Source organism: Leucopleurus acutus, assembly GCF_964270905.1.
Source record: "Leucopleurus acutus genome assembly, chromosome: 18".
Lineage (NCBI taxonomy): Eukaryota > Metazoa > Chordata > Mammalia > Artiodactyla > Delphinidae > Leucopleurus > Leucopleurus acutus.
Genome location: NC_139160.1, coordinates 19,159,542 through 19,231,630, shown reverse-complemented (window position 1 = coordinate 19,231,630; position 72,089 = coordinate 19,159,542). Strand labels below are relative to the sequence as shown.

Below are 72,089 nucleotides of genomic sequence, written 5' to 3'. Positions count from 1 at the left end.
AGTTGCTCACATCCCACACTTTCTTGCATATCCAAACCATCAGCAAATTCTGTTGCCTCCACCTTCGAAATATATCTAGAACCCAACCACTTCTCAATCCTTCCATTAATAACACTGCTGTCCAAGCCACTATTAACTCTCACTTGCATTATTGCAACAGCTTCCTAACTGGCATCCCAGCTACACCCTTGCTCCCAGCAGCCAAAATGGTCCTTTAAAACATAAGTTAGATCGTGCCACTTCTCTGAATCTTAGGGTAAAAGCCAAAGTTCTTCAAAATGTCCTGCAAAGCCATGGGTCTAGACCTGATAACCAATAAGACTGTATCTCCTGTTACTCTCTCTTGTTTTTTCCACCCCAAGCACACTGGCCTCTGTGCTCTTCTTGGAATACATCAGGCATGTTTCTGCCTTGAGCTTTTGACAATTGTCGTTCCTTCTGCCTAGAAGGAACTGTATAAGTGTACAGCATGATGGTTTGATTTATATATATTGTGAAATGATACCACAATAGGTCTAGCTAACATCATCATCTCATATAGATACAATAAAAAAAAATTCTCCTTGTGATGAGAACTCTTAAGATCTACTCTCTTAACGTCTTTCCTATACATCATACAGCAGTGTTAACTATAGTCATCATATTGTATATTACATCCTTAGTATTTATTTATCTTTAACTGGAAGTTTGTTCAACTACCTTCCTCCAATTCCCCCTACCCCTATTCCACCCCAGTCCTCACCTCTGATAATCACAGATCTGATTTCTTTTTCTATGAATTTGGTGGAGGGTTTTTGGTTATTGCTTTTTTTTTTTTTTTGCGGTACGCGGGCCTCTCACTGCTGTGGCCTCTGCACAGGCTCCGGACGCACAGGCCCAGCAGCCATGGCTCACGGGCCTAGCCGCTCCGCGGCATGTGGGATCTTCCCGGACCGGGGCACGAACCCGTGTCCCCTGCATCGGCAGGCGGACTCCCAACCACTGCGCCACCAGGGAAGCCCCAGAGCTGTTTCTTATAGTCCTCAATTCAAAGGTCAATTCAACTTAAAAAACAAAAACAAAACAGAACAAAAGTAGGGACTTCCCTGGTGGCACAGCAGATAGGACTCCACACTCCCAGTGCAGGGGGCCCAGGTTCGATCCCTGGTCAGGGAACTAGATCCCACATGCATGCCGCAACTAAGGAGCCCTCCTGCTGCAACTAAGATCCAGTGCAACCAAATAATAAATAAATATTAAAACAAACAAACAAAAAATAAAAAAACAGAACAAAAATAAACAGAGGTTGGGGAGGTGGGGAGAATAATACAACGATAATCCAAATACCCAGGCCAGTGCAGGGATGTATTTTGGAGTCTGGATTAGGAGGTGAACTGAATGTAGGTCTTTTAATCTCTTGACCTAGGACATCATTTATCTCTCATTTGAGGTTTTAATAAATGTTGAAAGATGGCAAGCTGAAGATTTAACTGTCTGGCCTGGAGAGAAGCTATTCTAATGTTACCAGTTAAAGATCAACTAGACTTGGGAATTCCCTGGCGGTCCAGTGGTTAGGACTCCACGCCACTTTCACTGCCGAGGGTGCGGGTTCAGTCCCTGGTCGGGGAACTAAGATCCCTCAAGCCCCGTGGCCAAAAATCCAAAAAGCAAAAACACAAAACAATAACAACAAAAAACCAAGCCCTTCAAGGGCAAGATCAATTTAAAATAAACAAAAAAAGGGCTTCCCTTGTGGCACAGTGGTTGAGAGTCCGCCTGCCGATGCACGGGACACGGGTTCGTGCCCCGGTCCGGGAGGGTCCCACATGCCGCGGAGCGGCTGAGCCTGTGAGCCACGGCCGCTGAGCCTGCGCGTACGGAGCCTGTGCTCCGCAACGGGAGAGGCCACAACAGTGAGAAGCCCATGTATCGCAAAAAAAAAAAGTATATTGCAATTAAAGGTCGTGGCACTGGGCCAGTGTACATGCTGCTCCTCGTCTTACTCATCTCTCAGTGGGCAACTGCCTCCTAGTTGGCTTTTAGGACTCTACAAAGGGCAACGCTTCTTGGAACACTTTCCCCACTGCCTCTACCTGCCCTTTCTCACTCCCCACTCCCACCCAGGCTGAGACTGAAGCCCCTGTACTGTATATGTCTTTTCATAGCACATACAGCATTATATCGAAATCACTGAAGTGTTTGATCTTTTTTTCTCACTGGACTTGAGCTCTCTGAGGCAAGGTCTATACTTTTATCTTTGGTGCTTAATTCAGTGCCTGGCAGCTGGTCAAAAATTACATGTTGAATGGATGAAGGAGTTCAACACAAAATATCTATTGATTGAATGTCTGTTCTAGAAGCTGTGGATCTGGGCACCTGGGGAAACAATGGCAAGCAAAAAATCAGCACAGCGTTACCTCTCATGTGGAGGAGGAGGCATGAGCTAAATACCCATAGTAACGAATAAATAACTGAAACTAAAATGTATGTTTTAGGACTTCCCTGGCGGTCCAATGGTTAAGACTCCATGCTTCCAGTGCAGGGGTCACGGGTTTGATCCCTGGTCAGGGAAGTAAGATCCCGCATGCTGCACCGCGCAGCCAAAAAATAAAAAATAAAGAAATTTAAAATGTGTGCTTTGAAATAAGGAGCACAGTTTAATGAGAGCAGTTAAAAAGGACCATGATTGGGACTTCCCTGGTGGCGCAGTGGTTAAGAATCTGCCCGCCAATGCTGGGGACACGGGTTCGAGCCCTGGCCCGGGAAGATCCCACATGCTGCGAGCAACTAAGCCCATGCGTCACAACTACTGAAGCCCGGACGCCTCGAGTTCATGCTTCACAACAAGAGAAGCCACCGCAATGAGAAGCCCGCGCACCGCAACGAAGAGTAGACACCGCTCGCCACAACTAGAAAAAGCCCACACATGGCAACGAAGACCCAACGCAGCCAAAAATAAATAATTTTTTAAAAAAATGACCATGATCTAGACTATTTATCTCTTTTATTTTGTTTGTATTTGTTTGTTTGGTTTTAGATGGAATAGATCTGAGTATATTTAGACTGGATGGGAACAATTCAGGTGAGTGAAAGAGGTTAAATAATATACAGGAGAGAAAAGGATTAAATAACAGAGCAAGCTTCTGGAGAGCATAAGGAGGATCTTACACCCCTCGGGGAGGGACTGGCGTCTTCTAAAGCCACAAGAGGGAACATTGAGAGAGTGGATACAGAAGTAGGGGGGTGGCAGGTTTTGTACCAGAAAATTGAATGAGGTCCTGTCCAAAAGCTTGGATTTTCTCTGAGGGAGAGGAGTCAAAGTTGTCTACTGGAAATAAGGCAGAAGAGGAGAAAGTCAGACATCTGAAAGAGTCTGGAGAGGGTTTGAAGCTTTCATCATGGACTGCAGGAAAGAAGTCAACTGAGAAATGCAGCAGAATGGTTGGGGTGTGTTAAGAAGAACCCATCTGAGATAGGTGATGGTGACTATATACTAACAACAGTCTGCCTATCGTGTAATTTTCCCCAGAAACCACAGAGAAAGCATACAGTTGGTTTCATTCAGGGTTGGGGATTTGCCAAATTGAGATGAGGAAGTGCCAGTGGGTCAAGGGAGCTTAGGATAATTGGTAAGAATAAAGGACCACAGAATCCAAGAGGAGAAGCCTGATTAATTGGAAAAAGGGGAGGGGTGTCAGTGGACTGGAGTTGCCAAGGAGATGGAAGAACAACTATAGTGAGGGTGATTGAACAGTAGGCTGGAAGGACGGACAAGAGCACAGCTGGAAGACGGCAGGATGGGGGGGGCTATCCCTGAACACGTCCTCCAAACATAGAACCTCTTCAACAATATCAGATATTAAGACATGACAAAAATATATTAGAGGAAGCAGCATGAAAGCAAGGCAGTGAGAGCCACGACCCATCAATAAAGTGATAAAAGAGTGGTGCTTTTTTAGCATCACTTTTGCTCCGCCGTCAACCATTAGCATAAGCCCCAGACCTCAGCCCACACCCTGCCCACTCCCAGGTTTCGTCTCCCCAGTGTTGGAGCCTGACTAGGCTGGTGAGGAGGGAAGGACACAATTACAGGTCATTACACATTTATCAATGCTGAAATTCGTTATTCTGGACAGTTTCAAATGGTTACAAAATTCGGGGTATGGCTGTGGGAGTGGGTGGCAGAAGTGGAGAAAGGCCATTGGAAATGAGGAATTCAGCATCTTGGAGGGTCATCCGTGCAGGGTGATGGTACACTTGGTAGAGAAGGCTGAGTTAAGCATAAACGTCTTCATTGAATGATAGAGTGTAACCCCAAGGTGGGCATATGACAGGGACCTGAAGACAGATGGGACAACACATGACCCATAGGAAAGGAGATTTTTTTGCAGGAGAGTGAGGGAGTAATGGTCTGGAAGAAGCAGTGGAAAGAAGGCAGACACAAAACCTAATGCTGGCTCCTGAGGACAGTGGGTATAAGGGCATCAACAGTCAACATTCAATCTAGTGAAAGGGACACATTAGAAGAATCATTCCCTAAGCTGTGCCCCAGTGGACTGTATCAGCCCAAAGGCATGTCTTTCCGATTTGCCCAATGTACCCTCCAGACTGGCTGTGACCTTGGCTGAGAAAGTGCCGACCTAAGGAAGAGTCAGATTTCAGTGAAGGCAAGGAGATGGAAGGAATGGCAGAGAAAGGCTGATTATGGATTAGCCAAGGGTGCAGTAGAATAAATAGTCATTCAGTCATTTAAGAGAAAACTCTAAGGTTTTATCTCTAGATTGAAAGCTGGATGGACAAGCTGTGGCTTGTCAACCATTGTCGCCCCAGGGCCCAGCACTATCTCTAGCAGAGAGCAAGTTCCTGAAATAACATTAGTTAAAAGTAGGAATGAACTTCCTATTACTAGAGTTGTAGTTTGGAAGGGAAATGGGTGAGCAAAACAGCAATACTTTAAACCTCCATAGTTAGAAATAAGGTGTGGATATAGAGCACAAAGGAGATTGAAAGTCAATGCCCTCAAGAGAAGCTTTGCAAAGTGCCTTTGTCCCCTGACTTCTAAAGTCATTGTTCCAGAAATGGACTGTACCCCAGGATGCCTCCTCCCCAGATGAGTTCTCAAGTACTACAGTAGAGGCTGAGCAGTAACTAAAATGGAGGAGAGAGAAAAAGAGAGAGAGTTGTCTCTATTAGAAGAGGGTGTACCTAGTACTCATCTAAATTCAAAGATGGAAATTCAAGCCCGTATTGATTTTATCCTATGTTTTATATGAAGTTAGAAGGAGCAGTAGATACATAAGATGCTTATTAATTTTCCAGTAGTATCTCAGGAGAGGGACTGGAGAGAGACACAGCGTAAATGTTAACAGTAGTTATCTCTGGCTGGTAGACTTGTTTTTCCACTTTGTACATTTCTTCATGTCTGCGTATTCTATATTGTATATATCTGACTTCGATTTTCTTAGAAAAAACTGTAGAAATATATTATGCCTCTTCTAAATTTCTCACAAGCCCAGAATATCCTTTTTTAGGGCAAAATTAGTTGCAAACTAAAGGGATTATAAGGCTTCAAAAGGAATTATTTCTAGTAATTTCAGCAGTGGTGCAGTAATTGTGAAGAATCAATACATAGTAAATTTAATAAAATGAAAGTTGTTAGGAAAGCAAACAACATGCAAAACACCAGCTGAGTTAATATTGATATTGATCTACAGCGCACAAGAAGGAAGATTCAAGGCCACAAGAAACCTTGCTACTTTTAATGGGAGAAAGACACACATTTTAGGAAATCTGCATGACAAGCTACCCAAGGGAAAATAACTAAATAGCTATTGTTATAAATAGTCTCAGAGTGATACTAGTTTGAAACTAGATGAGAAATTTTTTAATTAAAACAGAATTTTTCCTTACTTGAAGTACCTATAAGGATACATCCATTATTCCAACACAACTAAGAACTAGAAATATGTATTTGATTTAGCTAGATCATGCTGCAGTAACGAACAGCCCTCAAAATCTCAATGGCTTACAACAAGTTTATTTCTCATTCATGTTACACGTGAGGGGCTGCAGGTCAGCTGTGGCTCTGCTCCATTTTTCTTCTCATTTTAAGACCCGGGCTGAAGGAATGGTCTTTATCTGGAGCTGACATTCTCATGGCAGAGGAAAATATTACGTGAGTTAGTGGGAAACAACAATGGCTCTTAACATTTCTGCTAAGAACTGGCATATTGTAATCTCCCTTTTGTTTGTTTTTGGTTTTTGTGGGGTTTTGTTGTGTTGTTGTTGTTGTTGTTGTTAAAGAGACATGGCTAAGCCTAGTGATAAGGCAGTGACTTATACTCCTTCCAAGGGATGCACTACATGGCAGTAGGCAGAAGTGTATAATCATTTTACAAGGAAGGGATCAGTGGATATCTGGGAATAATAATACAATCTCTCACAAAATGTATTCCCTTACTGAGCAATTACTATGATGGTGAGAACTGGAAAAATGCAGAGAAGATGAAAAACATCATTTGTATTCTTAGGAGCTCAGTGCAGAGCTACATAGAGTGCCTGCTGTGCGGCATATACTACACTAGATCCTCTACTTACTGTGTCCCATTTAATCCTTTCAGTAACACTTTCAGGAATTATAGGTACTCATTTTTCTCATTTTATTTAAGAGAAAACTGGAGTTGGCTAACTCTTCCAAGGTCTCTCTGGTAGATTGTAAAAATGGCCACTATCTTCTCCCTGCATCAACACCTTGCAATGTCACTTGGCAGATCTTCCCATTAAGGAATGGAGACTATTTCTCCACTCTTAAATCAGATTGGCTGGCCATGTGGCTGGCTTTGGCCAATGAGACATTAATACATGTGACAAGTTTGAAAAGTGCTTGCACACTGGGGCTTGCCCTTTTGCTGCTCTTGAATCATGTGCCATGAGAACAAGTCCAGGCTACCTTTCCAGATGAGCGACATGTGGTTCATTGCTCCTCTTGTCCCAACTAACAGCCTGCTAATCTAATGACCAGACAAGTGAATGAGGCCATCCTAAATCATCTAGCCACTAGACAAACCACCACCTGACAACAGATGCATGAGACAGCCCAGTAGAGACCAGCTGAGATGGCCATCCAGCGAGCCTAAGAATCATTAGCTAAATAAATAGTGGTTTCAAGTCACCAAGTTTGGGGGTGGTTTGTTATGAAGCAAAAGCTAACTAAAACGCAGGAAGAGAGAACAGGAAAGGAGTTTGGGTACAAGTCTGTCTGTCTCCAAAGCCCCTGTTCTTTCTACTAAGCTATACTTCTTCTCTAGGGTGGAAGAGGGACCTTGAAAAGTCATGCATGCCATTCATTCATGCAACATGCTTGTAACAAATATTGATGAGTGACCAGCCTAGCTTATGTCAGGCACTTGACTATGTTTACCTTCACTGTATTGAACAAGAAGTAAATAGCCTCTGTCATTAAGAGCTTACAGTATCACGGCTAGAGGGAAAGCAACAACAAATAATACACAAAGAATTTATTATTTTTAATTGTGATAAGAGATATAAAGAACACCAACATAATTAGGTATCAACAGCAGAAATTTGTAGGATGGGAGAAAGAGACGGGGTTAGGGCAAGGGCTGTAGTTTATGTAGAGTTGCCAGCGAGCACGGAAGGCCCCTCTAAGGAGGTTGTGCTTGTTAGGTTCCCCTGGAAGCAACTATAGAGATTGAGTTAGGAGTGCAAAAGCTTTATTGGAGAGTGATGCTTCTTAAGAAAAAGTGAGGGAGAAATATTGGGCAGGAGAACCATCAAGCAATAACTGACCACAAGACTGCTAACCCAATAGGGCACTCTGGAGCAAAAATGGCCTGTTAGATAAATTCTACATGAGGTAAAAATGCCTTGTACCTCTGACTCTAACTGTGACCTCAGTCACTGGCTGAGGAACACCATGAGAAGAATGTGACCTCAGCCAAACACTGAAGGGGGGAGATCCTGAAGAAGCTAACGGCTGGACAATGCTGGCTAACCACACAAGGGTTTATTTCTTGGTTCTCTATTCTATTCCATTGGTCTATATGTCTGTCTTTATGCCAGTACAATACTGTTTTGATAACTATAGTCTTATATGTTTTGCAATCAGAAAATGTAAGATCTCCAACTTTTGTTCTTCTCTTACAAGTTGTTTTGGCTATTTGTGATCCTTTAAGATTCCTTACGAATTTTATGATAGATTTTGCTATTTCTGCAAAAAAACAACATTAGCATTTTGATAAGGATTGTGTTGGATCTATAGATTTCTTTGGATAATATTGACATTTTAACCACATTAAGTCTTCCAACCTATGAACATGGGATTTCTTTCCATTTATTTGTGTCTTCTTTAATTTCCTTCAACAACATTTTGTAAGTTATATTGCTAAATATTTTTGATGCTATTGTAAATGTAATTTTCTTAATTTCCTTTTCAAATTGTTCATTTTTAATGTATTCATATACAAGTGAGTTTTGCACGCTGATTTTGTATCCACAACTTTTCTGAATTCATTTATTGGTTCTAATCATTTTTTTATAGAATATTTAGGGTTTTCTACATATAAGATCCTGTCATCTGTGAACAGAGATAATTTTAGTTCTTCCTTCTATTTGGAATGCCATGTTTCTTCTTTCTTGCCTAAATGCTCTGGCTAGGTCTTCCAGTACTATGTTGAGTACAAGTGGCAGAAGCAGGGTATATGCATCAGAGCTGATTCTTGAGTGACACTCAAAGAAGCTGGAAGAGCATGTGGTCTGAATACAAAGTAGTAGAGGTCTTTTTTTTTGGCCATGCCCTGTGGCTTGTGGAATCTTAGTTCCCCAACCAGGGACTGAACCTGGGCCCTGGGCAGTGAAAGTGCAGAGTCCTAACTACTGGACCACCAGGGAATTCCCACCAGCCAAACATTTTTTTTTTTTTTTTTGCGGTACGTGGGCCTCTCACTGTTGTGGCCTCTCCCGTTGCAGAGCACAGGCTCCAGACGTGCAGGCCCAGCAGCCATGGCTCACAGGCTCAGCCGCTCCGCGGCATGTGGGATCTTCTCTGGACCGGGGCAGGAACCCGTGTCCCCTGCATCGTCAGGCGGACTCTCAACCACTGCGCCACCAGGGAAGCCCAGCCAAACATTTTTATAACAGCTTTATTGATATATAATTCACATATTATACATTTTATCCATTTAAACAGTACAATTCAATAGTTTTTAGTATATTCAGAGTTGTGCTATGCAACAATTTCAGAACACTTCCATGGCCCACAAAAGCAGTCACTACCCATTAGCAATAACTACCCATTTCCCTTCAACCTTCGCCAACCCTAGGTAACCAGTAGCCTATCTTCTGTCTCTATGATTCTTTTATGGATATTCCATATAAATGGGGTCATACAACAAGTGGCTTTTTGTGTCTAGCTTCTTGCACTTAGCATAACGCTTTCAAGGATCATCCAGTGTTGTAACACAGCCTAACATTTTAATGATTGCTACAAACTGGTTTTATAATATTTTGTATTTTGTTAGTTAAATACACATAAAGGTTAACATTTGGGACAGACAGATATCATTCTGTAATGGAACTGTATCTAATGTAATGCTATGTAAAAAACCACCTTAAATCTTAGTGACATAAAACCACAGCCATTTTACTATGTACATGGTTTTGTGGGTAAGGAATTTGCACAGGGCACAGCAGGGAATTTTTCTTGATTTATAATAACTAGGATGGCTCAAAAGGCTAGAGATTTGCTAGAATGGCTTCAAACAGAAGAAGCCATTATATGGCTTATATATGTGGAGAAGGTCTGGCTTCACAGGTGTGTGACCTATGCTGACTCAAAAATAAAAGGGTCCCGTACTCATTAAATCACACCTGGTTTAATTCTTGGATTGTCACCATCTTGAACTTCAGAACAATTTTTGAAAAAGGGCTCCACAGTTTCATTTAGCACTGGGTCCCTCAAAATATGTAGTCAGTCCCACAGTTCTCGTTGTCAGCTGGGTTCTTCAGTTCTCTACGTCATGTCTGCTTGGGCTAAAATGTCAGAGATGGCTTCTTCACTCACATATTTGGTTGCCTGTGTTGGGATGACTGGGAAAGCTAGGGATGGCCAAGCACTCTCTCCCTCTCTCTAAGTGGCCTCTTTTTATTGCAGGGTAATCAGACTTTTCACATGGTGCCCAGCATTCTCTACAGTGAGCAGTCTAAGAGCCTGGGGAAAAAAAAAATTCAAGGATCCTTACGACCTCACGTGGGAAATCACAGAACATCATTTCTATTACATTCTATTGGTCAAGAAAGTCGCTAAGGCTAGCCCAGCTAAAAAGGAAGGGAAATTAAACTCCACATCCCAATGGAAGGAAAAGCAAAGAATTTAGCTAATACTATCTTTAATCTATCACTAGGTAATATCCATCTGATACATTCATTTTGTGGGGACAAAATTAGTGTGTGTTACAGAAGGAATGCAAAGAGATAGACCAATGGAATATTCAGTTTCCAACATTCAAAATAGAATCATGAAGTATGTCACTATGCTTTACATCATATTGTAAATCAGACCTTTACCTCTTCCTTAAGAATCTGAAAGACTAGGGCTAGTCCATAAATTGTAAAGAATGGAAGGTAGCAACCTTCTCTTTCTGTCCCTTGAGGATAGTTGTAAATAGAGAGGAAAGGAGTGAGTGAAGGTGGAGGAAGATTCTTTTGTCCTGCCCCAGTCTTGTCACACTTCCCCTTTAAGGCTTTGAGAGAAGATTGCCTTGAAGAGTCCCTTGAACCAAAGCATACTTGGTAATTGTATGATAGGGAGAAGGGGGTTTAGTCACCCTTGGTTCCTCTGTGCGGACACTTGAGATTTCTTGCCTGCCTGATCCCTGGGCACCACGTTGAGTCCACATGGATTCAAGAAAACTGTCTTCCAAAAATGTTACAATATGGCACAAACCACACACATCAACCTCATACATCTGGACTTCTTCCATGGAAATAAAGAAGAGAAAGCTGACTGAGAGGTCAGTTGTTTAAGCTAAGACGGCCTGGGGCCTTCCCTGGCAGTCCAGTGGTTAGGGATCTGTGTTTCCACTTCAGGGGGCCTAGGTTCGATCCCTGGTCAGGGAACTAAGATCCCACACATGCTGTGGGGTGCAGCCAAAAAAAAAAAAACTAAGACAGCCTGAACGCGATTTAAAGAGACTGATTAAATTTATTAGACTGAACTGTTTTGAATTAAATTGAACATTTAATGAACTCTGCACAGACTCATACCCTAACTAGTAGCAAGGTTTGGGGAGAAAAATGGAAGAGAGAGAGGGGGAAAGGGAGGGAGGGAGGGAAGAAGGAAAAGAGAAAGAGGGAGGGAGGGAGGGAAAGAAAGTCATTATTTTTGCACGTCTGAGTTGCAGTATGAGTTATATTTGTGATTCTTCTGCAGTACATACCATACCATACTACATAAGGGTGTGGGATAAGAACTAAGGACATCCAATCAGCACAGGGCTGTCTAGGGCAGGGTGGGGTGAAGGACTTGATCCAGCTACAGTGGGCTCTCTCTTCCAAATCAAGCTCCTGAGTAGGAGTTACGGGTGAAGGAAAGAGGAAAAAGCACTGCTTTAACTGTATCATTCCATCTTATGCCAACTGTATTAGATTTTTTTTTTCAGAAAATAAAGGAGGGTCTACTTCATAATTCATTGCTAGGAATATTCTCAGCCTAAGTATAAATTGTGAAGTAAGATCTGATAACCTTCTGGTAAAAAGTTGATTCAATTATAATAAATAAATAGAAGAGGTATGGAAAATAAATTAAACAGGCTTTCATTAAAATAAGGATGTACTGGGACTTCCCTGGAAGTCCAGTGGTTAAGACTGTGCTTCCAATGCAGGGGGCGTGGGTTTGATCTCTCATCAGGGAATTAAGATCCCACATGCTGCGCAGTGTGGGAAAAAAAAAAAAATGATGTACTGAAGCTTGACAAAATAATCAGTTTGGGAACTCTCCAGGCTGAGTGTGCAATATTTCCATGTGGATGGGCAGGAGGAGAAGGGTGCTCTCCTGGTAAAGTCCCGGAATTGGGCAGGGGAGGGGCCCCTGGGCCTGAGTGACCTACCCTTCAGCTGGCAATCTGGATAAACTAGGAGGAGATGTGGTGATAAAAAGCTCTGTCAGATTCTAATGTTACAATAACTACTGGTATACCCTGTTCAACTGGTTGGGGGTCCCGCAGAAAGGAATTTTGGTGTGTGGATTCTCTAATTAGAATAAGTAACATCTATGTGGGTTGATTTATGTTTCTCTTGGAGGAGTCCTAAACATCGTCAGCTTGGTGCCTTTTTCCTTTCATAACCATTGTATTTCACATAAATCAGCATAAAGATTTTGAGAGAAGTTGTTTTCTAGTTTGCTTAAACGATAATGAGAGAAGCTTTCGTTCAAGTATTCATTTATAGGGCACTCATGTGTTAATCACTGTTCTGAGTACACGGGGCAGTGAGATCAAAGACATTCTCCTTGACCTCAAAGCTCTCTGGCCCTATGCCTTTCTTTTTTCACTTCTTCATGCGAGGGTAAACCCAGGCCCATCCCAACCCTTCAAAGCAAGTTAAGACCAGGCTGTAACATATAACTAGACTTTATGGAAGGTTTCAGGATAGCAAAATGGAATTACAATGTAGTAAAGGAAAACTTTAAACTGTCTACTAAATGTGACTTCTGAATGTCAATGTCCTTAACTACCCACTCCTTTTAGCCCCGGACTTCCTACTATGTTTTAGGAGTAGCCTACTCTCCTTAACAGAGGAGATGCCTGTGACCATGAACATCACTCCCCACCTCCCCAGAGCTCAGGTTCCTTGAATCCTCTAAGGCCCAGTGAGAGGAGGAACCTGTCTCCCCACTCAGCTCCAGCCTAAGGCTAGCTTTCTGGGAGACATCATCATCTACACAACTCCACCCACAAGGATGACAACTTCCGATATTGTTAAAAGAGCAGTTTAGCTCTGCGATGTCTTGAATCTCACCACTGCTGAATGGCATCTTGACTTTTCCTTTCTCAAGTCCACAGTGCATTATTCTTTTTTTTTAACTCAGATTTGTTGAGATTTAATTACATATAGTAAAATTCACCCATTTAATGTACAGTTCTGAGTTTTAACAAACACATAGCCATGTTACCACCACCACAATTGGGACATAGAACAGTTGCTTCACCCAAAAAAATCCCTCGTGTCCTTTTGTGGTCAACCTCCTTATACCCTCAGCCCAGGCAGATAGTGACCTGTTTTCTGTGTCCATAGTTTTACCTCCTTCAGAATGTCATACAAATGGATCCAAACAGCTGGTAGCTTTTTATATCTGATTTCTTTCACTTAGCATAATGCAATTGAGATTCATCCATGTTAAGTGTATCAGAAGTTCACTCCTTACACTGCTGTCATTTTCCATTGTATGAACGTACTATAGTAGATTTATCCATTCACCGGTTGAAGAACATTTGAGTTATTTCCCGTTTTTGATGATTATAAATAAAGCCTCTGTAACATTTGCATACAGGTGTTTGAATGAAGATAAGTTTTCATTTCTCTTGGGAAAATATCTAAGAATGGAACTGCTGAGTTGTGTGATAAGCATATCCTTAACATTATATGAAATAGTAAGTTGTTTGCCAAAGTGTTTGTGCCATTTTGCATTCTTACCAACAATGTATGAGAGTTCTAACTAGTCTGTATCCACAGTAGTACTGAGTAATACCAGTTTTTCTGTTGTTGTTGGTTTTTTTAAATCTTATTCATTGTAATGGATGTGTACCAGTACCTCAGTGTAGTTTAAGTTTTTAATGACTCGAGTCTTTTCACGTGCTTATTTGCCACCCATATTTCTTTTTGGTGAAATATATTTTCAATTCTTTCCCCTATTTACTTATTAACTTGTTTGCTTTATTGCTGGGTTTTGAGGATTCCTTACATATTCTAGATCCAAGTCCTTTAGCAGAAATATGCTTTGCAAATATTTTCTCCCACGCCTGTAGTTTGTCTTTTCATTTTCTTATTTTGTCTTAGCAGCTCAGCAGCTATAATAAAATGTTGTAGACTGGGTGGTTTAAACAACAGACAGTTATTTCTCACAGCTCTGGAGACTGAGATGTCCAAGATCAAGATGCCAGCAGATTCAGTACCTGGTGAGAGCTCTCTTTCTGGCTTGCAGACTGCCACCTTCTGGCTGTTTCCGCACATGGTGGGGAGAGAGAGATCAAGCTCTCTGGTCTCTTCTTATCAAGTCACTAATCCCATCATGAGGATCCCACCTTCATGATCTCATCTAAATCTAATTACCTCCTAAAGGCTCCATAATCAGATATATTGGGGGGTAGGCCTTCAACGTGTAAGTCTGTGGGGAGATACAATTCAGTCCATAGCAATGTCTCTCAGAGAGAGTAAATTTTAAATTTTGAGGAAGTCCAACTTAACAATTTTTCTTTTATGGATCATGCCTTTGGTGTCATATCTGAGAAGTTTATGCCTAACCCCAAATCACAAAGCTTTTCTCTTATATTTTCTTCTAGAAAATTTATACTTTCAGCTGTTTTTATGTAGGTCTACAATCCATTTTAATTGTTATACATGGTGCCAGGTATAGATCAAGGCTCTTTTTTTTTTTTTAACATTTGTATGTCACATTGTTCTAGCGCCATTTGTTAAAACAAAGACTATCTTTTCTCTTGAATTTCCTTTGAAAATTTTTCAAAAATCAATTAACCAAAAATCCATAGGTCTATTTCTGGTTTCTCTCTTCTTTTCCACTGATTTATGTGTCTATGCTTTTACCCGTACTACGCTCTCCTGATTAGTGTGGCTTTAGCCTAAGTCTGAAATCAGGTGGTATGAATCCTCCAAAAATTTTTAATTGTTTTGATTTTTCTAGCCCTTTGTATTTCCATACAAATTTTAGAATCAGCCTGTCAGTTTCTACTGGAAAAAAAAAAGCCTTCTGGCATTATGGTTAGGATTTCATCGAGTTGATGCAAATCAATTTGAAGAAAATTGATAGCTTAACAATATGGAGTCTTCTGATTCATGATCACAGTATTTCTCCCCATTTCTTTAAATCTTCTTTGATTTCCCTCAGTAAGGTTGAATAGTTTTCAGTGTACAGGTCTTGAACCTCTTTTGCTAAATTTACCTTTTAGTATTTTACTTTAAAAAATTTTTTTAACATTTATTGTTCATCGTGGTCCGAGCACAGGTTGGAAAAGAATTTCCAGACACAAGGCAGAATGTAAGGAAGATATAGTTTATTCAAAAGAGTTGCTGCAAGAACAGTGGGCCGAATTCCTGGTAGCCAGGGAAAGTTGACCATGAGCATGGGTTTCTGGTCTGTTTTTATAGCCAGGGAACCTGTAAGTCATCTGCTGACTGGGCAGAATATGTATACTTTCAGCGTGGGGAGCGTGAGAAGAACAGGGCAAATATCTTTCCTTATATGGGATGGGAAAGGGACAGGGCGTGCTGCCTCAGAGGGCTCTGGAACATTGCAGTGGTCACATTCTGACAGTGATAGGAGTCCTGTAACTCTTTGTTCTGGCAATATTGGCCCTTTGAGTTTATCTTGTTCTTTGTCCTTGGAGCACACCACATTGTTGTCTAGTACGTGTTGTTTAGCAGCATGTCCATTTATTTTATTTACTTCTTGGCCACACCATACAGCATGTGGGATCTTAGTTCCCTGACCAGGGATCGAACCCACGCCCCCTGCATTGGAAGTGCAGAGTCTTAACCACTGGGCCACCATGAAGCCCCTTGTATTTTATATTTTCCATTTTTCATGGTAATTTTAGAATTTTCTGATTATTCATTGCTAGTGTATAGAAATATAATTGATTTTGTATATTGACCTTGAATCCTATGAACTTGCTAAACTCACTTATTCTGGTAGCTTTTTTTTGTGGTTTCCTTAGGATTGTCTGTGAATAAGGTCAGCTACTTCTTTTCCAGTTTAACTATCCTTCAGCGATTTTTCTTGATTTTCTAGTTTTAACTAGAACCTCCAGCAATATGATGACTAAAAGTGCTGAGAGTGGCTATCCTTGCTTCTCTCAAATCTTAGTCATTTACTGTTGTATTAGTTTGCTGGGGCCGCCATAACAGTGTACCACAGACTAGGTGGCCTAAACAACAGAAATGTATTTTCTCAAACTCTAGAGTCTAGAATTCTAAGATCAAGGTGTCAGTGGGGTTGGCTTTTTCTGAGGCCTCACTCATTGTCTTGCAGATGGCTGTCTTCTTCCTGTTTTCACATGGTCTTCTGTGTGTATCTGTGTCTGTGTCTTAATCTCCTGTTCTTTAAGGACACCAGTCATATTGGATTAGGATTAATCCTAATGACCTCACTTTAACTTAATTACCTCTTTAAAGGTCGTGTCTACAAATACAGTTATATTCTGAGGTATTGAGGGTTAGGATTTCAAAATGTGAATTTTGGGGGGACATGATTCAGCCCTAACAATCATTAAATATGATGTTAGCTGTAGGTCTTTGTAGATACCTTACCTAAGGTTGTTAAAATTCCCTTTTATTTCTAGTTTGCTTTTTTTTAATCTTGAATGAGTACTGAATTTTATCAAATTATTTTCTACATCTATTAAAATGATAGTATGTGTTTCCTTTCTCCCTCTTTTAGTATGGTGAATTACATAGATTGAGTTTTCAAATTTCAAGCCAGACTTGTATTTCTGGGAATAACCCCATTCAGTCGTGATGTATTATCCTTTTCATATGTTGCCAATTTTTATTTGGGAAAATATCATGGAGTATTTTTGTGGTGCACACCACATTGAAGACTGTTGAGTTTCTGGGTGGAAAGAGAAATGCTATAAAAATGTTTAATCAGGGCTTCCCTGGTGGCGCAGTGGTTGAGAGTCCGCCTGCCGATTCAGGGGACACGGGTTCGTGCCCCGGTCCGGGAAGATCCCACATGCCGCGGAGCGGCTGGGCCCGTGAGCCATGGCCGCTGAGCCTGTGCGTCTGGAGCCTGGGCTCCGCAACAGGAGAAGCCCCAAGAGAGGCCCGCGTACCAAAAAAAAAGTGAATGGAAGCATGACTAGAAAGTAAGGTTGTTCTTCTTATAGTTTTTGTACCATTTGCCTTTTAAAAATTATGTGCACATTATTTTAGAAGTAAAACTTAATTTACATTAATTTTTTTAAAAAGTCTCCAACCAGAAACCAGTCATTTGTTTTGTTTGTTTTCATTACAACTCTGATTCAGTTGGGATTTTTTAGTTGGTGCATGGCATGCAAACAACTGGAACAGCGTCTATTTTTCCTCCTAAATAGGTAACTAATTCGTCCCAGCATAACTGACTAGTGCTTTTCTTCCCATGATTTGTTAATACTCAGTTATTCATACCAGGATATTTCTATACTATTTGTCCTTGCTCCAGTACCACATTGATTTGAGCTATAGTGGAATGAGTTTACTGTGGTGAAGCTCATTTATTTAAAAAAAAAAAAAAAGATGTGCAAAGACACAGAGGTTTATAAAAGTAGATGGCTGGTTAAGTGCATGGAAGAATCTAAGAGTAGATAAATAATGAATGTTGAAAGCGCAACAGTAAACAGCATTAGTTAAAGCCAAACTCTGGCCACAGAGCCTCTCGGGAGGAAACAACCTTCACAAGTTTGGACCCGTAGATGCGGGAGACACCAAGCACAAAAGAAAAGCGGCGGAAGCCCGGGGGATCCCACAGTGATTTACGGTCCCTCACCTGCTCAGGGAGATTGGCGGCGGCCCCGGGGGCGGAGCAAAGCAAACGTCACTTCCGGCCTCGGCCCGCGAGGCCCTCTCGCGCTATGACAGCCAGTGCGGAGGCGCGGGGGCGGCGCCCAGGAGTCGGGGTAGGAGTAGTGGTGACCAGCTGCAGGCATCCTCGCTGCGTCCTCCTGGGGAGGAGGAAAGGGTCATTTGGAGCCGGCAAATTCCAACTTCCTGGGGGCCACTTGGAGTTCGGGTAAGCAGCCGCCTGGCGGACGGGGAAAGCGGGAAGTGCACGGGAGGGACGACCTCGCTCCCTGCGTGCGTCCGTGCGTGCGCGCCGACGCTGCGTCGTTTCTCGCGAGTTCCTCTTTTCTCCTCTCGGGCCGGGAGGGGGCACTGCGCTGGGTATGGCTGAAGGGGAGATTTCCTCGTTCCCGTGTGAGCTGCGCTTGCGCCATCAGCTCCTCGCGAGACCTGACGCGGCTGGGAGTTGGCTGGTGAGTTGTGTTTTTCTTACTGCTCGCACTTGAGAGACCGGAAGTTGGTGTTTATAGGCCGCGGTCAATGTAGTTCTGTCAGTTAAGGCTTTTGCACGGTTTGCTGGTGATTTAAACGCACATGGATATATTCCGTGTTTCCTGCTCCAGTAAGTTTAGTTGCGCTCTAACCAAGCGAATGGGCGACTGAAACTCTGGGCCTCAGTTTCTCTTTTTAAAATGGGGAAGTTAGATGCTGTACTCCTTAAGGTCCCTCTCTGCTTTGGCATGTTGTGGTTTGATGATGTGTCAGACCGACAAAGAAAGTTCTACACAAGGGTGTAAAAAGGCTGAGATTGTGCTAGAAGGTGGATTCACCCAGACTCTTGGACTCTTTAATCAATAGAAATTGACAAGATGCCAGATGAGGAATTTAGGCGAAGCTTTATTGGGGCTTGTGCTGTAGCAAGAGGGAGCGAGAACAAGACACAGGTGCCCCTTGCTCGGCTCCCCTGGAGGGGACGTGGTGGTGGGCTGGTTCCTTAAATGGGGTGAGAATAGGGATGGATCTTCGGGCTGTGCAGGAGGCGCAGCTTAGGTGGCCCGCCTAACCCCCTTGGTGTGTGTGGGAATCATGCGTGGTACCCTGCTTTGCTCTCAGCAGCTCCGAAATGGCAGTTGGTTTGTGGCCTTTTTATAGCTTGTTTATAATTGCCCCAACTGCGCATGCGTGCAGTTATTTTTTTTAGCCTCTGCCTTTGTCCAGGTGCAAGCGCTCTGGTAGATGATCTATCTCAAAGTGAGAATAAAGCGTTCAAGACACAGAGCTTGTTTTTCCTTTTGTATAGAAAGTTTCAAACATACATAAAAATAGAATAGTCGGTGAATCCTCATGTACCCGTTACTCAGTTTGTTCTTGTTTCGTCTTTACTGCTCCTCCCTCCCGGCAAACAGACACACACACCCCTTGTTTTCTAAACTGTTTTAAAGGAAAGCGGGAATCTTATTACACCACCCCTAAGTAATTCAGTATCTATCTGTAATAGGCTTTTAAAAAGAAGTAACCACAATACCATTTTCAAACCTTAAAATATTTTATAGCATCTGTTACCCAGTCTGTACTGTTTTCTGCAGTTGTCTTGAAAATGTCTTTTTACTCTTTTGTACCAATTCAGATTAAAGGAAGGGCACATGTTGCATGTGATTGATACATTTTTAAGTCTCTTAATCTAGCAGTACCCGCCCTCCCCTTTTTCCTATGCCATGTTGAATATGGGTCATTTGAATTTCTCACATTATGACTATATTCTTCTAATTCTTCTAATTCTAATTCTTCTAATTCTTATAAAGTGGTTGTTAGAAGTAGAGGCTTGATCCTAGTGCCTTTTAATCAGACTCAGATCTTTATAGAATATGGAATTCTTATCTTCTAGCACAGGGAATTGTTTAAATGGTCTTCAGAATTTTTAAAAGCATCAATAAGTTTCTCGTTTTTAGATAAGTAAGATAAGCTATCACTTAATAAATAATAAAATGCCTAGATTAAGAATCAAATTGCCCAGACAAGCACACCATATTGTACTTTGTCAGTTTGGGGGGCGGGGGAGCATTAGCCAAAGTTAGATCAGGAACTAAGCACTGTTTAGAATGTGTAACTTCTAGAGTAGTGGTTCGAGCTAGTTGTCCTAACAGTAACACAAGACAGTATTGGAGTCTTGACTCATACTGAATGATAATGGCCAAAATTGAACTTTAATGACCTTTTTACTAAGTGCTAGGTGTTATGCTAAGCTCTTCACATGTGTGCTTTCATTTATCTTTGTATAACTGGTAAACTGAGTGGGCTAAATCGATGGGACACAAACAGGAAGGAAGTAGCTTTATTTTCTCTTTTCATTGTCTTCAAATATGATTTGTCTTTCCCTTCTCTGCTTCTCCATGACGTTTTCTGCAAATTCAATTGTTTTGCTCTTGTTACCAACCTGGGTTCTTGAACTCTTTAATCAATAGAAATTGATAAGACATCAGACAAAAGAATTCAGGCAAGACTTTATTGGGACTCATGCTACAGCGTGAGAGGTAACAGGTGCCCTTGCTCGCTCTCTGAGGCAGGCGAGCTGGTCCCTTAAATGGGGTGAGGGTGGCAGTGGATAGGGGCTTTGGGCTGGAGGGGTGGCTTAGGTGATCTCTCCACCCCCTTGGTGGTGCCAGGTGCCTGTGTCGTGTGTGGTACCCTGGTTTCGCTCCTGGTGCCTCAAAAGTGGCAGTTGGGTTTTGGCCTTTTTGTATCTTTGTTCACAGTTTGCCCTAACTGTACATGGGTGCAGTTAGTTTTCGTCGTCCCTTAGAGTTTCTTTGTATTCTGTTGTTCAGGGAGAGGAGATGTTAGTCCAGGTGCAAGCAGTGCAGTAAAGGGTCCCAGTCCCGGCCTGTCTCACTTTCACTTGATTATAAAAGTAAATCGTATTTTGGTTATTATGATCCTCTTCCAGGCATTTAGCTTTCCTTTGTAGTGGGGAAAGGAGGTGTGGGCCATTGTTTTGCTTTCTCTACCTCCTCCTCTTCTCACTGTTTCTGGTTTCTTTTTGTGGTGTGTTGAGGAAGGAGGAGAGGGAGCAAAACTTTTACCTGAGTGGTGCTGCTGTGATCTATGTTATGTGCCCTCTGGGTGCAGTATTCACAGGCGTGCTCTCTTTCTTTCTTTTTTAAAATTTATTTATTTTTGGCTGCGTTGGGTCTTTGTTGCTGCGCGCGGGTTTTCTCTAGTTGCGGCGAGCGGGGCTACTCTTCGTTATGGTGCGCGGGCTTCAGTAGTTGTGGCTCGCGGGCTCTAGAGCACAGGTTCAGTAGTTGTGGCTCACGGGCTTAGTTGCTCTGAGGCATGTGGGATCTTCCCAGACCAGGGATCCAACCCGTGTCCCCTGCATTGGCAGGAGGATTCTTAACCACTGCGCCACCAGGGAAGTCTGTGTGCTCTCTTTCTTAGGGTGTGTTTATTGGTTGGTTGGAAGTCCTATAAGGATTTCTACACTGCACAGTTCCCTGACATAGGTGACTGACTTTTTGTGACGCTGGCCACCAGCTCCTGCTGTTAGCACACCACACTACATTTTCTTTGTGACAGGCCCCCCAGCAGTCTCTTGTAGCATCTGCTTGGCCCAAAGAAAAAACACGTTGGGAAGGACGCTTTCACTGCTGCCCATTTTCTCTGCTCAGCCATCGTGGGCTGCTTTAGCCACTCTCCTGCCTTCCAAATTCCTAAAGTGGGAATGAGCATCACCTTGTGTATTCACGTGCATCCCTAAACACCATGGGACACATCTCAGATTAACACAAGAGCTCTTTCCCTCCTACACCTCTGCTCTGATGCACTGAGGTAGACCTATGAGGTTCCACAGCTCAGTCTTTAACTGGGGAGTAACATACCAGTACCTCCTTCTTGAGAGTCTCACCCAGTCTTTGTGACTAATTCTCTTGGAGGGCCTCTCACTTGGTTTCAAGGCAGAGCTGGCCCCTCATCAGGAGGAAGAGGAACGTTCCTTCAGGCTGAAAACCCACAACTCTCCTCCCTCCCAAAGATCTGTCTTCTTATGTAGACTGGGTAGTGACGGTAGTTTAGATAATTAGAGATACAAAAATATTCAAGGTAGAAAAGATAGAGAAACAATATTCTTTTTTGCTGAATATCACACTAAAGTGCTTCATAAATATTTGGAAATTTAATCTAAAGTGCATATGAAATGACTTTTAGAAAAACTGAATCACACTAATGATTTCTTTTAATAATATTTGTTTTCATTCAATATTCATATTTTATCTGATTGTATAAAATTTCATTTGGAACAATTTCTAAAGGGAGATATTATATATTTTTAGTCTTGTCTCATGTATGAAAACTGCAGTGAAATGTTTTAATTTATATACAGATTTTTGTAACTTTTGGAATATCAGCGTTTTTGTCAATATCTAGTTATGGATCATACGTTGAAGGTGAACTAATCACATCAGTGTATTTTAATATTTCGTGAATGCCTGTTGCCTATTGCCCTCAGTTTTGAGCCTTCTGAGCCTTCAGAAAAGACAGTGTCCACTTCTTGGTACACCTAACACAACCCCATGAGAAAGTAGTATTATCTTCCTACTTGTCTAAGGTGGAGAATAATGGACTTTGAACTCAAACCCAGGTCTAGTTGACTCCAAAGCTGTGCTCTTAACTGATATATTAAACCACCTCCTGGTTGCATGCTGCTTCCAGGCACATGAAGTAGTGCTGAATTGGCTAAAAGTTCATTTTTTTGTTCAATATGAAGTCCTTTTGGTCTTCAGATACTTGATATAGGATAAACAGAGTGTCAAAGGAGGGTTGTTGATTTATTGTTGTAAAGCGTGAACCAATTACAGCTCTTTTTGCTTTACACTAGGAATTTCTAGCCAGGAATTTCATGGCCAAAAAAAAATGCATAAATAGAATTGAATACGGTCGTGTGTTTCTGTTTTTCAGTGAAAGCTGGGAAGAATGTGCTCAAAGGGAAACCTGGGAAGAAGCAGCTCTTCACCTGAAAAATGTTCGCTTTGCCTCGGTTGTGAATTCTTTCGTTGAGGAAGAGAATTACCATTATGTCACTATTTTAATGAAAGGAGAGGTGGATGTGACTCATGATTCAGAACCAAAGAATGTAGAGCCTGAGAAAAATGAAAGTAAGAGAACTATAAATAATGCATTTTCTATGAGAGCACATGGTCTGAAGGAAGATTACATTATGTTGCCATAGGAAGAGAATTAGATTAGAATATAATTATACTTCAGTTAGAATGTAAATATACTTAAATCCTGGATACATAAGGACAGAACAGGAAAGAGAACTGGGCCTAGAGCCAGACTACTTGGTTCGCATCCTGGTTTTTCTACTTAGAGGTTTGTAACCTTGGACAAGTTATTTAGGTCTCTGGGCCTCTTTTCTCACTTGTGACAATAGTACCTACTTCAGATGCGTTGTTGTAAGGATAAAATGAGTTAATACATACAACGGGCCTGGCCTAGTGAACACAGTAAGTATTCAGTAAGTGTTAGTTTTATTGTTAGTGTTTTATTTTGTTTCACACTGATTTTAAAGCAAAACATTTAACGTGACTTCCTCAGTTTTCTCACCTGTGCAAGAGAGGTAAAACTTTCTTTTATAGAGAATGCTTAACCTGACAAAACACTTAGCTGTTACCTTCTGCGTTGAATTGAGTTCTCTGAAAGCTTTAATGATAATAACTGATATTCTGTTATTTACTGTGTACTAAGCATTGTTCTTAGGGCTTTGCATGTATCATCTCTCTTCAGATTTCGTAAAACTGCATGATAAAAGGAACTAAAGAGTAAAATATCAAACTTATTCCGTATATTATTTGCCATAAGAAACCTTATCCAAGTGGTCTCATGTAGGATCACTCCTCTAAACGTTTAATTTCTCCTCTAATAGCGAAAATCTTTTCATTCACAAATACTTGCTGAGTACTGTGTGCCAGACATTGTTCTAAGCACTAAAGGAAAAGTGGTGCTTAAAACAAAGTCCCTGCCCTCCTGGACTTTACATTTTATCTGGGGGGAAGGGCAACAAATTAGCAGATATTTTATGATAGTAATGATAGGAGTAAGAATAAAAATAAAGCTGTGTAAAGTGATGCATGGGTGTTGTGTCAGGTGGGGTGGTCAGGGAGGGCTTCTGTGCAGAAGAAAGTGACATTACTAGAATGAATAAGTCATGTCTGAAGTGTTTTACAGACTGACTTGATTGAATGAACAGAAGGGCATCTTCTACCCGAAGGCCTGTTGAGTCATATAAGATTTTTTGTAAAATAGGTAACTACTTGGAATCCTTTAAAATGAGCGAGCAAAGTCTGAACTGTTTTTACTCACAACACTTCTGATACCAAATGTGTGGACTTTTATCCTCACACTAAATAATTCTCCAACTCTCCAGACATCAGTTGAGTGTCCTATAATTCAGTTCAATTCTTACACTGTCTACTTGGATCCGAAAAGTTAAAGAGCTCAGTCCCATGAGACTGCCCCCATTTCCAATGCCAATCTCACGGCCAGGCCTCCTGTACTGTTGACGGCCTGGCTATAAATCGAGGCTCCCACAACCCCCTCTTCGGTAATTTGCTAGAATGTCCCACAGAATTAAGGAAAACACTCTCCTTACGTTACCAGTTTGTTTTAAAGGGTACAGCTCAGGAACAGCCAAATGAAAGAGGTAGGGCCAGGTCTGGGGAGGGGGCACGGGACTTTCATGCCCTCTCTGGATGTGCCACCCTCCCAGCACCTCGATGTGTTCAACTCGGAAGCTCTCTGAACCCAGCTTTGTAGAGTTTTTATGGAGGTTCCTATGTAATGGGATTATTATTACTGTGATTGGTTAAATCAATGTCCATTGGCTGTTAACTCAGTCTCCAGCCCCTCTCTCCACCCCTAAGGTGGAGTGTGGGGTGAGATGTGGGCTGAAAGTTCCAACCCTGTGATCACACCTGGGTCTTCCTGGTCACCAGCCCCCATCCTGAAACTCTCCAGGGGTCCCCAGCCACCAGCCATCTGATTAGCATAAACTCAGCATTGGTTGAAAGGAGCTTATTATGGAAACAAAAGATGCTCCTCTGATCCCTATCACTCAGGAAATTACAAAGATTTTAGGAACCCTGCCAGGAAACAGGGATAAAGACCAAATACCTATTTCTTATATCACGATGTCACACAAAGAAACACACAGAAAGTATGCAAAGGCCTTCAGCTGGCCTAGGGTACAACAGAAATTATTCATGCCTTAGGAAGTGGGAGGCAGGATTGTACCAGGTTCACTGGGGGAGCTGATAACCTGGCCAAGGTGCAGGCACTCGGGGGTCTTCGTTTTTTATAATATAAGCAGCCTCTGCCCCATGTTCATCAGGTCCTGGATCTGGATTGCCTGCTTCAGTTTCCTCCAGCCATCTGTTTATACTTAGAAGGATTATCCAGATGCTTCGTTTTCTAGGGGGCCCCTAGGATAAACTTTACTTCAGCGCTCTCTCTCTCTCTCTCTCTCTCTCTCTCTCTCTCTCTCATCACAGGTGCCGAACAGCCCTCCGGAGTGAAATTACATACCTGTATTTTATAGGCAGACAAATACTGAAGGGAAGAAACAGTACTTACACATACATATATGCATGTAATCATAAACTAATTTAGAACATGGAGTTCTAATAATCATTATATTTCTGTATTATTATCATATTTAAACATTCACCTGTCACAGGCATCTGTGCTTTCATGTTATTTACATTTAAATCATCAAAAACACCATCCCCTAGACTATTTTTCTAGGATTTCATGTACTTTACAATTAATAGACACTGTTAAATCTTTCACATTTCAGTGGATTTTTAAGAAGACAACTCCTTCCATTCTTGTCTTTCTATCTAAAATATACCACAGCACAGAGAATACTTTTTATTCTCTGTACAGCTTCCATTACTTTTTCAAGAAATGGAGGATAGCTTAGAAATTTTGTAATCTACCTTATTTGTAGGTGAGGAAACTGGCTTATTTTAATGTAGTTTAACCTATAGTATCAATACAATATATAAAATTCTGTGAGTCTTGTTTAACCAGATATTTAAATGAAAATTGAATGGTATTAAATCTGGGTTTGACCACAATGTGGCCTTTGTAAACTTGGCGTCATATTCAAATAACAGCATGTTTTAAATGATCATCATTCCCTTCTTAACATCTTCATTCTAAATGCAAATTATGTTTGTATAGCCAAGCTAATGCATAGCATCACTATTGCACTTCATTAGTAGCAAATCTTTTTTTTTTTTTTTTTTTTTGCGGTACGCGGGCCTCTCGCTGTTGTGGCCTCTCCCGTTGCGGAGCACAGGCTCCGGACACGCACGCTCAGCGGCCATGGCTCACGGGCCCAGCCGCTCCGCGGCATGTGGGATCTTCTCCGGACCGGGGCACGAACCCGTGTCCCCTGCATCGGCAGGCGGACTCTCAACCACTGCGCCACCAGGGAAGCCCATCATTTTTAAATTTAATTAATTTTTCTTAGTATAGGTTAACTTGCCAAAATAAATATCCTTTGTTTCCTTTCATCTAAAGAAATTGCTTTGATACCTTTCTTTTCTAGGTTGGGAGTGGGTTCCTTGGGAAGAATTTCCTCCCCTAGACCAGCTTTTCTGGCCACTACGTTGTTTAAAGGAACAAGGCTACGATCCATTTAAAGAAGATTTGGATCATCTTGTAGGATACAAAGGAAATCACCTAGAGGTGAACAAGGAGACTCCCTGATTTTTTTTTTTAATGGGTTAGCCAAAAGAAAAAGTTCATCTGGTTTTCCCGTAAGATGGCTCTAGTAGTGCTTAGTTGTGTTTAACTTCATTCGAAACAATTTTGTTGGATTGTATTGTGACAGCTGTCATATCAGCGTGTATTTAAAAAAACACTTAACAAAATTGGTGAATTTTTGCATAGCCATTTTAATATAGAAGATGGAAGAAAAAAAGCAACATTTTCGGCATATTATGCTTGATTATTTCAAGAAAGGTAAAAATGCAACTGAAACGCAAAAAAAGATTTGCGCAGTGTATGGAGAAGGTGCTGTGACTGAGCGAACGTGTCAAAAGTGGTTTGCGAAGTTTTGTGCTGGAGATTTCTCGCTGGACGATGCTCCACGGTCAGGTAGACCAGTTGAAGTTGATAGCGATCAAATCGAGACATTAATTGAGAGCAATCGACGTTATACCACTCGGGAGATAGCTGATATACTCAAAATATCCAAATCAAGTGTTGAAAATCATTTGCACCAGCTTGGTTATATGAATCGCTTTGACGTTTGGGTTCCACATAAGTTAAGCGAGAAAAACCTTCTTGACCGTATTTCCGCATGCGATTCTCTACTGAAACGTAATGAAAACGTTCCATTTTTAAAACAAATTGTGATGGGCAATGAAAAATGGATACTGTACAATAATGTGGAACGGAAGAGATCGTGGAGCAAGCGAAGTGAACCGCCACCAACCACACCAAAGGCTGGTCTTCATCCAAAGAAAGTGATGTTGTGTATATGGTGGGATTGGAAGGGAGTCCTCTATTATGAGCTCCTTCCGGAAAACCAAACGATTAATTCCAACAAGTACTGCTCCCAGTTAGATCAACTGAAAGCAGCACTCGACGAAAAGCGTCCAGAATTAGTCAACAGAAAACATATAATCTTCCATCAGGATACCACAAGACCGCATGTTTCTTTGATGACCAGGCAAAAACTGTCACAGCTTGGCTGGGAAGTTCTGATTCCTCCACCTTATTCACCAGACATTGCACCTTCGGATTTCCATTTATTTCGGTCTTTACAAAATTCTCTTAATGGAAGAAATTTCAATTCCCTGGAAGACTGTAAAAGGCACCTGGAACAGTTCTTTGCTCAAAAAGATAAAAAGTTTTGGGAAGATGGAATTATGAAGTTGCCTGAAAAATGGCAGAAGGTAGTGGAACAAAAGGGTGAATACGTTGTTCAATGAAGTTCTTGGTGAAAATGAAAAATGTGTCTTTTATTTTTACCCAAAAAACCAAAGGAACTTTTTGGCCAACCCATACATAAAAGGCAAAATAAGGTCCTGTAAAAGAATGAAAAATATCTACATTTCAGAACAGCTCCATTTTAGCTGAAAGGTCCCACACGATTGCCAGTTATTTATTTGGAGTCTCTTAATATACCCAATACCCTTTCAGCCTGTACTCGTGAAAAATTTTCAGGGATTGTGTCCTGAATTATATTTCAGACTCAGAAAACGTGATAAATGGTGATGTTGTGGTAATTCTGCTTTCCGTATTACTCTGTGGTTTGACTGTGCTGTTTGTCATTACCAGTGTGCGTGGAGGAGAGTGCAGAATTTGTCTTAGTGTTTCAGTTCTAATAGAGAACCTAATTCAGGTGCTAACACAGTATGCCCGTTGCAGAATTCATCACATTTGTTGATTTTCCTCTTTTGTTTTATTTAAATCAAAAAAATTTTTGGTAATATATTGTGACAGTCCCTGCAACTAGAGCAAACACGACAGGTCTTTAGGGTGTATTTCCCAGATTTCCAATGGAGAACCTAAAGCAAGGGAAGTGAGACAAACCATCCAGGATCTGTATCCCGTCATTAACAGGCCCTGTCTTTGGGGATCTCAGTTGATCTCTCTGAGATTCAGCTTCCTTATGTGTAAAATGCGATTAGACTAGGGCAGTGGATCTCAAAGTGTGGCCCGGGGAAGTCCTCAAGACCCTTTCAAGGGCCCTCAGGGTTAAAGCTGTTTTTGTCATACGAAGACTTCATTTGCTTTTTTCATTCTCATTCTTTCCTGAGTGTACAGAGGAGTTTGCATGTTGTGTGATACTGTAGCAGACTGAATGCAAAGCAGATATGAGAGTCTAGCTCTCTTTTATTAAGCTAGATGTGAAAGAAATTGACAAAAATGTAAAACAGTGCCACTCTTCTCACTGGTTCTTTTGCTTTTTTTTAAGAAAAATAGCTATATTTTGTATAAAAATTATGTTAACATATAATGGTTTTGAGTTATGGGTTTTTGTTATTTGTAAATAAATTAATAAAAGAATTCTTAAAATTTCTTGGTTTTAATTCCTAATATGGTCCTATCACTAGATAAAATCCTACAAAAACAAGAACTCTTTGGGGTCCTTAGTAATTTTTTTTTTAAATGAAGTATAGTTGTTTACAATGTTGTGTTTCAAGTATACAGCAAAGTGATTCAGATATATATTAATACACACACACACACACACACATTCCTTTTCAGATTCTTTTCTGTTATAGGTTATTACAAGATACTGAATATAGTTCCCTGTGCTATCAGTAGGTCCTTGTTGTTTATTTTATATCTAATAGTGTGTATTTGTTAATCCTAAACTCCTAATTTATCCCTCCCCTCCCTCTTTCCCCTTTGGTAATCATAAGTTTTTTTTCTATGTCTGTGAGTCTCTGTTGCTGTTTTGTAAATAAGTTCATTTGTATCATTTTTTTAGATTCTTCATATTAGTGATATCATATGACTTACTTCACTTGGTATGATAATCTCTAGGTCCGTCCATGTTGCTGCAAATGGCATTATTTCATTCCTTTTTATGGCTGAGTAATATTCTATTGTATATATGTGCCACATCTTCTTTATCCATTCATCTGTCGATGGACACCTAGGTTGCTTCCATGTCTTGGCTATTGTAAATAGTGCTACTGTGAACATTGGGGTGTGTGTATCTTTTTGAATTCATTTTCTTCTTTTCTGGATATCTGCCCAGAAGTGGGATAGCTGGATCATATGGCAGCTCTATTTTTAGTTTTTTAAGGAACCTCCATATTCTCCATAGTGGCTGCACCAATGTACATTCCCACCAACAGTGTCAGAGGGTTCCCTTTTCTCCACACCCTCCTCAGCATTTATTATTTGTAGACTTTTTGATGATGGCCATTCTGACTGGTGTGAGGTGATACCTCATTGTAGTTTTGATTTGCACTTCTCTAATAATTAGTGATGTTGAGTACCTTTTCCTGTGCCTCTTGGCCATCTGTATATTTTCTTTGGAGAAATGTGTGTTTAGGTCTTCTGCCCATTTTTTGATTGGGTTGTTTTTTTGATATTGAGCTATATGAGCTGTTTGTATATTTTGGAAATCAAGCCCAACATTGGTTGCATCATTTGCAAATATTTTCTCCCAGTCTGTAGGTTGTCCTTTTGTTTATGGTTTCCTTTGCTGTGCAAAAGCTTATAAGTTTGATTAGGTCCCATTTGCTTATTTTTGCTTTTATTTCTTTTGCCTTGGGAAGCCAATCTAAGAAAACATTGGTACAGTTTATGTCAGAGAGTTTTGCCTATGTCCTCTTCTAGGAGTTTTATGGTGTCGTGTCTTATTTAAGTCTTTAAGCCATTTTGAGTTTATTTTTGTGTATGGTGAGAGGGAGTGTTCTAACTTCATTGATTTACATGCTGCTTTCCAACTTTTCCAACACCACTTGCTGAAGGGAGACTCTTTTCTCCGTTGTATATTCTTGCCTCCTTTGTGGAAGATTAACTGACCATAGGTGTGCGGGTTCATTTCTGCACTCTCTGTTCTGCTCCATCCATATGTCTGTTTCTGTGCCAGTACCACGCTGTTTTGATACTCTAGTATTGTCTGAAGTCTGGGAAGGTTATGCCTCCAGCTTGTTCTTGTCCCTCAGGATTGCTTTGGCAATTCTGGGTCTTTTGTGGTTCCATATAAATTTTAAGATTATTTGTTCTGGTTCTGTGAAAAATGCTTGAGTAATTTGATACAGATTGCATTAAATCTGTAGATTGCTTTGGGTAGTATGGCCACTTTAATAATATTCTTCCAATCCAAGAGCATGGGGTATCTTTCCATTTTTTTTTGGAATCAGTTTCATTTATCAGTGTTTTATAGTTATCAGCATATAAGTCTCTCACCTCCTTAGTCAGGGTTATTCCTAGGTGGGTTTTTTACATGATTTTAAAAGGGATTGTTTTTTCACTTTCTGATATTTCATTGTTAGTGTAAAGAAATGCAACAGATTTATGTATATTAATCTTGTATCCTGCTACCTTGCTGAATTCATTTATCTGTTCTAATAGTTTTTGTGTTGAGTCTTTAGGTCCTTAGTAATTTTTAAGAGTGTAACAGGATCCAAAACCAAAAAGTTTGAGAACTGCTGGATTAGGCCATGAACTCACATCCTTTTCTTTATGAGCCCATTTCTGTAAAATCCCTTGCTTCTCCTAAAGCTGGTTACATTTGAATTTTGCCCTTTCAACAGACTCAAATACTGTTGTAATATGTGTTACAAAAGAATCTTTCTTCAGTGAATGAAGATCATTTTTAAAGTTATTTTCTTTTTTTTTTTAATATTTATTTATTTGGCTGCATCAGGTCTTAGTAGCGGCACACGGGATCTTCACTGTGGCATGTGGGATCTTAGTTCCCCAACCAGGGATCAAACCTGCGTCCCCTGATTGGAAGGCGGATTCTTAACCACTGGACCACCAGGGAAGTCCCTAAAGTTGTTTTCTTAATTGCTTACGTTTTCAAAGTTATATGCGCACATTGTATAGTTTACCATTTACAAATCTCATTTTCTATTTTAACAGACTTTTTTTTAAGAGTGTGAGAGGAGCCCAAGTGAAATTAGTGTATATTCCTTGAACTTATGAATTTCACAGTTTTTCCTACTCCTGTTTGATTACTCCACATCCTTCTGTTGCTTGCTCATTAGTTTTACTCCCTTCCTCAACTGACATAATCCTCGTTTGTCCCTGGCTCCTCCCTGAATGATAGACATGGGAGGCTTGATAAGAAGAACCCAGGCAGCCTTGTAGGTGAAACTCCTCCATGGCTTTATCCCAAATATAGTTGATTGGGAATTCATTGAGATGTCTTTATGCCAGTACTTATCCAAGCAGGTGTTTTATAGTTTCAGAAACTTATCACAAACCTGAGGAGTTTTTTCTGTATCTGCTACTTTTCAATTTTTAGTAGACAAACTCATTAGGAGCTTGTGAGGTTTTCCATTTGTTTTAAATTCACCAAATTAGACATGAAGGTCTATTTCAATGAAAAGAAAAAAACCAACCTGGGCCCTTATTTATAGTAAAAAGTAAAAAGCTAAGTTTCATGTTAGAGGGGGATTGCACTTACTCGGCACCCAGCATGCTCAGTGGCATCCAATAATCACTCTGTAAATTTCTCTCTAAAAGAGTGAATGACCAGAGCAGGATTTAGAGCTCTTTAAGTAAGCAGTTAATTCTTAAATGTTTTGAGAATTGCCTTTAATTGAAAAAACTACTACTACTAGCAGTATTCTCATGAAATGTCTATACCTCACTCTGCCAGGATACTGGCAAGTCTGAAATAGCTCTTCATGTATTTGCTAAATCAAGCCCCGAGGTGTCCTCTATCCCAAGATAGGCAAGTGCTCCTACACTGACCCTCACAACATCCGAGCAGAGGTCTGCCCAGCGGAGCATCATGTGAATTCGGCCTCCCTGAGATCCACTTGGAAGAGGCAGTTCTTCAGTATCTGGACTGCCAGCTTTCCAAATAAGGCAAATGTTCCTTCAGATGAAATATTCTCTTCTTGGGGGCATCAAGGATCATTTAGGGATCGTGGAGAAGGAGAGCTCAGGGAGTCATCTGTAAGGGAGGAAGCAAAGTCTTCCAACATAAACTCAATCATATATTGATGCTGCCTCTCTTTTATTTTTAAATTATTTATGTTGTACTTAGAAATCAGTGTTGCACTTGAGTAGTGCTTGTGAAAAATGCAAATTAAAAATAACAGTAGGCATTGACTGAGAGGTGTGTACTAAGCTTTCCATTTTATGTACCTCAAGAAATTGAACACGTAAGTTAAGGCCCCCCATAAACATTTAATTTGCATCTACTATGTGCCAAATATTGTGGTAGATGCTTAATAATATTTACACTGTAAATTGAATCTATCACACTTCCTTAATGCCAAATTCCCATTCTAGATTTCCCATTTTTATGTTTAAAATGTTTAAGTATTTGGCTTTCTGCATAATGTCACTTAATAGCTTTATATGCACTAAGTTATATCACTCCTCATTTTATTTACCAGAACAATTTATGGGCAAACAGAACCAAGTAGCAAGCAAGCCAAGGTTATCACCAGATTCAATTTGCCTTGGTATTCTGTCCTCTATTCTTCTGTTTTTCTTTACAGATTCACTTTCCACCTATTGTTTGATGGCTCCGCAAACAACATTATCTTCAGCTCAAACCTTTTTCCTAAACTCCAGATCACACACCAATCACACACCAGTCATCTCTAGGTGAGATTTTCTCTGTCCTTCTCACTTGATACATTACGAACTGAATTTCCTCTTGTATTCCTCGAAGGGAATGCCTCTTCTACCATCTGCTTAGTTGCTCAGATTAGTTTCCTTTTCCCCACATAAAGCAGTCTCTGTCCATTCTGTTTCTTTCATGCCTCTTGGATCCATCCTTATCACATTGTCCTGGTTGCCTCTCCCCTGGTCCAGGTCCTTCATCATCTTCTCTCCTGTTCCTGCAGCTGTACCCTCAGACTGATTGATTGAGGTAAAGTACACAACATAAAATTTACCATCTTAACCCCCTGACTTATCTTTGACAGTACTCCTAGAATGACTTCTCAGAATCATAAATTTGGTCGTGTCTCTTGTCTTCCCAAACTTCTTGAGAAGTTCCCCATTGCTTGTATGAAAAATCCTTGACATGCAAGGTCTTTCATAATTTCTCTATAGTAACTTTCCCACCATATCCACATCACTTTTTCACTCTACTACATTCCAGGTGTATTTCTTTGTGCTTCCTCAAGTGTACTTCGCCAGTGTGTCTGCAGCTCCTTGTGAACTGAATGTCACTCCCACGCTCAGTCTGCCTCAACAAAACCTTACCAATTTTTCATACTGCACTTCAAGGGTCCCTTCCTCTGTGAAGCTTTCTAGACTCAACCAGGCTGACTTTCACATACCACGCCTTACACTATTTCTGCTGCAGTTTAACTTCAGTGGTGGCTTTTGAATTAGTGAGGCTGTAGGCTTAAGTGATATGTGACACTTGTGTTCTTCTAAAGTCATCTACTGTTGCCTTCTTGTATAACTTGGTTTAATTTCTAATGGGTTGAATTTACTCCCAAAGCATTTGTGAAGTAATAGATTCTGCAGATAAAATGCTCCCAAATCAGCCTTCTTAAAAATGGCTGAAAATAGGTGCTCGTTTATAGTGCATAGTTTGCATAAGCACTGTTTGTATGAATGAAGAGGAAACATGTCCACATTTCAGGGATCAGGTGTGATTCTCGGGGCATTTACTGTGGCTGAGCACCACCGTTGATTATTTGCAGTCTTGAGCTTGGTTCAGTGCCTGTGAACTGCAGCACATGCCTTGCTGTGTTCTGTTGATTGCTTGCCTCCCCGGGGAAAGTAAACTTCAGGCTGGAGGCTGTGTGTATTATACACACAGCAGCCAGTGGTGACTGGGAGTACTAAATGCCCAGTGTGTGCTGGTTGAGTGAAAAATTGACCTTCTAGTAGTTCTTAACTAGTCCTTGTCCTGGGCTGGAACAAGACAAGTAGTGCTGAGCATACTCAGAGAAGGGAATGCAAATGTTGTTCCAGGTACTTGGAGGGACATAATGGAGAACTGTTTCTATAGGTGTAGGGAGAGAGGAGCTAGAGTCTGAAATAGAAACAGAGTTGCTTGGAGGTTAAAGACCTGCACAAAGTCTGAAACCAGGTGGGGGAAGCTGAAATCCAAACATCCGTTTACCAACAGTGAGGAATAATGAGGACAAGTTCCTGTGTTTTGGGGGAAAATGCTAAATAACGTGTATGTGAAACGTGCCTTAAAATGAAAGTTTAATGTGCTTGATTTATAAGATGCCTCTTGAGATCTTGCTGGAGGTATTATATAACATATGATATATAAGTCCTATTAACTTTCTAGAATATTTTTAAAAATCCAAGTTCTGAGATACATTTAGACCCGAGGGTTTTGGATGAGGGGTTGTAGAGCTGTACAGATAAACGCCAAGTGAGCATGTATACAGCAGCTTGATTTCTTTGAGGTACATGTGAAATTTCCACTTGTTTTCTAATCCACTGAGCCATCAACTCATAAGGAATCTATATATTAATTAGTCCTATTTTTCCATTTGGGTTTATTTTTTTTATGTTCTTAGTCTCTGTTGGTTTGTAAGTAAAAACCGCTGGAGGGAAGAGGTGCTAAGATTCTTGAATTGTGAATGGCAAGTGACTGACAAGGATCTTAAAGGCTTTAAGGTCCCAGTACTTAGATTTGGATGTGAAGGCCTCACACAGATTCCCATTCAGCAGGTAAGAAGCAGGTTCTTGAATCTGTCTTCTAACCGCCACCACAGTAATTTGGATACGCTTGGTTTGTGGCCAGACTTTGAGAAATACCACTTTCAAGACAGTTAAAATGTAACCAACATGGCCATTGTGCTTTGCACAAGTCTGACATCCTTCATATGGGGTATGCTTTTTCTTTTTTCAATATTCTTATTTTTTTCAAACAAAATGTATATAATGTGTATTTTTTTTTAAGATAAAAGTCTACACCAAAATGTTAATTGATATAATCTCTGGGTAGAATGCTAATTTCATTGTGTCTCCTTTATGCTGAACCATATTTGCTAAATTTTCCACAAAAGATCAGGAAAAAGAGTAAAGTGCAATACTGTCTAAAACTGGTAAATCAAAATATAGCTGTATAAGCATATTATTTAAACATGGATGTTAACCACCAGAAGTTAAAAGTGATTCCTTCTGGGAACTGCCATAAGAGGGAAGGTGAAGGCCAGAGTGTTTTCCATTCTAAAACCTTTCATACAATTTGTTATGCTTGTTATGACATTATGGTAAGTTTTCAATTAGTTTAAAAAACTACTTCATTTTATTTCTTCTAAGAATGGCAGTGTGTGCCTTTAAGAAACCTACCAAAGTTGGTATTACTAGTTCAGATGTATACATTACCTCATGTTCATTCATCCTCCAAATTCTAAAGTATGTACAAAATGCAACTGGATTTACAGCAATATCCTACCTATGCTGAAATTTTAAAAAAATAGCATAGAAAGTACAAACAAAAGTGAGTTTATTTACAAAACATACAATAATTACAAATAGTACAAATTGAGACAATTTCTCCTGTTCCTGAGACAGAAGCTAACGGCCTTTACTTTCAAATGAGGGTTTCTGTTATTCTGAGTTATGCACATTCAGTGATCCGCTGCCTTTGTTTATGCTTTTCTAAATAATTCCAGGAGGCCTATTAGTGATATGTACATGGGTCATTTCCCTAAAATCTTATTTCCAGAACTACTATGCACAAGTCCAACACAACTGAAATAGAACAAGATAACAATGAACTGAATAATCTTTTTTTCCAACAGTAAATTTTGATTTTCTCTAAATATTCACCTAGTGGTTTAGAACTGAAACCATGCTTTTTGGCTTTATAAAGAAAGTCCACTGTGATTTTTAATAGGCAGCACAATTCCACTATAGCCGATTATCACCTGGCTATTTTTACAGGTTTGCAATTATTTAAGAAACAGAATTCTATAGTATTCAATTCTGTATGTTTTTGTCTTATGCTTTCTTAATCAGAGTCACTACTACTGCTTGAGGAGTCTGTTGACATAACCTCTACATCATCTTCATTTTCTTTGTTATGTCCTGGAGGTTCCAACAAAAAGTCATTACTGTGATTTGGTGGTAACATATTCATTGCTATATCATTTGACTGCCATGGATACTGTGGGGCAAGGACATCTGGAGAAAAGAAAGAAGCACATATGAGAACATCTCTACTAAAAATTACCTTCATGCAAATAATCTGAAGTAAAATTTCTTAAAAGGCTAGAAATCAAAATATACATTTGGCCAATAATCAAATTTATCATGGAAAAATGTGATGTTTTAGTAACGTGATGTTTAGACTCTGGTTTATTTTTTTTAAATCATACTTTCCTATAGTCACTATTCAAGATGTTCATAATTTCAAATCGAATGTCTCATGTCTATACATATTTTATGCACATATATAATAAGTCATATATAGTACTTTCTATATATTCTCTATATATATATTATAAGTAGCTAATGTAAACTATACTGTGTATTCCAGTTTAAACTGCCTCTTAAGCTTCAATTCCACTCTTCTCCCTGGACCCTGAAAACACTTCTCCTTTGCCAGCAGCCACAATGTTAAGCTCTGTCAGTAGAGGGCACTGCAAGGACTCTACAGGAGGAACAGGCTTCCCTTCCGGGATCCTGCGTTTCCCTCCTGTGGTGTCTGGTGGGTGTGTAGGACATCAGTGGCATCCCAGTTGGATGACTTCCCAGCAAGTCTCCCTTGGACCCTGGTGGATAATTTCCTACTTGCCGGCTCTGGCCTGTGACACCTCATCTAACTTCTCTGCCATCCCACAGGCCAGAGCTACACCTTTTCCACTCCGGGCTGAATATCAGCCTTGGGATGGGGAGTGGGGATGGGGGGGAACCTCTTCTCAGTCGGTCCCTTCCTTGGCTATCTGCCTCATCCTACATGCAGTAGCTGCTCCCTGCATCTGTTATTACTGCATTTAGAAAATATACTTCTCTTTACTGTCCAGTAGTTAGTACCTGGTTACTACTCAGTAGCTCTTTACATTTTCCTTCATATTTGCTGGTGTGGTTTCTGCCTCCTGCCTGGACCTGACTGGCATATTATGACACAGTACAACCACAATGAGAAAAATGAGGAGATACCAAGGGAAACTAATGCACAGTGACTTCCCAGTTTGTACTTTAGATAGTTAACAACAGCGATGTTTATAAAATTATTTTTAATAACACAGGGACAGCCTTACAATGAAATGTTAAGCATAAAAAAGCACTATCTACAGTATGTTTTTAGTGATGTAAAAAATTCACGAAAAAACATGAAATATGTAAAATACTAAAACTGCTCAAAAAAGAGCAATTTTTCCCTTTTTTATGCCTTTTAAAAAACTTTTAATATGTTCTACCAGATCAAAACAAAACAAGTCACCTACAAAAGGTAAAAGGGGAACATAAAATAAACATAAGAACAGTACAAACCTATATGCAAAATCTGAGGAAGGCTGAAGTTCAGAATGAGCTGAGTCTCACAAAAAGTGATACTCTGTTTAGGTATTAAAACGCCCATAAAAAGCTTTGTCAGTCACTTTGTTAATCTGGGGTTTTTTCACAAGTGTGCTCACTTGGTATTCTTTAAACTGAACATACATACATCTTATCCTGTTTATAAAATATACTTCATTTTAAAAAGCTACGTTTGGAGCTTAATGAGGCCTAATTCCTGAGGAAAATGGCACATAGAATCAGTTTATTCTAATTTCATAGCCTCCATCTAGAACAGTCTTTAAACTAGAGGAAGCAGAGAGGATAAACTGGTAGAGAACCTAGCAACTAAAATGAGTTGGGTCCAGACCCTCAAACTTGTTCAGATCTCTGTCTTCCTCATCATTTCTGAAAAAAACCTTTGTTTGAAAGCATTATTCTGATTAACGTTACCTGGCAATCTGCCTGCTGCAAGTGCGTCCCCTGGTAGGTGACCGTTCACTCCATTAGTGGAAGGGTTGTTCATCTGGCCCAATAATCCACTTCTCATCTCCAAATCAGTTGGGTATGGTCTCCGTGGGTCCCCTAAAAAATAAGGCTGCTTTTAATTCAGTCACATATGAAAATAAGCTTTGATACCTTCTCTGAAATATTGATTTTCCTTGGTTCACTTTGAAAAACTCAAGCCACATTTTCAATTTTGGAATATGAAGGTCATCTTATCAATTGTTATTAAGACATAATATATTAAAATTTTAAATACATGTATTTTTATTTCTTCTCTAGATCTTCACAATAATACACTATTCTCTATATGAGAAGTCTCTCATTTAAGCAAACATTCCAAATGACAAAGAAAGAAAAGTATAATCTTGAGTCTTCTAAATTAAAACCTTTTCCTAACCAACCTCTTTGATCACGTAATTTAAAGACTAATTCCTGGGGATTTCCCTGGCGGTCCAGTGGTTAAGACTCCGCGCTTCCACTGCAGGGGGCGCGGGTTCCATCCCTGGTCCAGGAACTAAGGTCCCACACGCCGCACGCTGCGGGGAGGTTGGAAGGAAAGCTAATTCCTGTAACATTCCAGTGGAGTATCAGGAGCCAATAACATTCATTTCCAATCATGAAAGCACACTTTTTAGTTCTGGGTTGATGAAAACTTGGCCAGATTTGGACCAATTTTTTGGTAATATTTTCTCACCAACTCCAGATTATTTATCCTCCAAAACCGTAGCTACCCTTAGTGTTTCAGGTATGGCAAAATACCACCGTCAGGACTGACTAGAGCTGAGATAACTACCTCCCATTCCTCCCAAAAGGCTGCTGCTCTACCTGAGGTCTCTGCTGTCAGTATATGTAGCAAGGGACTTCCCTGGTGGCGCAGTAGATAAGACTCTGCGCTCCCAATGCAGGGGGCCGGGGTTCAATTCCTGGTCAGGGAACTAGATCCCACATGCCACACAGCAACTAAGAGTTGGCATGCCGCAACTAAGGAGACCGCCTGCAGTGACTAGGGAGCCCACGTGGCGCAACTAAGACCTGATGCAACCAAATAAATAAATTTAAAAAAATATATATATATATATATGTGGCAGTTTATTTCTCTGCTACTTCTAATTACTCCAGCTCTCTGCAGTCCTGTGTGTCTGCTGCTGGGTGTCCAGTGCTTCATCTTTATCCCCTAAGAGTCGGGACTGTCTCTTTCTCAGGCTGGAACCCTTGTGGAAATCCTAATGGCTCAAAAAAGTTAGCTTCTGGCCAGCCTGGGTTTTACAGGTATATAAATCTATAGCTTTAGAATCATCACATATTATACTTTTAAAATTTATTAATTACTTATTTTTTTTTAAAAAAGGAAAGAAACACAGTTTCCGGTGGCAACAGCTTTGTAGAAAACCAAACTGATAAAACCCCATGGCCTATATTATCACTTATAAGACACTAAAGATGTGAAAATATGAAACATGTTTCTAAGGATAAATACATTCCATATTTAAATCTTTTCTTCCTATTTTTGTGTACAGTCACCTAAGAATTTTCAAAACCACATATATCTAGTAAAAAGAGAATTACTTTTACCTGGGACCCAGGTCAGTGGGGCACACACAGCATTACTTGCACTAATCCTATGTGCATACTTAATTATTTCTTCAGAGGAGATAGCACCTGAGAGAGTCAAGAGGATAGTGTTAACATTTCAGTCTAGTAAACATACAAGTTTGTCAGTGCATACATCACAGATACACTCCATACTTAAAATATATACATTAGGTTAAAAAAGTACACTAGTAAATAATATGTATAGCACAACCTGGTTTTTATTTTAGAATATATGTATTTGTATTGTTCTTGTTACGTATGTATTACAGATCTAAGAAAAATTTGGAAGAACACACACCAAACATTTAACAGCAGTTAATCTAAAATAGGACAAGAGGCGAGTTAGATGTAAATCATACCTACAAATCATTAAAAGTAACCAAAGTCTTCATTATAATTCTGACTTTTAGTATGCAGTCTAAAAGATCCAAAATGGAAGCCTTTGAAAGAGAGAAGCAGGACAGGACGAGAAGCCACGCTGAGCCTCTAGAAGCACCACTACATGTGCGCACATCCCAAAGCCTTATCTAGTTCTGACTTCACGGTGTCTTTCAAGATCCACCTCAAATCCCATTTGCTTCCAGCCCATGTTCTCCTCTCCCAACAATTTAAAAAACCCACTGTCTTTATTGCACATTTGGGTAACAGCCGTAACTTCTATTATTGCTTCTTATAACCTGGAAAAGGATGTGACACCTCCCTAGCAATGCCCAGCATAGTGCTATATAGCAGACACTTTACAATGAAAATTTATTGGAAACTTTTCAACAGCAGCAAATGATTACCAATAATCCTCTCATCAGTTTCTTGAAACCAAAATTTGGATTTTTCAGAAAGTCATTCAGTGTTCCCACAGTACTAACCTTTTCTTGCTTTTTCTATTGACTTGAGTTTTTCTTTTGCTTGGTAAACAGCTGTTGCCTAATTTAAACAACATTTAAAAAAGAAGTATGGATTATTCAAAACTATACCAAGCCCAGTTTTTGGCTAAATTCACAAAATCATTTATCCCATAGAAACAATATATAAAATTTGGAAATCCCCACAATTTATTTGTAATATTCTGAACCACCACTTGGGTATCATTTGTATCAGTTACAGTCAATGAAAAAAAGAAACATTTATGAGTCAATCTCCATACACATTAGTTGTTAGAAACAAAATGTAAATTGGATTGTTCACTACCATTTTTTCTTTATGTCATCTATCATAAACAGGCAGAAAACAGACCATGTACTACTCCCAAAGCATCCTATTCTTATATCTAGTTCAAGGATAAAATACCAAAAAAATTTTTTTTCTAGTTTACAAGATAAATTCTTGGATTGACAGTCTCATTCATTGATACATTACCATTACCTCCATGCTTAATGACTATTATAATGAACTCTTCCACCCACCCTCCCCTGGGCAAAGGCAAACTAAAGGGAAAAATGAAGCTAACCTAGTATATGCATCCTCCACCGTAACACAGCATTTAAGAGTATGGAGTCAGAGAGATCTAGGTTTATGTTCCATCTCTCAACTTTTACCTCTTGGGCAAGGTAGGTATTCATTTAAAATTATGGTTTTGTCTGTAAAAACAGAATAACGGTACTGACCTCATATAACTGTGATGAAGATTGAGATAATACACATGAAGTGCAAAGTACAGGGCCTGGTGCACTAGTACTTAATAACTGTTAGTTGCCACTATCTAAATCATAAAATTTAGTCTTTTTATAGTCCTTGTGTTCACTGTCTTTTGGAAATCTAATCTACAGAGGAGCCAGCAATGTCTGGTCCATATGAGAATCAAACTCAAGTCTTCCTGCAATACCACCACATAACAATTACATTAGTTAGTATTTAGTGAAATAACTGAGCAAATAATAACAAATAAATTGTCTCTTTGAAATAGTAGCCAAGAACAAGAAAGGAAAAACTAGAGTCCTTAACATATATCTATATCTATATATATTTACATACAAATCCCATCTAGTTTAGGATGGAAGACTAAATAAATGTAAATTTTAATCAATATATAAAATTGGTATATACTTTTACTGATTTCAAAAATTATTTCTAAAACTGAAGTAGAGATTTAGACTATTAACAAATGAAAACTTAGGACAGGATAAAAGTAAAACTTCCCATTTCTATTAATTCAAACTTGTGAAATCTTCAAATAATGAAAATATGGCTCAAAAGTAATGCAGACTATCGGAAAACAATAATTAAAAAGGGAGGGACTTCCCAGTGGTCCAGTGGTAAAGAATCCGCCTTCTTCTTGGTCAGGGAACTGAGATCCCACATTTCAGTTGCCGCGGGGCAACTAAGCCCACGTGCCACAACTACTGAGCTCGTGCGCCTCAACGAGAGAGCCCTCGTGCTGCAACTACAGAGCCCACTCGCTCTCGAGCCCACATGCCAGAACTAGAGAGAAGCCCGCACGCCACAACGAAAAGATCCTGCGTGCCGCAACTAAGACGAGACGCAGCCAAATAAATAAATAAACGAATAAAATAAATAAACATTAAAAAAAAAGGGAATGACATGGTCTTTCATCTAACCAAAGTGACAAGGGGTCACTTTTAGACTTGGAAATTCAAGTTTTCTACCACTTCAAAATTGTAATAGATTTATTTTTCAGAAATAGAGTAAACAGTATCCTTTTTTACATTAAGAAACAGCCTCTATCAACTTACCAGTATCTGTTCCGCTTCCTTTAGCTGTTTTTGTAGTTGCTGAATATCACTGTCTCTTTTTTCTACTTCTTTTTCTAAAACTTGCATTTCATGATGGATTTTTCCCTGATTAAGTGCCAATTTCATTAGTTCTTGAAATTCTCCATCTCTATGAATTAACAACTCCAGGACCTGTCAGATAATAGGTGATTAAAGCAGACAACAGAATACTGAAGAACTACATTCCAATGAAACAAAGAATCCACATGTGAATTGGCTAGTCCATAAAGTCTTAACACCTTCAAAGTACTGTTTACTAATCATTGTTAAAAATAGCCTATCTATGATTATTTTAGAAGAGATTAGTATCAAGGTTTTCTGCTTTTTCTAATTATATGCTATTCTTTCACACAAAATAAAACAAACCTTTCAGAACTAGCAATATGCCAAAATGAGCAGGTTTATTCATTTCTCAGGGAAGGTAAAATTTGAGATGATTTTATTAGTTGACACCAGGAACTGAACAGACATTTCTCCAAACATATACAAGCGGCCAAAAATACATGAGAAGGTATTCAACATCACTAATCACCAGGGAAGTGCAAATCAACACAACTGGATATGACCCTGCACCAGCTAGAACAGCTATAATCAGAAAGACAAAACATAACAAATGTTGGTGAGAATGTGGAGACAAAGGGAACCCTTAGAATCTGAATTGGTGCAACTACTGTGGAAAACATTCCATTAAGTGTGGAGGTTACTTAAAAAATTAAAATTAGAACTACCATATGATCCAGCAATTCTACTTCTGAGTATTTATCCAAAGGAAATGAGATCACTATTTTCGAAAAGATATCTGCACTCATATGTTCACTGTAGCATTATTCACAATAGCCAAGACAAGGAAGTAATCTAAGTGTCCATGAATGGATGAATGGATAAAGAAAACGTGATGTAAATCTATACACACGCACATACACACAAAGGAATATCATTCAGCCACAAAAAAAGAAGGAAATCTTGGCATCTGGGATAACATGGACGGACCTTAAGAACATTGCATTAAAGGAAATAAGTCAGACAGAGAAAGACAAACACCGTATGATCTCAGTTATATGTGGAATGTAAAAAGAGCCAAACACATAGAAAAAGAGCTCAGACTGGTGGTTGCCAGGGGAAGGCGGCAAAATGGGTAAAGGTGGTCAAACGGTACAAACTCCAGGCTATAAGATAAATAAGTTCTGGAAATATAACGTACACCATGGTGACTATAATTAAGAATACAGTACTGTAAATTTGAAAATAGCTAAGAGAATAAATCTCAGCAACTTAAAAAAGTTCTTAAAAAATGTGCAGGAGCTTCCCTGGTGGCGCAATGGTTGAAAGTCTGCCTGCCGATGCAGGGGACACGGGTTCGTGCCCCGGTCTGGTAAGATCCCACATGCCGCGGAGTGGCTGGGCCCGTGAGCCATGGCCGCTGAGCCTGCGTGTCCAGAGCCTGTGCTCCACAACAGTGGGAGGCCCGCCAAAAAAAAAAAAAAAAAAAAAAAAATGTGCAGAGGAACTGAACAGACATTTTTCTAAAGACATGCAAATGGTCAACAGGTACATGAAAAGGTGCCACTTTCCCTGCAATTTTCTTAGAAGTTTTTATCATAAGAAGAGAAAGGACTTCCCTGGTGGTACAGTGGTTAAGAATCCGCCTGCCAATGCAGGGGACACAGGTTCGAGCCCTGCTCTGGGAAGATCCCATGTGCTGCAGAGCAACTAAGCCCGTGCGCCACAACTACTGAGCCCGCGTGCCACAACAAGGGAGGCCACCACAATGAAAAGGCTGCGCACCGCAACAAAGAGTAACCCCTGCTCACTACAACTAGAGAAAGACCATGTGCAGCAACAAAAACCCAATGCAGCCCAAAATAAATAAATAGATAGATAAATAAATAAAATTTGTTTAAGGAAAAAAAAATAAAGAAAAGAAAACTGGGGACTTCCCTGGTGGTCCAGTGGTTAAAACTCCACACTTCCACTGCAGGAGGCGTGGGTTCCATCGCTGCTTGGGGAACTAGGATCCCACATGCCGCGTGGTATGGCCAAAAAACAAACAAACAAACAAACTTAACCATGTGAGGTGATGGATGTTAACTAAACTTACTGTGGTAATCATTTTGCATTATGTACCTATATCAAATTGTTATGATATACATCTTAAACTAATACAATATTACATGTCGGGCTTCCCTGGTGGCACAGTGGTTGAGAGTCCACCTGCCGATGCAGGAGACACGGGTTCATGCCCCGGTGCGGGAAGATCCCACATGCCGCGGAGCGGCTGTGCCTGTGAGCCATGGCCGCTGAGCCTGCACATCCGGAGCCTGTTGCTCCGCAACGGGAGAGGCCACAACAGTGAGAGGCCCGCGTATCGCAAAAAAACAAAAAAACAATATTACGTGTCAATTATATCTTACCTAAATGATGCAAAAAAATCAATTTAAATGATGCAAAAAAATCAATTTAAAAACTGCAATTAATAATTTAATAGAATCTGATCTTCCTGTTCTCACACGTGTCAATTATATCTTACCTAAATGATGCAAAAAAATCAATTTAAATGATGCAAAAAAATCAATTTAAAAACTGCAATTAATAATTTAATAGAATCTGATCTTCCTGTTCTCACACAAAGTAAATATAAATAGGAAATTGTAGAAATGATGGAGGTTTTTTTTGTGTTTAATTCAAAAAGAAACCACTTACCTGGTTTTCCTCTCCAGACTGTAACAACTTTTGGTTTCTAGAAATCGCCAGCATTTCTATAAGTTCTCTATAAAACAAAAACAAAGTTTGCAAAGTAAATACAATAGAGGCTCTACCTGATCTCCACCTGACTGACTTGCTGGATTCACAGTACCCACAGCAAGCTGAGTACTCAGAGCTATTGCCCCACAGGCCACTTTGACTGTGGACTTCAGCTCTCACTGGCACAGTACATTCTCACCAAGACTCAGCTGTGTTCATTACCAGACCCATTTATTCAAACTTTACTATTACTATAATTGTATAAATTGAGTATATAAATACAAATGAAGTATGACTGTGAATAGGAAAAACTGTTTCTATAAAAACCTAAGCTTGGAAACACTTAACAGAGGTTTGTAAAGAATAACTATGGAACCAGGAGAAGTAAAGTCATAAAAACTCAGCAAGAGCCTGCCCTAAGTCTGCTTGATGAGTGTCCAAGTGCTCATTTCACTTTAAAGAAACCAAAGTAGAAAATGCAGACAATGCATTATGTGTGGTTTATGCAAGAAAAACTCCTACATAAGGGGTCTACAGGCCAAATGCAGCCCATCTGTGGTTTTTGTAAATAACTTTTCTTTGATGGTAGCCACGCCCCTTCATTTACATATTGCCTGAGGCTGCTTTGCCACTACAATGGCAGAACTGAGTAGTTGTGACACAAAACTTCTCACCTGCAAATTTTTAAATTAACCAAACAGGTATCAGCTAAGAGGGATACTTACACATATTCTATATATTAGTTTCAAAACTGTTGATAGATGGGACTTAATTCAGAAATTATCCAGGAGAGGACAGCTTCACAATTAACTACCTGACACTACTAGTCAGCCCAGGGTCTGTACCTTCTCACTGGCTGCCATGCTATTTTTACCTTCATAGTTCCACCTTCCACTCACTAGCCTCAGGCTATTTTAGTGGATGGTGCAAATTGGACTCAACCTCCCTCCCATACACCATTATGTATGAATTAATTACCTAATTAATGAAAAAAGTAGATAAGGGAATAAAAAGTCTTCATTCACTCATTCAAATGTTTCTTGAGTGCCTATTACGTGCCAGGCACTTTCTAGATGGTTGGGTTAGTAAAGTGAACAATGGCAATTAAATTCTAATAGAGAAGACAAAAAATATATAAGTAAAACCAGAGTGACAGGGGTTAGGAAGAAAATAAAGCAGTGTTAAACCAGAGAGGGTCGGTGAGGTAGTTTGGCTACTTAAACTGGGTGGTCAGGGAAGGTTTCTCTATGGGAATATCTTTGAAGTAAAACATGAATTAAACAAGAGAAGCCAGCCAGGAGATGTGGGAGGAAAGAATGCTTGGTAAAAGACCCAGCTAGCTCACTGGCTCAAAGATGGGTTTGAGGAAATGTGGCCAGAGCACAGCAGGCACCAGGGAGCAGGATACAAAATAAGGACAAAGGAGGGAGGGGGCGGGCTGGATTGTGTAGGGCCTTGTAGGTCAGGGTACAGGATTAGTATTTCACTCTTAAGTGCAAAGAGAAGCTACTGGATTATTTTAAACAGGCAAAGGACATGACCTGATTTACATTTTTAAACAACTGCTGAACTATCTGGAGAACAGACTGTAAGAGAGCTAGAAAGGGAATCAAGTTAGGTGGTTTTTGTAGTGTCCCAGGCAAAAGATGACACTGGCTTTGACTACGTCCTAGCCACTAGGATTTAGTAATGGAAATGGGGAAACATGGACAGATTTAGGATATATTTTGGAAGCAGAGCTGACAGGACTTGCTAATGGATTAAACAGACATTTTATGAAAATAGCATGTTATATTAGCCCTTTTCTGCATCCCATTAATGAGATGAAGAGAGTTGAGAACCGCTGGCCTAAATAAAAGCTGGTTTCTGTGGGGAAGGGATGGTGGTAAGGGGTTGGGGGTATGGTGGGAGATGCAGAATGACCCTTTCTTGCCAATCTGGGAGTATAAATCAACAGAAAACCTTACAAGGGCTTACTTTAAGGGAGGGAGGGAGAGGTCTGTAAGATTCAGTGCTCTTCACTAACTGTCTAGGACAAAGTGGAAACCTCTGTCCACTCCAAGGGTGAAGAGAGGCTGAAGGACCCCCTGTCCTCTCTCTCATTATGGGAGTGGGAGCCCTGTGGCGCTACAAAGGAAACAGCTGTACTCCTGGCATGCCAAATTAGAATCCTCCCACATTTCCACACAAATATAACTTATACAGGGTTAGGTCCTATATTATTTGTGATACTACACTTCAGGTAAACAATTTTCTTTTAAATTAATTTATTTTTTAAATTTATTTTTGGCTGCACTGGGTCTTCATTGCTGCGTGCAGGCTTTCTCTAGTTGCAGTGCGCGGGCTTCTCATTGCGGTGGCTTCTCTTGTTGCGGAGCTCAGACTCTAGGCGCGCAGGCTTCAGTAGTTGTGGCGCACGGGCTTAGTTGCTCCGCGGCATGCAGGATCTTCCCGGACCAGGACTTGAACCCATGCCCTGCATTGGCAGGCGGATTCTTAACCACTGCGCCACCAGGGAAGCCCCAGGTAAACAATTAATAGGCTGGTGGGGAAACCTCAAGACTCCTATCAATGTGGTTTCTGTTTTACAATGAGTTCTGAGTTACAAACAGGTTAAGAAAAACTTTTTAGACTACAATCTACCTATAGGTTTCTATTTTTTTAAATTCCTCCAAAGACTACCTGATTCTATCACATCTTACAAAGTATTGGATTGGCCAAAAGGTTCGTTCGGTTTTTTCCATAGATGGCTCTAGCAGCGCTTAGTGGTCTTTAACTTCATTCGAAACAACTTTGTTAGACTGTACTGTGACAGCTGTCATGTCAGCATGCATTTAAAAAAGCACTTACCAAACCTGGTGAATTTTTGTGTAGCCATTTTAATATTGAAGATGGAAGAAAAAAAGCAACATTTTCAGCACATTATACTTGATTATTTCAAGAAAGGTAAAAACACAACTGAAATGCAAAAAAAGATTTGTGCAGTGTACAGAGAAGGCGCTGTGACTGATCAAACGTGTCAAAAGTGGTTTGTGAAGTTTTGTGCTGGAGATTTCTCGCTGGATGATGCTCCACAGTCAGGCAGACCAGTTGAAGTTGATGGCAATCAAATCGAGACATTAATTGAGGACAATCAACGTTAGACCACGCGGGAGATAGCTGACACACAATATCGAAACCGAGCGCTGAAAATCATTTGCACCAGCTTGGTTATGTGAATTGCTTTGATGTTTGGGTTCCACATAAGTTAAGCGAAAAAAACCTCCTTAACCATATTTCCGCATGTGATTCTCTAATGAAACGTCACAAATATGTTCCGTTTTTAAAACAAATTGTGACAGGTGATGAAAAGTGGATACTGTACAATGATGTGGAACGGAAGAGATCATGGGGCAAGTGAAATGAACCACCACCAAGCACACCAAAGGCCGGTCTTCATCCAGAGAAGGTGATGTTGTATATATGGTGGGATTGGAAGGGAGTCCTCTATTATGAGCTCCTTCCGGAAAACCAAACGATTAATTCCAACAAGTACTGCTCCCAATTAGACCAACTGAAAGCACGAAAAGTGTCCAGAATTAGTCAACAGAAAACGCATAATCTTCCATCAGGATACCACAAGGCCTCATATTTATTTGATGACCAGGCAGAAACTGTTACAGTTTGGCTGGGAAGTTATGATTCCTCTGCGGTATTCACCAGACATTGTACCTTCAGATTTCCATTTATTTCGGTCTTTACAAAATTCTCTTAATGGAAGAAATTTCAATTCCCTGGAAGACTGTAAAAGGCACCTGGAACAGTTCTTTGCTCAAAAAGATAAACAGTTTTGGGAAGATGGAATTATGAAGTTGCCTGAAAAATGGCAGAAGGTAGTGGAACAAAAGGGTGAATACGGTGTTCAATGAAGTTCTTGGTGAAAATGAAAAATGTGTCTTTCATTTTTACTTAAAAACCTAAGGAACTTTTTGGCCACCCCAATAATATACTAGAAGGCTATATAATCAGGTAAGAGTAAAAATATATACGCCAAATTTCACAACCACTACTTTCTAAAGTCAAGAGGTTACAATAATGAGGTTTTTTTCATTTTTCATAAGAAAATGCAAAGAGAATAAGTTCATTCATAGGATAATGACAAACTTCACATATCACAGAATCAGTATAAGTATCTATGTGTGACTGGCCACATAATGGGACTTTTTGGAAAGCCAATCACACTGGAGCAGCCTCATTCTGTGGAGGAGTTCCAATGAGTCTTAGGTGGCAAACCAAAGTGACATCTCTTCCATCACCACCAACAACCATTTCCAGGATTATAAAAGAGAGAAATTCTCACTTGCTCACTGTCACCCAATCTTTCTTTAGAGATGAACAAATAAAACAATGTGGCAGATACGGCATGAGAAAATCAGAGAAAAAGAAAAACGAACTTCTAAGACAATGGCTATTACCACAAGCAGCAGAGCACCTCAAGAAAGAAGAAGGCTTTAACCAATCTGTCAACAGATTCAGTGAGGACTACAAATTAACGAGAAATCCAAGTCTTTTTGGCATTCCTGGAGCATGGGAAGCAGAAGAACTACAGCTTCTTTTAGAGGAAGCAAAAGAGAACTCAGCACTTCAGGTGATCATGTACAACGGGAAAGCTGAAGGAGAAAGTTTCAGAAACACCGAGGTTCCTGAGGAAAATTTAAATGATTCAGAATTTCAGTGGATAAATACACTTCATCAAACGGAAAATGCTATACTTGACAATCAAGAATCAAATATAGAGAGGGATAAATTGGTCAAATCTAGATACAAGAGAATTTCAATTTAGTCTCAAATTTAACATAACTGATAAATTACTTAGCTATGCTATCTCAGGCAAAGAGTACATGAATACCAAGTATATGCACTCCTATAGGTACCGACAGCATCAGGTATACACACCACAGATAGACAGCCCAGGAGCCAATCTAGAGGCAAGATCTCAATATTGACTACTGGGCTGTCCAATGTCAGGAGATGTTCTCAAAGACCATTATACTGAATGGGTAGGCTCAGAAACACAGTTCCTGAACTTGGTGGACATGAAATATATACTAGGGTTACTCAGCAAAACAGACAAATTATGTTACAGCAAGTAAAGCTGAGAAAAGAAACGAATTTACTGGGCTCCAGAGTAGAAGGGTGAGATGTAACAGTTCTTTGGTTATACTAAGGCAAAGATTTGAAATTCTCAGACTAAGACCTACTCAGAACAAAAGGCAGCATCCATTGCTTCCCAAAGGGGGTGTTACTTCTTCACAAAGTCAACATATTTACAGAAAAATTAATTACCACCATCCATACCATGTGGTTAGTCAAAATGAACAAATAATAAGGATCATTTTAACTCGACTAATTTCACACTCATCAGTGTCATCAAGATTCCTTATCAAAAATTCTAGAAGTCAATCAAGTATTAGACTTGGGCTTCTGGTGAGAATTCTCCCAAAAGAAGAAAGAGCTCAAGGGAATACTTCAAACAGAACAAGACCCAGAACTCAAGCAAGTGGAAAAAATTGGCTCAAAAAGTAGCAAGGGAGGTATTTTCCAATTAACCATTAGCTGTTCTTAAACTATATGCCAATAAAATGAACAACCTACAAGAAATGGACAAGTTCTTAGAAGGGTACAATCTCCCAAGACTGAACCAGGAAGAAGTAGAAAATATGAACAGACCAATCACAAGTACTGAAATTGAAACTGTGATTTTAAAACTCCCAACAAACAGAAGTCCAGGACCAGACGGCTACACAGGCGAATTCTATCAAACATTTAGAGAAGAGTTAACACCTATTCTTCTGAAACTATTTCAAAAAATTGCAGGGCTTCCCTGGTGGCGCAATGGTTGAGGGTCCGCCTGCCGATGCAGGGGACGTGGGTTCGTGCCCCAGACTGGGAGGATCCCACATGCCGCAGAATGGAGAGGCCACAGCAGTGAGAGGCCTGCGTACCGCAAAAACAAAAAAACAAAAAAAAAACTTCAGAGGAAGTAAAACTCCCAAACTCATTTAATGAAGCCACCGTCACCCTGATACCAAAACCAGACAAAAATACCACAAAAAAAGAAAATTATAGGTCAGTATCACTAATGAACATAGATGCACAAATCCTCAACAAAATACTAGCAAACCAAATCCAGGATACATTAAAAGGATCATATACCATGATCAGGTGGGATTTATCCCAGGGATGCAAGGATTTTTCAATATCCACAAATCAGTGTGATACACATTAACTGAAGAATTAAAACCATATGATCATCTCAATAGATGCAGAAAAAGCCTTTGACAAAATTCAACACCAATTTATGATAAAAATTCTCCAGAAAGTGGGCATAGAGGGAACCTACCTCAACATAATAAAGACATATGACAAACCCACAGCTAACGTCATACTCAAAGGTGAAAAGCTGAAAGCATTTCCTCTAAGATCCAGAACAAGACAAGTATGTCCACTCTCACCACTTTAATTCAACATAGTTTTGGAAGCCCTAACCATGACAATCAGAGAAGAAAAAGAAATAAAATAAGTAAAACTGTCACCGCAGATGACATACTATTCAAAGAAAATCCTAAAGACACTACCAGAAAACTATTAGAGCTCATCAATGATTTCGGTAAAGCTACAGGGTACAAAAATTAATAAACAGAAATCTCTTGCATTTCTATACACTAAACAACAAAAGATCAGAAAGAGAAATTAAGGCAACAATCTCATTTAGCATCGCATCAAAAAGAATAAAATACCTAGGAATAAACCTACCTAAGGAGACAAAAGACCTGTACTCTGAAAACTATAAGACGCTGATGAAAGAAATGGGAAGATGACACAGGTGGAAAGATACACCATGTTCTTGGATTGGAAGAATCAATACAGTCAAAATTACTATACTACTCAAGGCAATCTACAGATTCAATGCAATCCCTATCAAACTGCCAATGGCATTTTTTGCAGATCTTTAGAAGAAAAAAATCTTAAAATTAGTATGGAAACACAAAAGACCCCAAAGAGCCAAAGCAATGTTGCGAAAGAAAAACAGAGCCAGAGGAATCAGAATCCCTGACTTCAGACTATACTATAAAGCTACAGTAATCAAAACAGTATGGTACTGGCACAAAGACACATTTACAGATCAGTGGAACAGGATAGAAAGCCCAGAAATAACCCCATGCACCTATGGTCAGTTAATTACAACAAAGGAGGCAAGAATATACAATGGAGAAAAGACAGTCTCTTCAATAAGTGGTGCTGGAAAAGCTGGACAGCCACATGTAAATGAATGAAATTGGAACACTCTCTAACACCACACACAAAAATAACCTCAAAATGGATTAAAGACCTAAATGTAAGACCAGATACTATAAAACTCTTAGAGGAAAACATAGGCAGAAGACTTTCTAACATAAATAGCAGCAAGATCTTTTTTGATCCACCTCCTATAGTAATGAAAATAAAAACAAAAATAAACAAATGGAACCTAATCAAACTTGAAAGCTTTTGCACAGCAAGGGAAACCTTAAACAAAACGAAAAGAACCCACAGAATGGGAGAAAATATTTGCAAACAATGCGACCAACAAGGGATTAATCTCCAAAATATACAAACAGCTCATGCAGCTCAATATCAAAAAAACAACCCAATCCAAAAATGGGCAGAAAACCTAAATAGACATTTCTGCAAAGAACATATACAGATGGCCAACAGTCATATGAAAAAATGCTCAACATCGCTGATTATTAGAGAAATGCAAATCAAAACTACAATGAGGTATCACCTCACACCAGTTAGAATGGCCATCATCAAAAAGTCTACAAACAATAAATGCTGGAGAGGGTGTGGAGAAAAGGGAACCCCCCTACACTGCTGGTGGGAATGTAAATTGGTACAGCCACTATGGAGAACAGTATGGAGGTTTCTTAAAAAACTAAAAATAGACCTATCATATGATCCAACAATCCCACTCCTGGGCACATATCCAGAGGAAACCGTAATTCAAAAAGATACATGCACCCCAATGTTCATCACAGCACTATTTACAGTAGCCAAGACATGGAAGCAACCTAAATGTCCATTAAAAGACGAACGGATAAAGAAGATGTGGTACATATATACAATAAAATATTACTCAGCCATAAAAGAGAATGAAATAATGCCATTTGCGGCAACATGGATGGACCCAGAGATTATCATACTAAGTGAAGTCAGTCAGACAGAGAAAGACAAATATCATATGATATCACTTATACGTGGAATCTAAAAGAACGATATAAATGAACTTATTTACAAAACAGAAACAGACTCACAGATTTAGAAAACAAACTTAGGGTTACCAAAGGGGACAGATGGGGGGGAGGGATAAATTAAGATGTTGGGATCAACATATACACACCACTATATATAACAGATCATCAACAAAGACCTACTGTATAGCACAGGGAGCTCTGTATGTAATAACCTATATGGGAAAAGAATCTGAAAAAGAAAAATCTGTAATAGGGAAGAACCTTTGTATTCTATTACAAGTTAATTACTAAAGAGACTTGCCTATAAGCTTAAATTATACATGATGGCCCATCTCTGGGAGTCCTCCCTCCGGGTAATGAGCATTAAGCTAAAACACCTTTGCTGAGCTCATGAGAAACATCTTGACCAGGCCCACCTGTGAAAGACTGCAGGGAGGAAGAAATGAACACGACTCCTCAGGAGGCTGACCTAAATTTTTGACTTTAGCCCCTCCCCTTTTAGTATAAAAGAAGCCGGAATTCTAACTCAGGCAAGATGGTTCTTCGGGGCATGAGTCCAGCATCCTCCCGGTTTGCTGGCTTTCTGAATAAAGTCTCTATTCCCTGCCCCAACACCTCATCTCTTGATTTATTAGCCTGTCATGTGGTGAGCAGTAGGAGCCTGGACTTGGTTACAGATGTATATGTATAACTGCATCACTTTGCTGTACACCTGAAACTAAGACAACATTGTAAACCAACTTTACTCCAATATAAAGTAAAAATTAAAAAAATAATCATAATAAAATAAATTTTAAAAAAGAAAGTTTAAAAATTAAAATAAAAACAGTATTAATTTAAAAATAATGCTGTTGGAAAAATGGCACCAACAGACTTGCTTGACACAGGGTTGCCACAAAGCTTCAATCTGTAAAAGAAAAAATCTGCAAAGTGCAATAAAGTGGAATAAAACAAGGTATGCCTATATATAAGACTTATTCAAAAATGTCAAAGAATGTTGACTACAGAAAAGGTGACACTTGAACTGGATTCTGGAGGGTAAATGAATGATTCATCAAGTTGAAGGTGGAGTAAAAACGGTACTGAGGATGAGGAAGCTAGCCAGCTTGAGAATGGGGAGCATTCACCGAGGCTGGAATAAAGGGTATGGGAGGGCAGAGGGACGCGGCAGTAAGTAAGGACAACAAGATGGATTAACAGGGTGGAGAATGGCTTTACTGCACGATAAGCTAAAGAGTTTGAACTTTACTTCCTGGGCAATGGGAAGCTACCAAATATTCTAAAGCAGAAAAGTAATACCAGAGGCTTTTTTAAAAAGATAGCTCTGCTCTCAGGTAATACAGAAGGATAAAATGCAGAAGCATTAAGGCAAGTGAAACTGTTGGCAAACTGCATTAAGAATTAATTATAACAGTGGGGATGGGAACATTTTAGGAGGAAGAACCAGAACAATTTTAACATCCAAGTGAATGCACTGGAGCTAAGGAACGCTTCAATCTGACAGATTACCATGAAAAATGGCAGAATAAGGAGGAGGACATCCAATGTCATCTCCTACCTCTGCCACACACACTGCACTCCAGCCACCCCAAACTGGTAATTCCAGCACCAAGTCGTGCGTGCTCCTGTTCCAGGCCTTTGCACATGCTGTTCCAGCCACATGCCGCCTAGCGGGTCTGCGGGACTCATTCGCCCCATGCAGTCCTTTCTCCAGGAAGCCTGCCCTAACTACCTATCAAAACAAGCTCCGCGCCACAGTCACTGTTGACATGTAAGTCTCTCCCCCTTGACACTGGGCTCCTTCTCGTCGACATCCAGCCTCCCCCGCAAGACCTCTCCCAGCGCGCAGCACCCAGGGGAGTTCCTGACATGTCTGTCGAGTGTCGGTGGACGAAGGGACTCACACCCAGCGACCTCCAAGGTTCGCTACGATTGTGACAGGGGCTCCAGAGTCACTGTCAGTATTAAAATGTCCTCTAAGGGGGGAATATGCCGTCCGAGCCCCTGAGGGTTGCGGGCCCACGTCCCGACCCTCGTGCACTGTCCTTGGGAGCGTGCGCCGCAGCCCCGAGCGCGGCCCTCCCCACCAAGCCCAAGACAGGCCGGTGGTCCCAAGTCAGTCCTCCCTGCCCAGCCCCAGCCAGGCCTTCAGGCCGACGGCCTCACCTCGACAAGACCTCCAGATCTTCCAGCGCAGACAGCAGCCTTTCACGCGTGCTGTTACCGCCTACAGCTCCCGAGCCGCCGCCCGGCCGCTCCTTCTCCTTCTCGCCACTAGAAGACGCCGCCATTCTCCGCAACGGGCCAGCGTGCGCGCAGCTACGCGCAGGCGTGGAGAGGCGGGCTCGGCAAGCGGAAGGAAGGATCACCGAGGCGGGGGACGAGAGGCGGGCGGGAGCGCCCCCTGTGCTCCTGGAGGTGCCCTGCGGGCTCCAGCGCCATCTGCTGGGCAGCGAGGGCTTCTCGGGTCTAACCCTTGGAGCAAGAGCCAAACCGAGAACAGGGAGGGGTTCCATCGCGGTCAGGGTCTCCTAAGCCTTAGGTTATTCAAGCTGGAATGGGAAGCTTCTGCTCAACGGATTGCAAGCATTTGAGGGAATTACATAATGGCCTGCCTCTTGTGTCGCTTCTTCGTAAAATGGGCCGGGGTCTCCTCATATTAACCTCTCTTTATAGTCTGCATTCCCATAACACTGTTCCTACCCTCCTGCTTGGTCTCTCAGGGAGGCAGTAAGCACTTTGGGACAGGAACCGAAATCCATCTTATTTTCTTATTGTGGTAAAATACACTTAGCATAAAATGTACCATGTTAACCGTGTTTAAGTGTACAGTTCAGAGGCATGAAGTACTTTCATGCTGTGCGCTACCATCATCACCTCCTTCCCCATAGCTCTTTTCATCTTGCAAAACTGAAACTCTGTATCCGTTCATCAACAATTTCCCATTCTTCCCTCCCTCCTTGCTTAGCCATTCATCTGTCAGGGACACTTGGCTTGCTTCCACAATTTCGTACTCCATCTTTATAATCATACATCCCCAACAAACTGTTCTGTTCATTGCTCAAGATGACCAGCGAACTGAATCCATCAATATAGTATGAAAATGGTTGTTGAAAATAGTTTAAATAATTGATGTAGCACACATTCCAAATCAACCAAAAATGTACCTTAGCCCACATTTCTGGGGGAGAAAAATGCAGTAGGAGACCTTCCTTACTAAGAAAACCCGAAGTTAAACAGCACTGGCAGTGGGAGCTCTGTATCTGGCCCAAGCTGCTGTCACAGAAGGTGAGCTGGAAAGTTGTCACCTACAGACAACAGCTGGGAGCGAGGCAGGAGTACCTGTGGTCCCCTCGTTCCAGTCCTGTCCTCTGCTCTGTCCTTCTGAACGTGCCAAACCTGACTCCTGCTGGACACCCAGAGCTGAGGATTTCCTTGGGACTCATGCTAAATAAATTCATTCATGGTAACTGCTGAATAATAATAATAATCCAGAATGCCACTTTATTCTCTTACGATGAGCACAATTATACTCATAGACAAATCCACACAGGAAGCCATAAATTATCACCAGAATGTCGCTTGATAAACTTGGCAGAACAAATGAACATAAATAAAAACTTAATTGATGCAATCACACGGATTTGCACCTCCATAGTGTAGCGATATGTGCGTTAAAGAGATTGGCATATTTGTGTTCATAGGTCAGCGTGCCTCCTTCCCTAGACAGTGCAAGAGACTCGTAGACACCTTTTATTTTCCAACCACCCTGCACTTCTGCTCTGGGCTAATCCCTTCTTTTAATACAGTCAATTCTCAGGCAATGGACTAAATTAGATTTAAGCTTTCTTAATTACAATTGCATTCTAAGCATGCCTCCCAGTAGCTCTAGTCAATAATTTCTTATGTTAAGTTTCCAATGGGCTAAACACCTGCAGCCTGTGTGGGTTTTGTTTACTCAACTCTTACAGGTTTGTCTTGGGTCAGGATTCCGGTGGGGGGAGAGAGGTCATATTAGCGTAGCTTCCACATAAAAGTTCTGGGAGGGTTCTAATTAGTTAAAAATGACCAATTATAAGTCCTACTTTACAGATAATGAGGGTCAATATGTGGACAGTATATGTGTGTTGTGAACTCCATACCCCTCAGATTTGTGCAAATGCACACTGAACAGTCTCTATAGACTGATAAGTAGTGGCACTTCCTACTGATACACTCTTTTGCAAACTGTGCAGACCTAAGCGTGATAAACAAAATATGAGTTATTTTATAATATATTATACAGCTGAGCCTTGAGCAACGTGAGAGTTAAGGGTGCCAATCGGAGTACTGCTATCTTTGCCTCAAAAACAAAGAAATGGTTAAATGACTCACCCAAGACAGAAAGCTGAAACAAGATTGGACAGAATCAGGACTCAAACCCTAGTTCTTTTGATTCTACATATTGTGATCTGTAATCAAACACAAGCTTTTCCCCACACTTAGTTAATTTAAAGATCTGTAAAATGAAAATGCAGTTTCTATATTTGTTGGAAGAGTTCCACGTATAAGTAGGCCCCCGCAGTTCAAATCTGTGTTGTTCAAGGGTCAACTGTAATTAAATATGAATACTTTATATATTTGTATTGTTATGATAACTGAATTCATGGTAACTTTGAGTGCAAAAGATTTTCTCAATCTATAGAATCGAAAAGGGTAAGTACCACCTTCTTATGAATATTTATGTATGCAACCTGCAAGATGCTGTTCTAAGTATGTTTAAAAAATGAACTCCTTTACTTTTCATAAAACTCCCAGAGATGGGGCTTCCCTGGTGGTGCAGTGGTTAAGAATCGGCCTGCCAATGCAGGGGACACGTGTTCAAGCCCTGGTCTGGGAAGATCCCACATGCTGCAGAGCAACTAAGCCCGTGCGCCACGGCTTCTGAGCCTGTGCCCTAGAGCCCGTGAGCCACAACCGCTGAGCCTGTGTGCCACAACTACTGAAACCCCCACGCCTAGAGCCCGTGCTCCACAACAAGAAAAGCCACTGCAATGAGAAGCCATGCACCGCAACGGTGAGCCCCCACTCACCCCAGTCAGAGAAAGCCCGCACACAGCAAAAAAGACCCAACGCCGACAAAAATAAAATAACATAAAAAATAAATTAAAAAAACAAAGCAACCTCCCAGAGGTGAGCACTGTAATTATCTCCATGCCACAGATAATGAAGCTGGAGGCGGAGAAGTGGAGAGGCTCGCCCCAGGCCACACAGCTGGTCAGTGGCACAGCTGGGATCTGAACCCAGGGACTGGCTCCAACGTCTGTGCTCTTAGCCTCTGGTTGTCCTGCCTCTCTTTTTACAGCAAGAGTTGCCTTCATGTACAGAAAATGGGTTGGGCACCTCTTGTCTAAAACACAAGCACCGTCAAACACACAGTTCAGAGATTTGAGCAAAAAGCAGCTACAACCTTTGGTGGACGTTTGAGTGAGAACAAGAAACTAATCAGGCTGCCCCTGAATCAACAGAGGTGGCTGCATACATTACGTGTCTTTTTAAAATTATTTTTTATTTTTATCAATGTATATACTTTTTTATATAATGCATGATTAAAAAGTCAAAGAGCCCTGAAAAGCTCACAGAAACAGAGTTTTGAGTCACCACCTCCCCAGCTCCCACATCCTGTCACATCCCTCACCCTAGTGGCGACCACTCTCAACATTTTTAATTGGTCCTTCTACTATAAAATCCAAGTTTTTGTTAAATCGATAGTCAGTGCTTACATCACTACACTATTATTTACATGTAACTAGGAATTATCATTTGTTTGAGATACCTAACAGATATCTCTGTAGAGGTTTTTAAAAAAACAGAATAGAACAGAACATTTCATCAAAGTGCGTATCACTACTTTGTGGACACTTTTTTCGGTTGTGTATTTATGTGTGTGGATACTAGGTCAAACACAGAATATATTTTTTACTGTGGTTTGAAAAAGTTTGCAAGCATTGGAGAGTAAGGATGATACCAACCCTAGGTCTTAGAAAAACAACACCTTCTACCTGAAGGTCCCCAAAGGGAAAGTTTGTGTCACTTATGTGTTCCAGGGGCAGAAAGTCAAAGCAAACATGTACAAATAAAGTGGTGTGTTGAGATGATCATCTATGATGCACTGTATAGATGGAGGGTGTCGTTATGGGCTCCAAACTATTTGCTCTCAAGATTCATATGTCAAAGCCTTATCCCCCGGTACCTCAGAATGCCACTGTATTTGAAGGTAGGGCCTTTAAAGAGGTAATTAAGTTAAAGTGAAGCTGTTAGGGTGAGCTTTAATCCAATCTGACTGGTGTCCTTATAGGAAGAGGAAATTTGGACATACTGAGAGACCAGGGATGTGCAGGCACAGAGGAAAGATGGTGTGAGGACCCAGCGGGAAGACGGCCGTCTGCAAGCCAAGGGAAGGCTGCAGGAGAAACCAGCCTTGCTGACACCTTAATCTTGGACTTCCAGCTTCCATAACTGTGAGAAAATATTCTACTGTTTAAGCAAAACCCAGTTTGTGGTATTTTCCACCCCCTACTCATCCTGCTCATCATACCTGCTGCTATTTTTCCTATTTAAAAATTCTTCTCTTGACCCCGCTTCCCACTCCAGCAACTGCTTTCCTTCTTTGCTCCCCTGTGCAGCAAAGAGTTCAGACTATTTTGTTACCAAGTCCATTCCTTCCTTGTGTCAATTTGTTACTTACTTCCCCACCGAAACTCAGCTCGTAAAGGTCACCGGAGACCTCCGTGCTGCCTAATGTTAACGGTCAGTGCTCGCTGTGTTTGATCTCTCAGCAGCCCTGGAAACAGTCCATCACCCCTTCTCCTCGATAACGCTTTCTTCACTTGATTTCTAAGATGCCAGACCCTCTTCATTCTTCTGCTTCCTCCCTGGTCTCTCTTCTCCATCACCCCGGCTGCTTCCTCCCGGTTCCTCCTGACCTCTACACACAAGAGTGTTTTCGGGCCACTGCTAGGCCCTCATCTCTATTGGCACTCACGTCTGATCACCTCATTCAGTCCAGTGGCTTTAAATGCTACCCGTAAGCCGACTCCCAAACTTTTATTTCCTGCCCAGACCTGTCCTCTGAACTCAGACTTGGATTGCAGCTCCCCCTAGATACCTCTACCTGGGTGTCTGAAAGACATAAGCAAAGCAGAGCTCCTGTTCTACGCCCCTCACCGTCCCACCCAAAGCACCTGCAGCCTCCCTCGACTCAGTTGATGGCAATTTCTTCATTTCCGTTGTCCAGGCAAAAAACTTGGGGTTATCCTCGACTCTGCTCCTTGTTTCTCATACGCCGCAGCCGATCCATCAGGAAATCAAGGTGGTTCTGCCTCCAGAACGTGCCCAGAACTTTTCCACTCCTCACCTTTCCACTTCTAATTGCAGGTCCACATCTCCATCATCTCTCACCGGTGTTTCCTGAAATTGCCTTGTCACCGTTCTCCCGGCTTCTCCCCCGATGTCTGCAGACCATTCTCAGCATGGCGGTCAGAGTGATCCTCTTAAAACTCAAGTTAGGTCATGTTTTTCCTCTGCTCAAAGCTCTGCAGCTGGGACTTCCCTGGCGGTCCAGTGGTTAAGACTCCACGCTTCCACTAGGGGGCGCGGGTTTGATCCCTGGTCCAGGAACTAAGATCCCACGTGCTGCACCAAAATAACCCACAACTCTGCAGCAGCTCGCCATCCCACTCAGAGTGAAAACCCAACACTGTTAGCTCTGAGGCCCAACGTCATCTGACTTGGCATTACTTCTCTGGCTCTTCTGTCTTCACAGAAGTAATTACTTCTCTGACTTGGCATTACTTCTCTGGCTCTTCTGTCTTCCCTTTGTTCATTCTGCTCTAGCCATTGTGGTCCACAAGCACACCAGGACACTCCTGCCTTAGGGCCCTCACACTGGCCATTCTCCCTGTCTTCACCCGTTGTCCCCCAGCTAGGCCCATGGCTAGCCTCTCACTTCCTGCACAAACGTCACTTTCTCCAGGACCCCCAGCCTGGCCACCCTGTTTACTACTGCAGTCTCACCCCACCTTCCATCACCTTTACCCTGCTCTACTTTGTTCCCACAGCACTTGTCATCTTCTAACACTCTATATAATTCACTTGATGTGTGCTTTGCCAGTTGTCTCTTCCACTAGAATGTAAGCTCCATGAGGACAGGGTCTCTCGGCCCTTTTGCTCACAGACATAGCCCCAGTGTTAGAATACTGTCGAAATGGAGTGGGCACCAATAACAATTATTGGATTTGTTGTTGTTGACAGAGATGCTGAAATCATCAGACACTGAAAACAAACTGTAGTTGTCTACAATTTTGCTTCTAACTGGTAAAGCCTTACTGTCAATGATTTCTGTCCATATTCTCCTTGAAGAGTCTCAAAAGCAACTCCAAACATTTATAACATCCTCAACCAAAAATGGAATATTCGGCAGCGCAGTGGTGGGTACTGTCCCTGGTACCTTGTAACTCGAGAAATAATGGTTCATTCCAGCTTCCTCTGTTCTGAAGCTCCTTCCCGCAGCCAGTCCCCAAAGTAAGCTTGAAGACTCACATTCCAGGTCAAACCCACAGGGGTGGAGGTGGAGAGTCAGACTCAGGCATTTCTCTCCCAGTGGTCAGGCAGTGAGAAAAGGAAAACAGGCCCACGGCATTGATTAACTCCTTCTTCAAAAAGCAGAAAGCCTTGAGACTGTATCTCAAAGCACAGGCCTCAGAGTCCCTAATCCCAGGTAAAAATAACACTCAATTCAGGAGAAAGCTCTGATGTCAAGAATCACATTTATGGTTTCTGAACCATAAATCACCTCTCAAAAAGCTACTGAGGGGAAGGGGTGGGTTCCCATTAAGTTGCTGGGTTTTAGGGCAGCAACTTCAATTTATATGTATATGTTTCTTTAAAAACTTTTTTATTTAATTTTTATTTTATGTCAGAGTATAGTTGATTTACAATGTTGTGTTAGCAACTTCAAATTTTAAATCAATTACAAAGCCTCAAAATGTGCCATTTTAACTACTTTTAATAAGCCAAGTTATCTCTGGTCAATCCAGCTGGGGCTGTTCTACATCAAGAGAAGTTTTACAAGCTGAACAAAGCCCCTTATCTTCTTCATCCTCCTGTCCTAGTTACACTGGGAAGCTTTCATCAGAAGAACCTTATCCTCCTCATTCCAAAACACAACACAACAAAAAACTCCCACTGTCCATAATTGTTCAACATTAATTAAAGTCATTAGCCCTGTGGAAAGTGTGGCAATTTGTCTTTAACTCCCTACATTCTTGTGCCTTGAGAATAAAAAACAGTTTAAGTTAAACATCTCATTCTTTTTAAATATTCATGGTGTGGTTTCAATGCAAAGGTTTTCTGGAATTAACAAACCTTCTAAAAATAAAGTCTCCGGACTTCCCTGGTGGTGCAGTGGTTAAGAATCCACCTGCCAATGCAGGGGACTCGGGGTTGATCCCTGGTCCGGGAAGATCCCACATGCTGCGGAGCAACTAAGCCCGTGCACTACAACTACTGAGCCTGCGCTCTAGAGCCCGTGCACCACAACTACTGAGCCTGTGTGGTGCAACTACTGAAGCCCCTGCACCTAGAGCCCGTGCTCCACAACAAGAGAAGCCACCGCAACAAGAAGCCTGCACACAGCAACGAAGAGTAAGCCCCACTCACCGCAACTAGAGAAAGCCCACGCGCAACAATGAAGACCCAACGTAGTCAAAAATAATAGATCAATATATTAAAAAATTTAAAAAGATTAAGTCTTATCTCCTGCCTGAAGTTCTCCAGGTATCATTGAAAACTTACCACTTCTCAGTAATACCAAAGAAAGGTAGGAATCATCATTGGCCTCCTTTGATAGATTCATTTATTCTTTCAACAGATATTTATTAAGCTCTGTTTATGTGCCAGGGATCATGCTAAATGCTGGGCCTGTAGAAGGCAAACAAAACAACACTGGTCAGGGAAGGCTTCCTGGAAGAGGTGAAATCAGAAACTCCTAAGAAGGTAAAAGTTGGCTGGGCTAAGTGTTGGAGATGGGCAGGAAGATAGGCAGGGATGGAGAAAAGAAGAACTAGAGTAAGGAATCAATGTCAGAAAGAGAATGGTTAAAATATCTCAACAACTTCTTGATTCAAATGCATAGGGAATTAAACGGTGGACCTCCATAAAGATATGTCCACAACCCAATGAAGTGAGAGAGTGGCATGGACATATATACACTACCAAATGTAAAATAGATAGCTAGTAGGAAACAGCTGCATAGCACAGGGAGATCAGCTCTGTGCTTTGTGACCACCTAGAGGGGTGGGATAGGGAGGGTGGGAGGGAGACACAAGACGGAGGAGATATGGGGATGTATGTATATGTATAGCTGATTCACTTTGGTATAAAGCAGAAACTAACACCATTGTAAAGCAATTATACTCCAATAAAGATGTTATAAATAAATAAATAAATAAATATGTCCACATCCCAGAACCTGTGAATGTGACCTTATTTGGAGAAAGGGTACTTGGAAAATTAAGTAAGTTAAGGGTCTCAAGATAAGATGACCCTGGCTGGGACTTCCCTGGTGGTCCAGTGGTGAAGAATCTGCCTTCCAACGCAGGGGATGCGGGTTTGATCCCTGGTCAGGGAACTAAGATCCCACATGCCGCGGGGCAACTAAGCCCACCTGCCACAACTATGGAGCCCACACGCCTCAACTAGAGAGCCCGCATGCCACAAACTACAGGGCCCATGCGCTCTGGAACCTGCACACCACAACTACAGAGCCTGCGCACTCTGGAGCCAGCATGCCACACTAGAGAGAAAACCCATACGCCACAACTAGAGAGAAGCCAGTGTGCCACAGCAAAGAGCCCGCCCACCCGCCGCAGCGAAGGATCCCGCATGCCACAACAAAGATCACGCATGCCTGCAACTAAGACCCAACATAGCCAAAAATAAAATTAATTAAAAAAAAAAAAGATGACCCTGGCTTATCCAAGTGGGCCCTAAACCCAATGATAACAGTCTTTATATGAGACACATAGAGGAGAGACACAGGGAAGAGAAGAAGGCCATGTGAGGACAGAGGCAGAGATGAAAGTTACACAGCCACAAGCCGAGGAATGCCTGTGGTCAAGGAAAGATACTTCCCTAGGGCCTTCAAGGGGGCAGAGCTCTGCTTATGATTTTGGACTTCTGGCCTCCAAAACTGTGAGAGAATACACTTCTGTTGTTTTTAGCTTCCTGGTTTATGTCAATTTATTATAGCAGCCCTAGGAAACTCATACACGAAGGAAGAAGTCTAGTTTCAATGAATAGACATTCTAAATTAGATTCTAAGGAAATACAAGCACATTTCTTCTTATATGTAAAACAAATTGCTAAGTGTTTCTTGTGTGCCTGAATATTAATAAACTAAATGCATTTCTATTAACAGCATCAGTTTGTACATCATGAGCTAAAACCATTAGAAACATGTTGTGGTCACAAGTAGTAGCCCAAGTTATAGAGTAAGAGTCAAAAGAGATCTCAGAGGTCATCTGGTCTAGCCCAACCCCAGCCTGTGATTAATCCCTTTCTGGAAAAGGGAAGCTGGCCACCTCACATGTCAACCAATTCCATTCATATTGAGCCCAAATGTGCTTCAAGATAATTGTCACACATTGGTACCAAACTCTGTCTTTTGAGGTCATAAGCAAAACATTTAACCTGTCTTTCACAGAAAAAAACTATCAAGTTTTTCTTTCTTTCTTTCTGCTCAATGTAACCTATATTCATAGAATTCACAAGGGAAAAAAAGGTTATATTTTCAAATACACATTTCAAAATCTGTCTTAGATTTCAAAATAAAATGTGAATAAGTCTCTTTTCAAAAAGGGGTTAAATATTGTGCTAGACGTGTATATATAGGTGTTATTTTTTCCAGCTTTGTTGAAATATAATTGACATTATTGTATAAGTTTAAAGTGTAGAACATAGTGATATGGTATATATATAAATTACAAAATGATTACCATAACATTTCATTAACATCTATCACTCAAATTTTTCTTTTAACTGTGATTTGTTAAAGTGTTTTTTCTTATTATAAGAGTAATTATAAAAAATAAATTAAAAAAACAAAATAAACATTCCATCTTAAAAAATTTAGAAAATATAAAGAAAATAAAATCATCTGTTATCCTACCATTAAGAGACACACATTGTTAACATTTTGCTGTATTTCCTTCCCAACTTTTCATTTTCCACACCAACCATCTCTAGTTCCTTCAGCTGTGCCTCATTTGAAAGGATTTCCAGGTCTTTCATCACCCTGATCATCATCTCTTTCTCACATTCTAGTTGGTCCTTCATAATGTGTGGCAACTCATAGTGAAGATGATATGTCCAGAGCTGAAGAAAAGGAGACATTCCTTATGCTCTTGAGAATCACTGCAGTAAAGCTAGAAGATTAGAGCCTTTGTAATATGATAGATTTCAGTTCAAGTTGAGGTATAGTCTCTGTATTTCAGGTTCTCCATCTATAAAATGGGGATAATTATGCTCCTTTGAAATTTTGTTGGAAGGCATAAAAGAATATATATAAAGTGCTTGCTACATGATTCGTGAACATATTATTATAAGTTATAACAATAACCAACGTCTATTGAACCACTGTTTAAGCCACTACGGGTACAGTTACTATTCCTTTTCACAAACAAGGACATGAGGCCCAGGAATGGTAGGTAATCTAGCTCAGCTCACATGTCTTGGGAGGTAGCAGTCTGGATTCAGAGGCTGTGTTCTTCACCACTACATTGTGTCTTACAGCAACTAACACTGCAGCTGCTCTACTTCTCCCAATGCATCATAGTGGTAGAGTAACTTTCTTGGAAGTCATGTAGTTTTGCTGATTCATTTTAAGTTTGCAATTTATTTTTTTAAATTCTTAATGGAAAGCAACCAATCCGTGTTTCAATAGGTTGGATAAGCCATAGAATAGATAAACATTAGTATACCCATATAATGGAATACTATTCATCAATAAAAAGGAATGAGCTATCAAACCTTGCAATGACAAGGAGGAGTCTTAAATGCATTTTGCTAAGTGAAGGAAGCCAGTCTGAGAAGGCTACATATGATTCCATTTACATTACATTCTGAAAAAGGCGAAACTCTATAGATGGTAAACAGATCAGTGGTTGCCAGGGGCTCAGGAGGTGGGAGGGTTGAAAAAGTGAAGCACAGAGGATTTTTTAGGATGGTTAAACTATTCTGTATGATACAGCAATGATGGATACACGACACTATGCATTTGTAAAAACTCATAGAACTGTGCAGCGCAAAGAGTGAACCTTAACATGTGCAAATTTAAAAAAATCATTTGGGAGGTTGGGAGATCCCAGGATGGGATGAAGAATGTGACAAAATATTCTATCTATAGTATATATGCATGGAACCACCTCACTGAAGGCAGTGAGTGTAAAAGGTGCTGACCTAAGTAACTTTCACCTTTAAGACTCAAGGCAAAATAAATGGTATATAAACACCATAGTCTAGTTGATAAAGTTGTTTCTCAAGGTTATACAGGTTAACAATTCTGAAGTCACTATACATGTATATTGGGATTGAACAATGCAGTTAAACAGATGGCAGATGTGGGAACCAGGTTTCTCACTGTTGGAGAAGGTTACAGACAAGCAAGGCTAGAAGGCTAGAATGACCCATGTGGTAATAGGTTAGAGTTGGGCACATCAGTATGAACTCATGTTTACTAAATAGAGATACAGATGACTACAAGTAGAAATACTGATATGTGTGTGTGTATACACTGATTAGTAGACACATATATATCTCCTTGATCTGTCAGCTGAGAGGGCCTAGAAGCAGTGACCCCTGCTGCCTGGTAGCAACAAGCCCACCTAGGGTCTAGCTCCTGGCTCTCGATTTCTAATAACCATTCTTTGTTAAAAGGAAACAGGGGGCTTCCCTGGTGGCTCAGTGGTTAAGAATCCGCCTGCCAATGCAGGGGACACGGGTTGGAGCCCTGGTCCAGGAAGATCCCACATGCCGCGGAGCAGTTAAGCCTGTGCTCCACAACTACTGAGCCCGCGTGCCTAGAGTCCATGCTCTGGAACAAGAGAAGCCACCGCAATGAGAAGCCCGTGCACCGCAGCGAAGAGTAGGCCCCGCTTGCCACAACTAGATAAAGCCCGTGTGCAGCAAGGAAGACGCAACGCAGCCAAAAATAAATAAATTTAGTAAATAAATTAAAAAAAAAAAAAGGAACCAGGGCTCCTTGGAAAAGTGGCTGATTCTAGCACTGGGACAGGAAATATACAAGATGAACCTGGAGCATCTTGCAGTGCCGGAAAGTAAGGAGATGCTAAAAAGAAAAGAAAAGAAAAAAACCTACAATGATGGGAGTATGTCAAAGTGTCACAGGAGCCAAGTGAAAGAGTTCCCTCTGATGAAAGCTGGAACAATCTGAGTAACAAAATAAGTAACATAGTATTGGATTAGAACCTCGAATATAAAATGGATATCCATGAGTCTACACTGATGTAAATAAATGATTAGATAAATAAATAAATCGGGGAGAATAGACAAATCCCTCGTGCAGAATTCCAAGTTATTTGTGTAGGTCCTGCACCCTCAAGGAGACGGTGTGTGACTCCCCGCTCCTTAGGTGTATACTGCTAGCTATAACTTGCTTCCAGAGAGTACAGTATGGAAAGGGGGTAGGGGTAAACTCACAGTGGAGAAACCTGACAAACACTACTTCAGCAGGTGGTCACGGTCAACATCCACAGTCATAAGTCAAGGTGATAGTAAGTATCCTTGATATAATGTGATAAAAATGGCTTTTTACCTCTGATCTTCCTCCAAACCCACAACCTCATGAGACAAATCCCAATTGAAGGACAGTCTACAGAACAACTGACTCCTCAAAAATATCAAGATCCTCAAAGCCACGGAAAGCCTGAGAAATTATCCCAATCAAGAGGAGCCTAAGGAGCCAGGACGAGATGTAAGGTGGGATCCTGGACGGGTCCTGGAACAGAAAGAGAACATTAGGCAAAGACTAAGGAAGTCTGAAAACACTATGGACTTCAGTCAATAATGATGTATCAAAATTGGTTCATTAATAGTGACAAATGTACTGTACTAATAGAAGCTAGTAATAACAGAGGAATCTAATGTGGAATAGATGGGAATTCTCTCTACTACACAATAATTTTTTATAAATCTAAAACTATTCTGAATAAAAGTTTATTTTAAAAATTCTTGATGTTTTTCAGATGAACTCCCCTTAAACCATGCGTAAGTGTTCACCAGTGTTTACAATATTGTAACCTAGGTAATTGTTGCTCAAGGCAGAACCAAGTAGGATATTATTATTTTAATTCTCTTTCTATACAGTGTTTAGTTTTTCTGGTGTTTCTATTTCTGTTTCTTCTGGTAACCTTTTGTAATAATTCTCCATTTATTTTTCCAAAAGCTCCATCATATCCAGTAGTTTTTCAAACCCCCTTTTTCTGGAAGACTTGCCTCCCAGAGTCCTCTGGGGCCAGTGAAGGCTACCTTGTGAGAGGTTAATTTAATGTGGCCCTGGAGCCATCAGAAGACCACATGTCTGGACTGCTGGTAGTCTAACCTGATTTAAGAATACAATTTAATGAAGCTGGAGGAGTGGATGAATCGCACACACTCTAAATGTCCTTTCCTGCATTTCTTAGCTAGTATTTGCTGGGTAAAGTTGATATAATTCCAATCCAAAGCAAAGAGGTATGATTTTCAGTTAGCCCAATAGCCTGATGCCTTCAAGAACCTTCTGGGATGCAGCAGCCATCAGTTAATAAATCAATGCTGCTGGGCTATAAACAATGAACCATACAAATCCACCTACTATACCATCATCCTGTCCACACTTCTTTGTCTGATGCACGAGGAATTCGTGATAGACTCTACCAAATTCATGAACTTCAGTTACAATAATTTTTAATTTTTCTCCAGCTAACATCCCTAAACAACAATAACAGCAACAAAAAAGAGGTTTGAGAAAAAGGAACATATTTTCATATAATACCCATTTTTCACAGAATAATATGAGTTTAAATTTGTCCTCATGAATGCCAGCCACATTTTTTTAATTTCATAAAAGAGTACCTACCACATAGCAAATGTTCAGTATTTTTATTGAAGTTAGTTGACTTATCTTGCATCTTAATGTGAAGGTCATTTTACATTCATTTTAACTTTTGTTTTCCCCTAGATCAAAATATTTGTTTTGGCTATACTGAGGGAGATTTCCCAGAAAAACTCTCCTTTTGGGCTGTTAGTAAGTTAGTTCACTTCCTGTCTCTAACTCTGTGGGGACAATTCAGAAAAGATTAACTATAATCTCCAGGCTGCTGGTTTGTTTTTCACTTCCTTGCATTTCAAATCCTGTTCATTTTTGTGTATCAGCCTCTCACAGGATAGGCAGATGCTTGATAAATGTTTACGGATTTAATTTAGAAAAACATCTCATGAGCTAAACGCTATAGTTCAATTGGCAAAATTGGCTTCAGATCGCCTTCACCTTCTCTCTGAATGCTTATCACAGTCCAGAACGTACTACATGATCCTGTGTGCAAGTGAGTCTCTGTAACACCTCTCCCCAAAGGCAAAGAGATAAACATTGAAGGGTCAGGAAATGAGGAATTGAACCCCCCTCAAAACCACCAAATTCCCAGACAATTTAGCCTTCTGGATATAATGACATCATCATCATTTCCCATTTTTCTACTGACTTTCAAATACTTCTGAACTCATGTTATCTGATTCTGATGCTGGCCAGATTTTTATCGTTAAAGACAGACGGATGAGTTTACTGCTAGAAGCATGAGGTTGAAGGAGGTTTCTTGGCCCTCATCGGGGAGAACAGTGGCCCCTTTGTGTTTCCAGACCCTCTGGGGCTTGGCCCTTGCCTCTTCTTGGAGAACTCGTTGCTCTTGGACATGCTGGGCTTCGGCCAGGTCTGGTCCTCAAACCTCCCCGCAAGTCATTCCCCTGGGGCAGCCCCGCCGGTGGTGACCACACGGACTCCCTGTCCTCCAAGGCTGGGCTTCCAGAAAGTCGCCTGCCCATTTTGTGAACCTAACACCTGATATAAAATTTCTACTTACAGACACCGAATTCTCTCTCCTGGATCTGAAACTGCAAGCCCCTCTTTGTTAACACTTTTTATTTTCACTGGCAAGGCCTGGCCAAACGTTGGCCACATTTTACTCTGTCTGAGTCATGCTTTTTATCTCTTCTCAACCAGACAAACACATAAGAAAGCTTCAGTTGCTGGATGACCAGGCAATCCATTTTCAACCCTGTATGTACACAGTGCTCCTGCCGGGCCAATGGGCTGTACAAAGTGCCCCAAAGGTATTTCTCAGGTTCTGGCAGAACGACTGTGACGTTCCTCAACAAAGGCTTTACAATTTCAACGGGAGTTTAGATCCCTTGATTTTAGCAGTGTCAGTGGTTCTTCTCTGGGTCTTCAGACACGCAGCCCACAGTGTATTTAACGGTGGATTGAGATGCGAAATGGTGGAATTATGGATCACAGACATCACTTGGCAAGTGACCATGCTGACAGATGCATATTAAATCTCTGCAAACTAGGCCTTTTGGGTTTGTTTCCATCCTAGTGTATTAGTCAATAAACTTCACATCCCCAGCATGAGTGAAGGGCCTGGCCCACATCTATGCACCAAGGACAGTGAGGTGGGAGAAGTCCAGGGATATAAAGCTCTGATTAGTCCTCTTATTCCAAGTCACACTTGATATACATGCAGTTTCTGTCTGGCATGCACCCCAGGGGCCTGGGTAGGCTCAGGGTGGCCCCAGACAGTAGGGAAAAAGAAAGTGTGCTGAGGTCTGATACTTCCCTGGGCTGCCAGGAGAAAGGGTCAAGTCGGAAAGTGCAGTGCTAGGGGAGCATATAGCAGTGTAGTCAAGTAACCTGGTCAAGGAAGACTTCCTGGAGGAAGTGATGTTTAAGCTGAGAGCTGAAGATTAAGTAGAAGGCGGCCAGTTGCAGAGGAAAAGTTTTCCAGTTGGAAGGAACAGCATATAACCAGAGGTAAGAGAGAACATGGTGTATTTTAAGAAACTTAAATATTTTCAGTAAGATGGGAAGCAGACTACAAGATTGAGAAGTGGGACGAATTGAGGCTGGAAATGTATTTAAGGACCAGGCCATGAGGCTAAATCATGAAGGGTCATGTCAGGGTGCTGAAGTATCTGTACTTTATCATGAAGGCAATGGGAATTCTCTGAAGGGTATGGAAAA

General features: G+C 40.7%; 2 protein-coding genes across 2 annotated transcripts; one reads left to right on the top strand and one right to left on the bottom strand.

Moving 5' to 3' along the window:
- Nucleotides 1-17,794: 17,794 nt before the first annotated feature.
- NUDT15 (nudix hydrolase 15) lies at nt 17,795-26,560 on the top strand. Its single transcript, XM_082859668.1, has 3 exons — nt 17,795-17,998; nt 22,723-22,919; nt 26,378-26,560. The coding sequence occupies exons 1-3, from the start codon at nt 17,841-17,843 to the stop codon at nt 26,536-26,538; spliced, it is 516 nt and encodes a 171-aa protein (XP_082715794.1). The 5' UTR covers nt 17,795-17,840; the 3' UTR covers nt 26,539-26,560.
- A 9,087-nt stretch (nt 26,561-35,647) lies between these two features.
- On the bottom strand, nt 35,648-56,049 carry MED4 (mediator complex subunit 4; the record flags this gene model as incomplete). Its single annotated transcript, XM_082859665.1, has 7 exons — nt 35,648-36,600; nt 38,368-38,499; nt 39,994-40,080; nt 40,878-40,935; nt 42,702-42,872; nt 45,441-45,507; nt 55,925-56,049. 7 exons carry the CDS (start codon nt 56,047-56,049, stop codon nt 36,428-36,430), a joined length of 813 nt encoding a protein of 270 aa, XP_082715791.1. The 3' UTR covers nt 35,648-36,427.
- Nucleotides 56,050-72,089: the final 16,040 nt, after the last annotated feature.

Bases quoted from the DNA above. Each gene is read 5' to 3' on its own strand.
- NUDT15 (XM_082859668.1), top strand. From the start codon at position 17,841: ATGACAGCCAGTGCGGAGGCGCGGGGGCGGCGCCCAGGAGTCGGGGTA. The intron at 17,999-22,722 runs GTAAGCAGCCGC...TCTGTTTTTCAG, and splicing joins GGGGGCCACTTGGAGTTCGG to TGAAAGCTGGGAAGAATGTG. The intron at 22,920-26,377 runs GTAAGAGAACTA...TTTCTTTTCTAG, and splicing joins AGAGCCTGAGAAAAATGAAA to GTTGGGAGTGGGTTCCTTGG.